We start from the raw sequence: 72,089 nt of genomic DNA, 5'->3' as shown, positions 1-72,089 counted from the left end.
ATCTTACAGTGTGGCAGAGCTTAAAATTATAATGGTGAGTTTGAAACATTGTATAAAAAATAAGAATACCAAAAAGATATAAAACAACTCAAAGGCAAAGGAATCTATATTTGAAGTTCAACATTGATATGTTTTAAATCCCCAGTGCACAATCATGCTTTCCTAATAGTAATTGACATTTCTCTTCAGAGAAATCAATGATTTTTTTTTGAAAGTCAGAACTCAAGGAAAGTTAAAATTTACAAATGTCCAAGCTTAATGCTGCAAATGTAGATTATATCACAGATATGTTTTGGGTAAAAATGAGAGCAAGCAAATGGTTCAAAAGCCAAATGCCTCCCTCTTGAAATACCAATGAATAGTATGTGTACACCTTCTATCTACTGCTATTATAAGAATTTGTCCTGATGATTAGTTTTGTATTAAATGGAAAAGATATATTATATAAACTATAATGAGAATTAAGTTCAATGAATTTTTCATGCATTATTATAAAGAAGAAATCCTTTGGGAAGGTGATACCACTCTCATATCTTCTACAAAAGTACAGTTATCATGACTCAGGAAGTCCCATCTGATAAGAAAAAACAAGAACAATGCATGAACTATTAGAACTCAAGTGTACCTCCTATTTGAAGACCTTATAACAGAAATTATGTCTATCAGACATATAAGGCCATGAACAAAGAATTAGTGGTAATTTTAATTGTGCAACAATATCCATCCTTAGACTTCAAAAGGTACTTTTGTAGACTGACACAATTGTTGTAGGTACTACCTCTATATCAGAGAATTCATGAGACATTACTAACTGCAATTGTACACAACAAAGATGTAGATGTATATTTTTCTCATTTTAATAACAGTGTTTTATTTTTTTATTCGATATATTTTTTATTTACATTTAAACAATTTTCCCTTTTCTGGCCCCCCACTCCCCGAAAGTCCATAAGCCCTCTTCCCTCCCCCTGTTCTCCCACCCACCCCTTCCCACTTCCCTGTTCTGGTTTTGTCCTATACTTCTACACTGAGTCTTTCCAGAACAAGGGGCAACTCCTCCATTCTTCTTATACCTCATTTGATGTGTGGATTGTTTTCAGTATTCCAGTTTTCTAGGTTAATATCCACTTATTAGTGAGTGCATACCATGATTGATCTTTTGAGACTGGGTTACCTCATTTAGTATGATGTTCTCCATCTCCATACATTTGCCTAAGAATTTCATGAATTCATTGTTTCTAATGGCAAATAGTACTCCATTGTGTATATATACCACATTTTTACATCCATCCTTCTGTTGAGGGATACCTGGGTTCTCTCCAGCTTCTGGCAATTATAAATAGGGCTGCTATGAACATAGTGGAGCATGCTGGGTAATCCTCTGGGTATATAGCAGTATCTTCTGAAAGTGACATGCCCAGTTTTCTGAGGAACTGCCAGAATGATTTCCAGAGTAGTTGTACCAATTTGTAACCCCACCAGCAATGGAGGAGTATTGCTCTTTCTCCATATCCTCCTCAACACCTGTTGTCTCCTGCATTTTTCATCTTAGCCATTCTGACTGGTGTAAGGTAAAATCTTAGGGTTGTTTTGATTTGCATTTCCCTAATGTCTAATGAAGTTGAGCATTTTTTAAGATGCTTCTCCACCATCTGAAGTTCTTCAGGTGAAAATTCTTTGTTTACCTCTGTACCCCATTTTTTAATAGGGTTATTTGGCTTTCTGGGGTCTAAAGTCTTGAGTTCTTTGTATATATTGGATATTAGCCCTCTATCTGATGTAGGGTTGGTGTAGATCTTTTCCCAATTTGTTGGTTGATGATTGGTCCTTTTGATGGTGTCCTTTGCCTTACAGAAACTTTGTAATTTTATGAGGTCCCATTTGTCAATTCTTGATGTTAGAGCATATGCTATTGGTGATCTATTCAGAAACTTTCCCCTTGTACCGATAACTTCAAGGTTCTTCCCCAGTTTCTTTTCTATTAGCTTCAGTGTATTTGGCTTTATGTGTAGGTCATTGATCCATTTGGAGTTGAGCTTAATACAAGGAAACAAGGATGGATCAATTTGCATTCTTCTGCATGCTGACCTCCAGTTGAACCAGCACCATTTGTTGAAAAGGCTATCTTTTTTCCATTGGATGTATTCAGCCCCTTTGTCCAGGATCAAGTGGCCATAGGTGTGTCAGTTCATTTTTGGATCTTCAATCCATTGACCTTCCTGCCTTACACTGTACCAATACCATGAAGGTTTTAACACTATTGCTCTGTAGTATTGCTTGAGGCTAGGGATACTGATTCCCCCAGAATTTCTTTTCTTGTTGAGAAGAGTTTTAACTATCCTGGGGTTTTTGTTATTTCAGATAAATTTGAGAATTGCTCTTTCTAACTCTATGAAGAATTGAGTTGGGATTTTGATGGGTATTGCATTGCATCTGTATATTGTTTTTTGCAAAATGGCCATTTTAACTATATTAATCCTGCCGATCCATGAGCATGGGAGGTTTTTCCATTTTTTGTGGTCTTCTTCCATTTCCTTCTTCAGAGTCTTGAAGTTCTTGTCATACAAATCTTTCACATGTTTGGTAAGAGTCACCCCAAGGTACTTTATTCTGTTTGTGGCTATTGTGAAGGGTAAGTTCAAAGCACACATTGCACCTAACACAATAATTGTGGGTGACTTCAACACTCTACTCTCCTCAATAGACCGATCAGGAAAGCAGAACTATACAGGGACACAGTAAACTAATTGAAACTTTGGAACAATTGGATTTGACTGATATTTATAGAACATTTCACCCTGAAGCAAAAGAATATACCTTTTTCTCAGCACCTCATGGTACCTTCTCCAAAATCGACCATATTATTGGTCACAAGACAGACCTCAACAAATATAAGAAGATCGAACTAATCCCATGCATCCTATCAGATCACTATGGAGTAAGAGTGGTTTTCAATAGCAACAAAAACAACAGAAAGCCCACATACACATGGAGGCTGAACAATCTTCTACTCAATGACACCTTGGCCAAAGAAGAAATAAAGAAAGAAATCAGAGACTTTTTAGAATTTAATGAAAATGAAGGCACAACACACCAAAATCTTTGGAACACAATGAAAGCAGTGCTAAGAGGAAGACTCATAGCCCTGAGTGCCTCCAAAAAGATAATGGAGAGAGCATACACTAGCAGCTTAATGACACACCTGAAAGCCCTGGAATAAAAAGAAGCGAATTCACCCAGGAGGAGTAGAAGGCAGGAAATCATCAACCTCAGGGCTGAAATCAATCAAGTGGAAACAAAGAGAACCATACAAAGAATCACGTAATCCAGGAGCTGGTTCTTTGAGAAAATCAATTAAGATAGATAAACCCTTAGCCAGACTGACCAAAGGGCAGAGAGAATGTATCCAAATTAACAAAATTAGAAATTAAAAGGGGGATATAACAACAGAAACTGAGGAAACCCAAAAAACCATCAGATCCTACTACAAAAGCCTATAGTCAACACAACTGGAGAATTTGGAGGAAATGGACAATTTCCTAGACAGATACCAAATACAAACATTAAATCAAGACCAAACATATCATCTAAACAGTCCCATAACCCCTAAAGAAATAGAAGGGGTCATAGAAATCTTCCAACCAAAAAAAGCACAGGACCAGATGGTTTCAGTGCAGAATTCTATCAGACCTTCAAAGAAGACTTAACACCAATAATCTTCAAACTATTAAACAAAATAGAAACAGAAGGAACACTACCTAATTCCTTCTATGAAGCCACAATTACGCTGATACCAAAACCACACAAAGATCTAACAAAGAAAGAGAACTTCAGACCAATTTCCCTTATGAACATCGATGCAAAAATACTCAATAAAATTCTTGCCAACCGAATCCAAGAACACAACAAAATGATCATCCATCATGATCAAGTAGGCTTTATCCCAGGGATGCAGGGTTGGTTCAATATAAGGAAATCCATCAATGCAATCCAATACATAAACAAACTCAAAGAAAAAAAAAAACCACATGGTCATTTCATTAGATGCTGTAAAAGCATTTGACACAATTCAGCAACCTTTCATGCTTAAAGTCTTGGAAAGAACAGGAATTCAAGGCCCATACCTAAACATAGTAAAAGCAAAATACAGCAAACCAGTAGCCAGCATCAAACTAAATGGAGAAAAACTTGAAGCAATCCCATTAAAATCAGGGAATAGACATGGCTGCCCCCTTTCTCCTTATTTTTTCAATATTGTACTTGAGGGACTAGCTCGGACAATTAGACAACATAAGGAGGTCAAAGGGATACAAATTGGAAAAGAAGAAGTCAAACTATCATTATTAGCAGATGATACGATAGTCTACCTAAGTGACCCAAAAAACTCTGCTAAAGAACTCCTACAGCTGATAAAGAACTTCAGCGAAGTGGCAGGTTATAAAATCAACTCAAGCAAATCAGTAGCCTTCCTATACTCAAAGAATAAGCATGTTGAGAAAGAAATAACAGTGTTTTATGTTTTCTTTTTTTATTCGTTATCTTTTTTGTTTACATTTCACATGATTTCCCCTTTTCTGCCCCCCCCCACTCTCCGAAAGTCCTATATTGCCCTATTCCCTCCCCCTATTCTCCCATCCCCCCCCCCCCCACGTCCCTGTTCTGGTTTTGCCCTACACTGCTACACTGAGTCTTTCCAGAACCAGGGGCCACATCCCATTCTTCTTGTACATCATTTGATGTGTGGATTATGTTTTGGGTATTATAAAGGGCATTTTGATCAAATATGTCTAAAAGCACCAGCCTCTAATTCTCACTACTGCTTCCCGCTTTGTCACTCATCACATGCTATTTCTATTTTTTTATATTAATCATTTCCTGAGTACAGTTAGTGCTATCTAGAGTCACACAGGTGTGGGGCCACTCCGTGAATCATGACAAGCCTACCACAAGTCACTCCCCAAAAGGAGGGTGTCTTCCTCTCTCAGCATCCAATATCTTCCCTTGACCCTTAGGGACTTCTCCCTTATTCATGCAAGTATTTGACAGCCTTGACCTCATACAGGCTTGTACAGGTAATCAAGGTTACAATGAGTTGATGCCTCAACAGCCATGTCATGTCCAGAATTTAGCAATTCACAAGTTTTCTTCCTACCATTCAGTTCTTGTATAGTGGATTCCATTTCTTTGGAAGGTTCCTTAATCTTGGATAGTGAATGTAAAATGGATGACTTATCCACAACTGAGTACTTTGAGTTATTTCTACTTAGCATTTTTGTCAGTAAGGAGATTCTTTGTTAGCATCTACTAAGTGAAAAATAACCTTCTTTACCTTGCTTCCTTCCTGCTTGAAAATTTCTTTTTTCTTTTGTTTTTTTATTCCATATATTCTTTATTTACATTTCATATGTTTTCCCCTTTCCTGGATCCCCACTCCCCAAAAGTCCCATAAGTCCTCTTCCCCCTCCCCTCCCCCGTTCCCCCTCCACCCCTTCCCACTTCCCTGTTCTGGTATTGCCCTACATTGCTGTACTGAGCCTCCAGAACCAGGGGCCACTCCTCCGTTCTTCTTGGACATCATTTCATATGTGGATTGTGATTTGGATAATCCAAGTTTCTAGGCAAATATCCACTTATCAGTGAGAGCATACCATGATTGATCTTTTGATACTGGGTTACCTCACTTAGTATGATGTTCTCCAGCTCCATCCATTTGTCTAAGAATTTCATGAATTGGTTCTAATGGCTAAATAATACTTCATTGTGTATATATAACACATTTTTTGTATCCATTCCTCAACAAATGGTGCTGGTTCAACTGGAGGTCAGCATGCAGAAAAATGTGAATTGATCCATCTTTATCTCCTTGTACTAAGCTCAACTCCAAGTGGATCAAGGACCTCCACATAAAACCAGACACACTGAAACTAATAGAAAAGAAACTGGGAAAGACCCTTGAGGACATGGGCACAGGGGGAAAGTTCCTGAACAGAACGCCAATAGCTTATGCTCTAAGATCAAGAATTGACAAAAGGGACTTTATAAAATTACAGTTTCTGTAAGGCAAAGGACACCATCAAATGGACAAATCAGCAACCAACAAATTGGGAAAAGATCTTCATCAACCCTACATCTGACTACATTGGGCTAATATCCAATATATACAAAGTACTCAAGAAGTTAGACCCCAGAAAACCAAATAACCCTACTAAAAATGGGGTACAGAGCTAAACAAAGAATTTTCCCCTGAAGAACTTTGGATGGCTGAGAAGCATCTTTTTTCTTTATTTTAAATGTGATCTAGTGTCTCTTCCATTAATGAATGCAATCAAAGTGTTATAGAACTATGTCAGACTATACAATATCTAGAAGGCTCATACAATCTTGCTTTACAATTTATACTTTACTGGATTTGACTAATATATCTGATATTGACTGATAAATTTTAATATAAATAAAATAATTACCAAAATTATTAATAATACAAATTTCAAAAAAATAAATTGAGAACACAATGACAAAATATCTATATTTCACAGTATGATATTAATATCAGTAGTATTGCCTTTATTCTTTTTATGAACAAATTTCTTTTTGAGTAATTAATAATCCTATAGTTAGCTAGAAATTTCAATGGACCTTCACATTATATGCCCATGTATATTTTAATTTATATATCTTACAGCCAAGCAGAGATAACTGAAACAAATATGATTGGTATTTGTTTGAATTTAAAGAAAATTTGGGTTCTGCAATAATGAATGACAGATCAAAGAAACTAAAAATTGTAGATGCCCAATGTCACTTGAGTGCAGCCTGGCATTTTTGCTGCATCATCTTCTGACTATGTGCTTCTGGTTAAAGCTACTGATTTTTAAAGCAGTCCCTTTTATTAGACATATGCCCTGTTTATGTATTAAACATATACACTGTTAGTAGGAATCTTACAATCTACTACTTTTAATCTAAATCTTGGATCAGTCAAGAACACAGGTCTTGTATCAAGAAGCAAATATTAACTACAAAATCTACAGTTACTTCTTAAATGACACACTATATATACCTATCCTTTCACTTAGCCAACCTAGAAAATGAATAGAAAAATAAAATATAATTGTCAAATATTATTGATATCTATTGTAAAACTATAGTTAGATTAAAATTAAAACTTTTGTGGGACCTGTTGAGTTGATTAAGCCGATAAGGATGTAACATATAAGTTCCATTTAGGACTTATGGAGTAGAAAATGAGAACTGACTCCTACAAATTTTCCACTAGATCCCACAAGCATGCATTGGCATGTGACCATCCAAATAAATAAAAACAAAAACAAAAACATGCAATCAGCAAATAACTAAGAATTTGAGAGGAGGAAGAAGTCAGACTTTTTAATAATTTATTGTGCTTATTATTGTTATCAACTCGTTAGGTGCACTGTCGTAGATCTAATCATTTGTGGCTATAGTCAACGAGTGCATGGGAGATTTTGCTGTCAAACCATAATGCATAAAATACGTCTGTGGAGGACTACTGTATGGATAGATAAAAATATATTAAATGTTTATTCAATTTCATTAAAAAGAAAAACAATGAAGTAGTAAGATTTGTTTTGGTTTTATAGTTTTTAATTACTTAAATAAAGGCACTGAATCTTACAGAGTATTTAGCTAAAAATCACTTAGGCACTAAGTGTTAGATGTGGGAATAAGATCTAGGGCAAATCCTCATTTCACCAGTCTCCCAAGTGAGAACATTCCATTTATGGAAAACATATCAAGTACTCACTATGGTATTTACCTAAATTCCTTATGAAGATAGCTTCTCAGCTTGAATCCTAGATATAGGCTTTACAACTATGTGCTGTGCACATATTTTATGCCAGGATTTAATATATACAGTTCTTTTAAAAATACAGTACTTGCATGAAATGATACACACTACCCTGAACAATCCAATTTTTCAAGCATATTCTGTGTTTTCCATAGGCTTCCTATATGCTACTATATGTTTGCCTTGCATTAATATTCTATTAGTTTGCACATGAGGCTCTTGCAAGGAACCTAATGTTTCAGGGATTTTAACTCAATTCTTATGGGAGTTGGGTTTCTTCAGATATTGTCAGTATTTGCAAATATATATATATATATATATATATATATATATATATATATACAAATAAATAAATAAATAAATAAATACAAAAACAAAAAACAAACCCAAAAAACAAAAAACTATCCTTATCAAAAAATAAAAATTAAAAAAAAAATCAACCTTCTTTTTCCCGACATCCCACATCACATGTGTGACTTTTTTCAAAACCTTAAACATCAAATTGTAAGTCATAAAAATCCCTGGTATTAAGCGATTCATCCTAGGTGATATAGGAAAATACAGGCTGACATTTGACTTTCCCCACTTCCCTCAGTCGACATTTCTGAAAGAGAATGGCATATTGCTACCTCCCAGTTGAAGCAAGTGACAGTATACCAGAGTTCTACTGAATAGACAGAGTGAGATCATCTTCCCTCTGTGTCTGGTATTAAGAAACTCCCAAGAGATGTCACGACACATGTGTGCTTAAGTAAACAGCATTGCATCAGAATGTAAATGTATATGCGATAGGAAAGGTGACATGCATTCTTAGGGAAGTTTTACTTTATAGAAGGAACAAGAAGCATCAGATTCAAATGAGGCCATCCAGGTCATGTGGTGCTCAGAGATTCTATTCAATAGAGGCTCCCTGTAGCAAACCAAAAGTCATTTTTGAATTTCAAGCTTCCAGATATACTAACCTTTGAGTGATGGTTTTGGACATAAATTAAACAAGGAAACATGCTGAAGATCCTGTTACAGTTTACAAATAACAGTACTCAATGAGTGTGGGCTGAAAAGAACATAACAAACTACTTGCCAAAATTAGAGTAATTATTCTATGTGTGTTTATTCTATTTTATTGCTTTTATATATACTTACCTCCCACATATCTTTGTATCTTATGTACATGATAAAAACACATTAACTCATGTACAATTAGCATTAATAAAACTGATTACTTACACAGTTGAAATAATGGAAGGCTTTCTATGTTTTCTCTCCGTCTTCGACAATGGCCATGGAACCCACATAAAGAGACAGATTTTGCTTTTCTGACTTTTCATCTGAACCTAATGTTTCACCATTAGGCTTCCTCATGTCATTATTACAAAATCAGTGTACAGGGTGTCACTTCTGGCTCAGTCCTCATTCTCTGACATTTGCCTCCATAACTTACACCGGAGCTCTGCTGTTGCTCCCTTTGGCTTTTCATTAAACGTTCCATGACAATATTAGGAAAACTTTGTGTATGTTTTCCCCTCTCTTCCTGCAAAAAGTTCCCATCCACAATTTTATTCATTTTCTAATATTTATATATAAACCTAAGTGTTATAATTCAAAGAGTTTTACTTGAAAATCATTCTTTTTTTCCTTTTGAGGAAGTAATTTGTGCTGATATATAGGTTAGAAATATTATTCTTTTAAAACAACATTAGAGTAAGCTGTTTGGGGCACATCTTTTATTTTTCAGAGTGTTTTTAAGTAGGAAAAGAGATGACAACTACATGGTGAATCCCCTTCTTTTATATTTCTTACATTGAACTTTATCTCCATGGCTCTATTGTGCCAGGCAATCCAGTGATGTTATGAAGTACATGTACTGAAAGCCAATAAAGTTTGCAAATGAACCATTTTGGATCTTTACAAATAATTTTTGTTGAATCACTTCACATGCTTAACAATGCAGATTTCAATTTTTGTGCTTTTTTCCTCTGGAGACCAAAGAATGACAATATTGAAACACACAGGAGAAGACTCAAGACCCAGATATAAACTGTTTGAAGTGAACAGACACTGTTCAAAATGAACATATCTAGAGTTACACCTGTTTTAACTGTACATTATGCAGTGAAATTGATGATCTCTCGGTGCTTAAGTTGTTCCGCAAAATCTGTTTACATCTTACTTCCCTAAGCTCAGGCTGTAGAGGAAGAAATAAAACTATGTAAAGCTTTGCAAAGAAAAAATTGTAGGTTTGGTTAGAAGCATCTGTTGAGAAGCCTCCCCATGGAGGTTCAGTCTGGTGAAATGTTTTGATCTCCATGGAGATGCACTGATACCCCTGAGTCTGAGGCAGCCACGGTAGCAGGGAAGCCTCTGTTCATTTGCGGAGTGCTCCAGCCAGAAAATTAAGCTGCAAGATGAAGCCATTGCTTCAGTGATCCATACTCTTGACAAATTCAGCCTTTCAACCTGGCGTATTTCAAACCTCTGTATTTGAATCTCTCCAGGGAAGCTGGTCAAAGAATAAAATGGCCCATAAAATAGCAGACTGTCTTTTGAATCGAACAAATACTACTCTATGGTGATTTTTCTTACCCTTTTCTTATTGCCCGGACACTTCAAAATATAGGAAAGGCTTTTCTTCTCATTTTCAAAGCTTCCGGGGAAGATGAACCCGAGTTCCTTCAAATAGCTTCAAACTTCATATCACTTCTTCGGATTCTGGAATAGCACTGAACCAAGTGGTACAAAATTCTAGAGTCCCAGAAATCAGATGGTCGATTAAAAGGTCATGAAGGAAACAAAAGGTCAGAAAGGTCAAACACACACACACACACACACACACACACAAAGAATCAAACAACCAAGAACCAGAAAAGATTAGTGATTTTAGAGCGGTTGTCTGTCAAAGAAAAGGTACCTGTTTCACAAATAATTTCAATGTTGGAAATTCTTAAAAATCTGTTCTGTGTATTTTTTTCTTCTGACTGTCTGTCTGTCTGTGTGTGTGTGTGTGTGTGTGTGTGTGTGTGTGTGTGTGTTACACATCAAACTATGTATATTTTTAAGTAAGAGGACAACTTGCTTGAGTTTGTTCTCACCTTTCACTATATGAATTCCCAGGATTGCATTCAGGTGTTAATCCTGGTTGCCAGGTTTTTACACTGAGCCATCTTGGCAGCTCCAAATTCTGTGATTTGCATAGTTGTGACACTTGTTGTATTTTGTAAATATATTTGTGTTCAACATAACTCATTGCCATAATACATATCTAGCATTTGAACTGTTAATATCATGCTATATACTCAAAAGCTTGTATTTTATACTTTAATGTTACAGATTAAATCATTTATGTGTGCATTTATACATATCTATAGCCTAAAATATTGAAAACAATTTTAAGAAGCTTATTTTATCTCATACTTCGAGGAATCTATTGAAATATTGCTGAATCCAATCTCTATATTAAAACTAAATAGGCAAAAATGACCTTTTCTTAATAAGAAAGCTTGGGCCTGTATATTGATTCATGCAAATTATACATCTTATTCAGAAACAAATTTTATTAATAATTAGTAGTTATTAATAATTCAAGGATGCAATGTAGAACAAATTACTTTTTTCCTTCTGTATTCTCAAACCATTGAGAACAACATCCAAAAATGTACATTTCAGATTTAGGTGGACATAGAATTTCAACACAGCTCACACAGATACATTGGTTATAAAAGAAAGTATGTCATCGCTGTGATGTATTAGTTCTACATACAGAAGTATATATTTTGCTTTATATTTCCCAGGTTGACATGCACCATAAATCATTAAGTAAAAAAATTTTTATAATGAGTAATAAGGTTATAATATGCATGTCCTGCTAAAAGGAGTGATTTGAATCAGAGGCTTCCATTCCTTATAGCAAATGATACTAGCGTATTTTTAAAAAATTGTGGTTTAGATCTGCTCATAAAGCAAAGGAAATTCTCCAAGAAAATAGGACATAGAATAAAATATATTAAAATGTTTTTAAAATGTTGATGTAAGACATGGTTTTGAAGTACATATAAAATAATGTAGGCACTATATACATAACTACATAGCAAACAACCAAGATTATCTGTTTGCTTTCTTACCCTCTTGCTATTCTTCAAGTTTTAGTTTACAACTTATAGCCCTCTGTTTGGTGAAATCCTCCTTCCTTAGATGTCTCACTGTTAGGATTACAGGGAAGCAGCCCCATACTTAGTTTTTATATTGTTTTTTTGACTCTATCAAAACCATGCCAAATGTTGTATTGTAGACTTTGAGAACAAAGTACTACATAATAAAATGATACACATGAGGTATAAAACATAAAATATTGTAAGAGAAAAAGCAAATTACTGTAGATCAAACTATTACTATGAACATGATGGAAATTATCAATTGAGTCACTTGAGACAGGAAGTTGAAAATATTGTAGACTTTGAGGTTCCTTAAAGAACAGAAATGATTAAGGATGCAAATAAAAATAAGCAAGACAATTGTCACATGCTGTCCCTCATTGGAGGCTCTAAGCCACATACATTTATATGTAAGTATATATCTTGGAGTTTCCAAAGAAATAGGAAGGTAAAATCCTAGTGCCATAGCACATAGAGAGTAGAGGGTCATACAGAAGAAACTGATGGGGAAGAAAGAAAATAAAGATGGTGACTCTAATATGGAAGGAGGAAAGTGATAAAAGCAGAGGGAGATGAATAAAATAACAGAAAATATGTCTTCAAAGAGCCTCAGAGAATCACACTATTAACTATTTCTGAAAAAAAATCCATATTATATGTAATTCTCTTTATAAATATACATATATTTGTTTAAATGTAATTTTCCCACCTGGGCTGACAATTTCTGCCCAAGAGTTAAAGGCCATCTAACAAGAGCTATAGCACATGGAATAAGAAACCTGTTTTTGAGTTTCTGGCAAGTCTGTTCAAGAGATTCCCAAAATATTATAGACTGTTGATATCACCCTTGGATGGGCTCTAGAGGTCAAAAAGTAATACCTGACTGTCAAAGACAACATGCATCTTGGACTCAACACCCCCAGATCTCTAACCTAGAACAGACCTGCAAACCTCTTCCCTGAGAGCTAGCTTTCATGATTCCAAAAGACTGCCCTGAAAGCACCCAATGAAAAGAAACCAACCACCAGTCCTACCAATCTATGATGCTATGAACCACAACAAAATGGTATAATAACCCCAAAAGCATAGTAGTGGCATGCATACCTTCCTGTTAGTCAATAGCTCTCCAATTGCATTTAGACCCACTCAGTAAGGAGGAAACATTGACAAAATTTGAGGCAGGAAACAACTGTCTCAAATATTCCTCAAAGGATCATTCTAGAAGAATAGATTGAAAGATTGTGGGAACTAAACCTGGGAGTTTGTTATGAGACTCTGGTTCCTAGGAATCTTAGAAGCTATACCATAAGCATTGACTATACATGTGTTGAACAAGGACATCAATAGTCTTACCAATGTTTTCTCATGAGATCACAGTAGATCTCACAAAAAGCTATATGAAACAAAAGAATGTTGAGAAAAATAAATGTTGAAAGTGGGAGAAAAATCTTCCCAAAGAAAAAGAAGCACGCCAACTTGTTATCCAACACAAAATAGTCAGTCCTGATAACATGCACACAAGTACCATAAAGGCAATAGAGATTGAATTTATATAGATAGTTTATAATAGATTAAATACATACATATACATGTGAGCTTATGATGAAAGTTAATGAAATGGACCATAAATTTGAAAAATAGTGTAGTGGCATATTTAGGAGGATTTGGAAAAAAGGAACACTATACTGATACAAAAAGTTTTAAAAGTACTAGACTTGGAACCAGTCCTACTATAAAGGCTATTTCAATCTGATCTGAGATATTTAAGGGATTTGTGTTGCAGGATATATATGTCCCTTTGATATCCTCTTTTGGGCTCCATGGAAACCTGCATCCAAGTGTGCATATACCCACATAGACACACACATAAATACAATTAAAAATTATAACTTTCTTCTAAATAATGGTATAGCTATCTTGTTTATGGCTGACATTTTAATATTCAGGAGTCATTGCAGTCTCTGATGTTCCATTACAAATGCACTTCTAGGATTAAAACTGAGAGAAGTAATTGTGTAATGTCATAAACAGACATTTAGTATGGACTTTAGTGTTCTGTTAGTCTAGCTAAACAACAGGAGTCACTTTCTTACTACAAACCCATGCAAAAGTTTCTACAAGATTTACAGTACCAGACATGGATTCCCTCCTCAGAGACAACCACAAAGTAGTTGGTTACATAATTAACAATTGCACCATTGGGCTGCGGCAGCGGCAGTGCAGCAGTGGCTGGTCCAGCTGAAGGGCCATCAGCAGTGGAACCAAGGCAACACAGGGTCCAGTTAGGCTCTGCGTAGACGACCACTGACCTTCGCTGACCAGCCGGGCGGCAAGCAGCTGCGGTTGTGCGGCGCCTTTCGCTGCACAGAAGCCACTGCAGAACTCGGCCTCCTGCCAGTCAGGAGAGGTTCATCTCCATCTTGGTTTCTGACTCAAGAGACATCTGACAGACTGAGGTACATAAACATAATCCAAGGCCAACACCACGGGGATGTGAGCCCGACGGGCATTGGCCTGCACCCAGGCTCTGGGCTGTTCGGGGGGCCATCGGGGTGCCAACCCAGCCAGGAGGTTTTTTGCCCGGGCCTGCGCTCGCGCCTCCATTTTGCCTGCAGGACGACAGAGAGCTCTGGCGGGCAGAGCCTTAACAGGCATAGCCTGAGGCTAACAAAGCGGGGGTCTAGGCCCCAAAAGGCACAGGACTGACCCCAAGAACTGGGCGGCTTGGTGGGCCATCTGTGAGTCAACCCGCCCAGGGGGTTGTTAGCATAGCAGTCTCTCCCTGCGCTTTCAGGGAGCACTGGCACACACGCCCGCCATCCTGGTCACCTGGCTGACCCAATTAACAGTCATAGCCCTAGGGGAACTTTGCTCGGACCTTGGCCTCCCAGGCTTTTGCCTGGACTCAGGGCCTAGGCGGCCAGGCTAACCTTGTGTGCGCCAGCCCGGTTGGGGGATCGACTGCCCAGCTGAGTGAGCAGAACACAGGGGAGGTCCTGGCAGCATACGCTGTCGGTGCTCCCTGGGGGTGCACACAGGCTGCATCTGGTCCACAGACACAATCTGGGGCAAGGCCTCAGGCGGAAGCCCTCAGCTCAACTCTCTCGGCTTCCGGATCCAGATCAGCCTGGGCGGCCTCACCACATCTCCAGGTCCTGCAAGAGGCTAGGTGGGCTTCCGGGAGGCCAGCTGGGAAAAGTCGGTGTGCTCCAGTGAATCCAGCGGGCCCCAGCGGGAGCCTTCGGGTGCCTGCTTTGGGATCTGAACAGCCTGGGCAGCAGCACCCTGTCTACAGGCAGTGCAGGGGGTAAGCTGTGCACCAGAGGCCAACGGGGAAGGGGCAGCTTGCACTGGTGAGTCCAGCACTGACAAGACCAAGTAACACCAGTGAAAACTAGATGGCAAAAGGCAAACGCAGGAACGTCACTAACAGAAATCAAGGCAATATGGCAACATCTGAACCCAATTCTCCTCTACCAATATGTCCTGGATACCCCATCACACCAGTAAAACAAGATTTGGATTTAAAATCACTGGTCATGATGCTGGTACAGGAACACATAAAGGACATACTTAAAGAAATTCAGGAGAAAATGGATCAAAAGTTAGAAGCCCTTGCAAGGGAAACACAAAAATCATTGAAAGAAATCCAGGAGAATACAAAAGCCAACAAGGAGGAAACGCAAAAAACACTTAAAGAAATACAGGAGAACTTTGGTCAACAGGCTGAGGTCATGAAAGAGGAAACAAAAATCTCTTAAAGAATTACAGGAAAGCACAAACAACCAAGTGAAGGAGCTAAGCAAAACCATCCAGGATCTAAAATCAGAAGTAGAAACAACTAAGAAAACTCAAAGGGAGACAACTTTGGAGATAGAAAGCCTTGGGAAGAAATCAGGGGACAGAGATGCAAATATCAACAACAGAATACAAGAGATAGAAGAAAGAATCTCAGATGCTGAAGATTCCATAGAAACCATGGACTCAACAGTTAAAGAAAATGCAAAATGCAAAAAGCTTGTAACCCAAAATATCCAGGAAATCCAGGACACAATGAGAAGACCAAACCTAAGGATTATAGGCATAGATGAGAGTGAAGATTTACAACTTAAAGGGCCAGTAAATATCTTCAATAAAATTATGGAAGAAAACTTCCCTAACCTAAAGAGAGAGATGCCCATGAATATACAAGAAGCCTACAGAACTCCAAACAGACTGGACCAGAACAGAAATACTTTCCGTCACATAATAATCAAAACACCAAATGTTCTAAACAAAGAAAGAATATTAAAGGCAGTAAGAGAAAAAAGCCAAGTAACATATAAAGGAAGACCTATCAGAATCACAGCAGACTTTTCACCTGAGACTATGAAGGCTAGAAGGTCCTGGGCTGATCTCATGCAGACTCTAAGAGAACACAAATCCCAACCAAAACTACTATATCCAGCAAAACTCTCAATCACCATAGATGGGGAAACTAAGATATTTCATGACAAAACCAAGTTTACCCAATATCTATCCACAAACCCAGCCCTAAAAAGGATAATAGGAGGACAACACCAATACAAGGAGGGAAACTTCACCCTGGAAAAAGCAAGATAGTAACCTTTCATCAAACCCAAAAGAAGTTAAGCAATCAAATTTAAAAAATAATGTCAAAAATGATAGGAAGTAACAATCACTATTCCTTAATATCTCTTAACATCAATGGACTTAATGCCCCAATAAAAAGACACAGACTAACTGACTGGATACATAAACAGGACCCTACATTTTACTGCTTACAGGAAACACACCTCAGGGTCAAAGACAAACACTACCTTAGAGTAAAAGGCTGGAAGACAATTTTACAAGCAAATGGTCTCAGGAAACAAGCTGGAGTATCCATTTTAATATCAGATAAAATTGACTTTCAACCCAAAGTCATCAAAAGAGACTCTGAGGGACACTTCTTGCTGGTCAAAGGAAAAATACAACAAGAAGAACTCTCAATCCTGAATATCTATGCTTCAAATGCAAGGGCACCCTCTTTCATAAAAGAAACTTTATTAAAATTTAAAGCACATATTGCACCTAACACAATAATTGTGGGTGACTTCAACACTGCACTTTCCTCAATGGACTGATCAGGAAAACAGAAACTAAATAGGGACACAATGAAACTAATTGAAGCTTTGGACCAATTAGATTTAACAGATATATATAGAACATTCTATCCTAAAACAAAAGAATATACCTTTTTTTCAGCACCTCCTGGTACCTTCTCCAAAATCGACCATATAATTTGTCACAAGACAGACTTCAACAAATATAAGAAGATCAAACTAATCCCATGCCTCCTATCTGATCACTATGGAGTAAAAGTGGTCTTCAATAGCAACAGAAACAACAGAAAACCCACATACACATGGAAACTGAACAATACTCTATTCAATGATACCTTGGTCAAGGAAGAAATAAAGAAAGAAATTAAAGACTTTTTAGAACACAATGAAAATGAAAACACAACATACCCAAATCTATGGGACACAATGAAAGCAGTGCTAAGAGGAAAACTCATATCCCTGAGTGCCTCTAAAAAGAAAATGGAGAGAGCATACACTAACAGCTTAATGACATACCTGAAAGCCCTAGAACAAAAAGAAGCTATTTCACCCAGGAGGACTAGAAGGCAGGAAATCATCAAACTCAGGGCTGAAATCAATCAAGTAGAAACAAAGAGAACCATACAAAAAATCAACAAAACCAGGAGCTGGTTCTTTGAGAAAATCAACAAGATAGATAAACCCTTAGCCATACTGACCAAAGGGCACAGAGAAAATATCCAAATTAACAAACTTAGAAATGAAAAGGGAGATATAATAACGGAAACTGAGGAAATCCAAAAAATCATCAGATCCTACTACAAGAGCCTCTACTCAACACAACTGGAGAATCTGGAGGAAATGGACAATTTCCTTGACAGATACCAAATACCAAAATTAAATCAGGACCAACTAGACCATCTAAACAGTCCCATAATGCCTAAAGAAATAGAAGGAGTCATAGAAAGTCTTCTAACCAAAAAAAGCACAGGACCAGATGGTTTCAGTGCAGAATTCTACCAGACCATCAAAGAAGAGTTAACACCAATACTCTTCAAACAAAAAATGTGGTATATCTGCACAATGGAGTACTATTCAGCCATTAGAAACAATGAATTCATGAAATTCTTAGGCAAATGGATGGAGCTAGAGAACATCATACTAAGTGAGGTAACCCAGACTCAAAAGGTGAATCATGGTATGCACTCACTAATAAGTGGTTATTAACCTAGAAAACTGGAATACCCAAAACATAATCCACACATCAAATGAGGTACAAGGAGAAAGGAGGACTGGCCCCTGGTTCTGGAGAGACTCAGTGAAACAGTATTCGGCAAAACCAGAACAGGGAAGTGGGAAGGGGTGGGTGGGAGGACAGGGAAAGAGAAGGGGACTTAAGGGACTTTCGGGGAGTGGGGGGCTAGAAAAGGGGAAATCATTTGAAATGTAAATAAATTATATCGAATAAAAAAAAGAAATTAAAAAAAAACAAAACAAAACAAAAAAAACAAAATAGAAACAGAAGGAACACTACGCAATTCCTTCTACGAAGCCACCATTATGCTGATACCAAAACCACACAAAGATCTAACAAAGAAAGAGAACTTCAGACCAATTTCCCTTATGAACATCGATGCAAAAATACTCAATAAAATTCTTGCCACCCGAATCCAAGAACACATCAAAACAATCATCCACCATGATCAAGTAGGCTTTATCCCGGGATTGCAGGGTTCAATATACGGAAATCCATCAATATACGGAAATCCATCAATACAATCCACTACACAAACAAACTCAAAGAACAAAACCACATGGTCATTTCATTGGATGCTGAAAAAGCATTTGACAAAATTCAGCATCCTTTCATGCTTAAAGTCTTGGAGAGAACAGGAATTCAAGGCCCATACCTAAACATAGTAAAAGCAATATACAGTAAACCGGTAGCCAGCATCAAACTAAATGGAGAGAAACTTGAAGCAATCCCACTGAAATTAGGGACCAGACAAGGCTGCCCCATTTCTCCTTATCTTTTCAATATTGTACTTGAGGTACTAGCTCGGGCAATTCGACAACATAAGGAGGTCAAAGGGATACAAATTGGAAAGGAAGAAGTCAAACTATCATTATTTACAGACGACATGATAGTCTACCTAAGTGACCCAAAAAACTCCACTAGAGAGCTCCTACAGCTGATAAACAACTTCAGCAAAGTGGCAGGTTATAAAATCAACTCAAGCAAATCAGTGGCCTTCCTATACTCAAAGGATAAGCAGGCTGAGAAAGAAATTAGGGAAATGACCCCCTTCACAATAGCCACAAACAGTATAAAGTATCTTGGGGTGACTCTTACCAAACATGTGAAAGATCTGTATGACAAGAACTTCAAGACTCTGAAGAAGGAAATGGAAGAAGACCTCAAAAAATTGGAAAACCTCCCATGCTCATGGATCGGTAGAATCAATATAGTTAAAATGGCCATTTTGCCAAAAGCAATGTACAGATTCAATGCAATACCCATCAAAATCCCAACTCAATTCTTCACAGAGTTAGAAAGAGCAATTATCAAATTCATCTGGAACAGCAAAAAACCCAGGATAGCTAAAACTATTCTCAGCAACAAAAGAAAATCTGGGGGAATCAGTATCCCTGACCTCAAGAAATACTACAGAGCAATAGTGTTAAAAACTGCATGGTATTGGTACAGTGACAGGCAGGAGGATCAATGGAACAGGATTGAAGATCCAGAAATGAACCCACACACCTATGGCCACTTGATCCTCGACAAAGAGGCTGAAAACATCCAATGGAAAAAAGATAGCCTTTTCAACAAATGGTGCTGGTTCAACTGGAGGTCAGCATGCAGAAGAATGCGAATTGATCCATCCTTGTCTCCTTGTACTAAGCTCAAATCCAAATGGATCAAGGACCTCCACATAAAGCCAGACACTCTGAAGCTAATAGAAAAGAAACTAGGGAAGACCCTTGAGGACATCGGTACAGGGAGAAAGTTTCTGAACAGAACACCAATAGTGTATGCTCTAAGAGCAAGAATTGACAAATGGGACCTCATAAGGTTACAGAGTTTCTGTAAGGCAAAGGACACCATCAAAAGGACAAATCGGCAACCAACAAATTGGGAAAAGATCTTCGCCAATCCTACATCAGATAGAGGGCTAATATCCAATATATATAAAGAACTCAAGAAGTTAGACTCCAGAAAACCGAACAACCCTATTAAAAAATGGGGTACAGAGTTAAACAAAGAATTCTCACCAGAAGAACTTCCGATGGCGGGGAAGCATCTTAAAAAATGCTCAACTTCATTAGTCATTAGGGAAATGCAAATCAAAACAACCCTAAGATTTCATCTTACACCAGTCAGAATGGCTAAGATTAAAAATTGAGGAGACAGCAGGTGTTGGAGAGGGTGTGGAGAAAGAGGAACACTCCTCCACTGCTGGTGGGGTTGCAAATTGGTACAACCACTCTGGAAATCAGTCTGGAGGTTCCTCCAAAAACTGGGCACCTCACTTCCAGAAGATCCTGCTATACCACTCCTGGGCATATACCCAGAGGATTCTCCAACATGTAATAAGGATACATGCTCTACTATGTTCATAGCAGCCCTATTTATAATTGCCAGATGCTGGAAAGAACCCAGGTATCCCTCGACAGAAGAGTGGATGCCAAAAATGTGGTATATCTCACAATGGAGTACTATTCAGCCATTAGAAACAATGAATTCATGAAATTCTTAGGCAAATGGATGGAGCTAGAGAACATCATACTAAGTGAGGTAACCCAGACTCAAAAGGTGAATCATGGTATGCACTCACTAATAAGTGGTTATTAACCTAGAAAACTGGAATACCCAAAACATAATCCACACATCAAATGAGGTACAAGAAGAAAGGAGGAGTGGCCCCTGGTTCTGGAAAGACTCAGTGAAACAGTATTCGGCAAAACCAGAACGGGGATGTGGGAAGGGGTGGGTGGGAGGACAGGGGAAGAGAAGGGGGCTTACGGGACTTTCAGGGAGTGGGGGGTCTAGAAAAGGGGAAATCATTTGAAATGTAAATAAATAATATCGAATAAAAAAATTAAAAAAAAAAACAATTGCACCATTATTTCACAAATGGTCCTGTCTTTCATAGCAAGTAGGTATTGTAGTTTATAGAGCTCACAATGATATAATACCATTTTTATCCTTTTCTTACTGTATCTTCTAGTACTGCATGAGTTAGCAGGGAGAAAGTCGGCTTGATTCTAGCTTGATTACTCTCTGTAGTGAAAAATGTATGGTGTATTGAAATACAGTCTATCATCTGGTTCATCTAGTTCTGATCAGCAAACAAGAGATAGGTCAGAGTCCTATATCATTAGTGACCTCTCAGAGCAACAACTGAGTAAAAGGTAACCACAATATGATTTTTTTCTTCATTTCTTTTTTAAATAATCATCAGAATTTAGAGACAGAATTTTGCAGGCCTTGCATTGCACTTAGATTATACAATAATAGTAGGGCTCCACATGCTGTTTTTCATATGTATTTCAATTTGTTTAACCTAGAGCCCATGCTTGCTACCCCATTTCCCCCATCTGTCCAATTCTTTCTGATTAACCTTTTATCCACAAATATTTCCATCTTCTACTTTCAATTTATCCACAACTTTTTCTTGGCCCTCTTCCCACAATTGCTTCTTTTTTTATTTTTCTGTCTTTTACATTGACTTCATATTTAACATTTATCTGCAATTTCAAAGCTAGAATACACACACAAGAGGAAATATAAGGTGTTTTTCTGAATTATCTCACTTACATTTTTTATTCTTTTGCCTGTACATATCCAGTTACCCCAGACAGCATTTTGTTTAAGAGGTTGCCATTTCTCTATGTATTTTGCTATATTTGTAAAGCATTGTACTGCTTTTCATCTCCTTCTCTTGTCTTGGTTAGTTCAAACTTCAACTACTATGTAAAATAGGAATGTAGACAGTAGACATCCTTGCTTGCCATTAATTGTAGTTTGATTTTTGTATTGGTTAGTTGTTTTATTTTTTTTCAACTTGACATAAATGAGGCTCACATGGAAAGATGAATTGTAGAGTTACACCAATCATCTGGCCTGTTTCCATGTCTAGGTGGAATTTACTTGATTAATGACTGATGTGGAAGGGAGCAGTCTGCTTTGGGTGATGGTTTCCTTGGGTAGTGGGTTCTAACAGTAAAAGATAGTAGGGGGGGGCAAGCCCCGCCGTCATATTCGCTGCCTGCCAGGACAGAAAAGGGGCACTAGGTACTGTATCACCCTGAGCTTTAGATCTCTGGTGGTGCAAACCGCCAGGGGTCTGCCTGCATTCAGGAACTGAGCACATAGGCGGTTTGTCTGCCAGCCCGCCGGGAGTGGAGCTTGTGTCCTGTCCAGAGAGCTGCAGAAGGAGAGAAGCCCCGCAGCTACATTCACTGCCTGCTGGAACAGAAAAGGGGCACTAAGTACTGTATCACCCTGAACTTTAGATCTCTGGTGGTGCAAAATGCCAGGGGTCTGCCTCTGACAAGGAACTGGGCACATAGGCGGTTTGTCTGCCAGCCCGCCGGGTGTGTGGCCAGTGACCTGCCCAGAGAGCAGCAGAGGAAGAGATTCCCTGTGGCCATATTCGCTCCCAGCTGGGACAGAAAAGCCTCACTAGGTACTGGATCACCCTGAGTTTTAGTTCTCTGGGGGTGCAAATCTCCAGGGGTCTGCCTGCACTCAGAAATTGAGCACATAGGCAGTTTATCTGCAAGCCAGTGCTTTGCAGGACCTGTGTGCTAGGTGAGGATCAACAGAGGGACTGACTCCCACAACACCATCTTTCCTCCATAATAGAGCAGACAGAGAACACCTGGTTGACCTTGACAACCTAAGTATAACATTGCTTGAGGCAAGACTGAGAAGGGCTCCAGAGGCACAAAAGAGGAAGCCAGCATATCAGTAATCTGTGCCAGAAGAAACCCAGTCATCCAGTGTTGCAGAGATAACCTTAAAGATCCACAGTAGGTTGAAGCACCAGCCAGTGACAATAAGACCATCTAACTCCTGGGAGAACCAGATGGCTAAAGGCAAACGTAGGAATGTTACTAACAGAAACCAAGGCATTATGGCAGCATCTGAACCCAATTCTCCAACGATAGCAAGTCCTGGATACCCCAACACACCAGAAAAACAAGATTTGGATTTAATATCACTGGTCATGATGCTAGTACAGAAACACATGAAGGACATACTTAAAGAAATTCAGGAGAAAATGGATCAAAAATTAGAAGCCCTTACAAGGGAAACACAAAAATCATTGAAAGAAATTCAGGAGAATACAAAAGCAAATAAGGAGGAAACACAAAAATCACTTAAAGAAATACAGGAGAACTTTACAGGCAGATTAACAGGCAGAAGTCATGAAAGAGGAAACACAAAAATCTCTTAAAGAATTAGAGGAAAACACAAACAAGCAAATGACAGAACTGAGCAAAAACTTCCAGGATCTAAAAACAGAAGTAGAAACAACTAAGAAAACACAAAGGGAGACAACTTTGGAGATAGAAAACCTTGGGAAGAAATCAGGGACCATAGACACAAATATAAAACAACAGAATACAAGAAAGAATCTCAGATGCCGAAGATACCATAGAAACCATGGACTCAACAGTTAAAGAAAATGCAAAATGCAAAAAACTTGTAACCCAAAACATCCAGGAAATCCAGGAAACAATGAGAAAGCCAAATCTAAGTATTATAGGCATTGATGAGAGTGAAGATTTACAACTTAAAGGGCCAGCAAATATCTTCAACAAAATTATGGAAGAAAACTTCCCTAACCTAAAGAGAGAGATGCCCATGAATACAAAGGATAATAAGGGGAAAACACAATTACAACGAGGGTAATACCCTGGAAAAAGCAGGATATTAAGCTTCTTTCATCAAACCCAAAGAAGATAACCACACACGTATAAAATTAACATAAAAAATGATGGGAAGCAATAACCACTACTCCTTAATATCTCTTAACATCAATGGACTCAATTCCACAATAAAAAGACATAGACTAACAGACTGGTTACATAAACAGGACCCTACAATTTGCTGCATACAAGAAGCCTACAGAACTCCAAACAGACCGGACCAGAACAGAAATACCTCCTGTCACATAATAATCAAAACCCCAAATGTACTAAACAAAGAAAGAATACCTAGGGCAGTAAGAGAAAAAGGGCAACTAACATATAAAGGAAGACCTATCAGAATTACACCAGACTTCTCACCAGAGACCATGAAAGCTAGAAGATCCTGGGCTGAGCTCATGCAGACTCTAAGAGAACACAAATGCCAGCTGAGACTACTATACCCAGCAAAACTCTCAATTACTATAGATGGAGAAACCAAGATATTCCATGACAAAACCCAATTTACACAGTACCTTCCCACAAACCCAGCACTACAAAGGATAATAGGGGGAAAACACCATTACAACGAGGGAAAATATACCCTGGAAAAAGCAGGATATTAAGCTTCTTTCATCAAACCCAAAGAAGATAACCACACACGTATAAAAGTAACATAAAAATTGATGGGAAGCAATAACCACTACTCCTTAATATCTCTTAACATCAATGGACTCAATCCCCCAATAAAAAGACAAAGACTAACAGACTGGTTACATAAACAGGACCCTACATTTTGCTGCATACAGGAAACACACCTCAGTGTCAAAGACAAAAACTACCTTAGAATAAAAGGCTGGAAGACAATTCTACAAGCAAATGGTCCCAGGAAACAAACTGGAATTGCCATTCTAATATCAGATAAAATTGACTTTCAACTTAATGTCATCAAAAGAGACATCAAAGGACAGTCACTTTTGCTGGTCAAAGGAAAATTCCAACAAGAATAATTCTCAATCTTGAACATCTATGCCCCAAATACAAGGGCACCCTCATTCATAAAAGAAACTTTACTAAAGCTCAAAGCACACATTGCACCTAACACAATAATTGTGGATGACTTCAACACTCCACTCTCACCAATAGACCAATCAGGAAAACAGAAACTAAACAGGGAGACAGTGAAACTAATTGAAGCTTTGGACCAATTGGAGTTTACAGATATGTATAGAAGTTTTCATCCCAAAGCAAAAGAATATACCTTTTCTCAGCACCTCATGGTACCTTCTCCAAAATAGATCATATAGTTGGTCACAAGACAGACCTCAACAAATATAAGAAGACTGAAATAATCCCATGCCTCCTATTAGATCACTATGGAGTAAAAGTGGTCTTTAATAACAATAAAAACAACAGAAAGTCCACATACACATGGAAACTGAACAATACTCTACTCAATGGTCAAGGAAGAAAGAAAGAAAGAAATCAAAGATTTCTTAGAATTTAATGAAAATGAAAGCACAACATACACAAATCTATGGGACACAATGAAAGCAGTGCTAAGAGGAAAACTCATAGCTTTGAGTGCCTCCAAAAAGAAATTCGAGAGAGCATACACTAGAAGATTAAAGGAACAACTGAAAGCCCTGGAACAAAAGGAAGCTAATTCACCCAGGAGGAGAAGAAGACAGGAAATCATCAAACTCGGGGCTGAAATCAATCAAGTACATACCAAGAGAACCATACAAAGAATCAACAAAACCAAAAGCTTGTTCTTTGAAAATTTCAACAATATAGATAAACCCTTAGCCAGAATAACCAAAGGGCACAAAGAACGTATCCAAATTAACAAAATTAGAAATGAAAATGGAGATATTACAACAGAAACTGAGGAAATTCAAAAAATCATCAGATCCTACTACAAAAACCTGTACTCAACACAACTGGAGAATCAGGAGGAAATGGACATTTTCTTAGACACATACCAATTACCAAAATTAAACCAGGATCAAATAGACCATCTAAACAGACCTATAATCCCTAAAGAAATAGAAGGGGTCATAGATAGTCTTCCGACCAAAAAAAGCACAAGGCCAGATGGTTTCCATGCATAATTCTATCAGACCTTCAAAGAAGACTTAACACCAATACTCTTCAAACTTTTCCACCAAATAGAAACAGAAGGAATACTACCCAACTCCTTCTTTGAAGCCACTATTACACTGATACCAAAACCACACAAAGATCCAACTAAGAAATAGAATTTCAGGCCAATTTCCCTTATGAATATCGATGCAAAAATACTAAATAAAATTCTTGCCCACTGAATCTAAGAACACATCAAAACGATCATCCACCATGATCAAGTAGGCTTCATCCCAGGGATGCTGGGATGGTTCAATATGAGGAAATCCATAAATGTTATCCACTACATAAACAAACTCAAAGAAAAAAACCACATGATCATTTCATTAGATGCTGAAAAGTCATTTGACCAAATTCAGCATCCTTTCATGCTAAACATGTTGGAAAGGACAGGAATTCAAGGCCCATATCTAAACATAGTAAAAGCAATATACAGCAAACCGGTAGCCAACATCAAACTAAATGGAGAGAAACTTGAAGCAATCCCACTAAAATCAGGGACTAGACAAGGCTGCCCCCTCTCTCCATATCTTTTCAATATAGTTCTTGAAGTCCTAGCTAGAGCAATTAGACAATATAAGGAAGTCAAAGGGATACAAATTTGAAAGGAAGAAGTCAAACTATCACTATTTGCAGATGATATGATAGTATACTTAAGTGACCCTAAAAACTCTACTAGAGAACTCCTACAGCTGATAAGCAACTTCAGCAAAGTGGCTGGCTACAAAATCAACACAAGCAAATCAGTAGCCTTTATATATTCAAAGGATAAGCAGACTGAGAAAGAAATTAGGGAAATGACTCCCTTCACAATAGCTACAAGCAGCATAAAGTATATTGGGGTGACTCTAACCAAACAAGTGAAAGACCTATATGACAAGAACTTCAGAACTCTGAAGAAGGAAATCGAAGATCTCAGAAAATGGAAAAATCTTCCATGCTCGTGGATTGGCAGGATTAATATAGTCAAAATGGCCATCTTGCCATTTGGTTACAATATTCTGTAGTTTACTGCAAATCCATTTTATCTCTCACGTCTTATTACTACAATGTTTCTCTATTTTCTTTTTATCTGGATAACATTCAATGAATGTGGGGTATTGAAGTCACCTACTATCACAATGTTGTGTTAATATATGGAATAATGCCTGGCTATATTTGTTTTATGAAGCTGATTGTCCCCAAGAATAGTAATATATATAGTTTGAATTTTAATGTTGTCTTGCTGTATTGTTCTTTTGACTAGAATAATGGGATCTTTAACTCTTCCAGTTAGTTTGGGCTCAAAAAAGTACTTTGGTAGATTTTAAAGTAGCAGTGCTTTCTCTGTTCCTTATTTCTCTTCCTTGGAAATCTTTATATTTCCAAACTAAAGTGCTCTGTTTTTTGGAATTCAAGGTATGTTTCTAGTAGATAACAAAAATGTTGAGCTTGTTTTCTAATCAATTACACAAACTTTTATTGTATGCTACACTAATTTATTTTTATATTATTTAATTTTCTCTGCAGCATATTGGCTGTATTTATCCATCTCTCCTATCTAAGATATTCCTTCCAATAGTCTCTGTAGGGCCATTTTGATGGTCATAACTTTCTTCAGAGTGCTTATGTTATAAGATATATTTTAACATTAAATTACAAATGATAGATTTGCTAGACATATTAATCTGTATTGGGATCTTTGGTTATTTAGGAATTATAAGATATTTTTTCAAGTTTTCTAGTTATTTAAAGTAGATGCTAAATACTAATATTGTAGTATTTTAAAGTAGATCAACAGTTATCCTCATAAGCCTGTGTTTAAATATGACATTTTCTTTCTCTCTCACAGCTTTTAGTAAACTTTTTTCTGTATTTTTTGTTTTATTATAGAATGGTATATGTAATTTAGTTTGAGGGTTGTCTATTTAATGTTCTGTATGCCTTTGGTTTCTATATAGACATTTGCCATAATATTTGGCAATTTTTTACTATGATTCTATTTTGTTCACTGTGTGTTTGATGTGTTTGATGTGAAGTTTTCTTTTTCTACAGCCATACTTCTTAAATTTTAGTCTTTTCCTGTTTTCTTGAACTGACTTGAGATTTCCTAAGGTAGAGGATCTTCGGAGACTGAAACTCTTATAATCATAGTCTGGATTGTGGGGAGGCCAGGGAGGCAGCAAATATGGGATTGCTCCGAAGGGTAGGAATCAGGAGGAAGGGACATTTTCTTGCTAGCAGTGTCAGTATGGAATTCTAAGGTATTTGTTATCATCATTTTTCTTTTAGTGTTCTAATTATAATGACTATACTACTTATTATTATATTTGTTTCTTAATTTTTCAGTATTCATACAAGATATGCAATTTCTGAACTTTGTTTTGTTTTATAATTAAAAACCCTAATATTCTAGTATATACCTTGTAGACTTAAAAACAATATTTCTACTTAACAAGTCACTTTGCTTATAAAAAGAATATTATACTTCTTTATTTCTAGTTTGAAAGGTTTTAAATTTTAGAAATGTTAACTAAAAGAAACTCTCTCTTAAGATACTGTTTTAAAAAGCTGCTTTTTGTCTTGAGTATTTTATTGCAGCAATAGAAATGAAACTAGGACAAGTGGTATATGTTCATCTCAAGAATCCTTTTAGTGGTGAGCCACAAATTTGGACATTTTATTACCAATTCCTACAAAAAGGATCATATATTTGCTTTTGATTTCTTTTTTACCTTAAATACATTCTCCATTTTCAAATATTTTCTTGCCTTTGATTTCTGGTTTGTTCTGTTAATCATCAGAAGAGATATCTTATCTCGTTTGAATGTTATTAACTTATTAAGTATTTCTTGAAGATGCAGGTTATGGTGAATCTCAGTATTAAAACCATATTTTTGGTTGGTTGTGTTTGTTAAAGAATGCTTTGCAAAAAGTGTTAAAATCTTGTCCTTATCTACTGATTATCTGTCTAATTTTTAAATGTTAAGGAGGTATTATTGAGGTTTGGTTAGAGCTGCGAATTTCTTTCTATTCTTATAGTTATGAGAGATTTCATTTCTTATACTCTGAAGTCATGCTTTATATATACACAAGCCTGTGATCATTATATGCTTTTAGTGAATTTATCATATAAAACATATAGATCATAATATGCTTTTATTGGTTGTTAAAAGAAAATGTACCCTACTGTTATTGACATAAATTGATACTTTAAATCTTTCATATCTATTGTTTATTCAGTTCTTATAACCATGACAGAATAAACAAAGAAATAAATTGAAGGAAATAAACATTTTGCCCTAAGATTTCTGAGGTTTCACTTAATGATTTTGTGTGTGCTGCTCAAGCTTTTGATAATACACAATTTAGCAGAGAACAGATAATAGGCAAGCAGCTGACTTCATCACATTTAGAAAGCAGAGAGCCCAACAGAAAATACCTGCTAGATCACATAGGGCATGTCTTCAAAAGCTTATTTCTACCAACCTGATATCTTCTTCAAAAAATTGTGTTGCATACTAGTCACAGTTACAGATATATAATCCATAATTATGTCAATTCACTTAGAAGGTAAATCGACCCTGATCATCCAGTTACCTCTCAGTGACTTGATTTACAAGGTACAGAATATGCCTTCAGTATACAAATCTTTATAGGAGACATTTCACATCAAAATTATAAAACCTTCTTTTTCTTATATGAATGTTGACACTGTAGGAAAGATTTGCCAGCACTGAGATATTTTTATTTATATTTAATGCATTTGCACTTAAGTTGATATTATTTCAACACATAATTCATTTCTTTTTTTTAATAATTAATTTATTTAATGTATGTGAGTACACTGTAGCTGCCTTTAGACACACCAGAAGAGGCATCTCATTATGGATGGTTGTGAGCCACCATGTGGTTGCTGGGATTTGAACTCAGGACCTTCAGAAGAGCAGTCAGTGTTCCTAATCGCTGAGCCATCTCTCCAGCCCCATAATTCATTTCTTATATCTATAGTCTGTTTTTTTTTTTTCCAACACAAATGCAGTTTCTAACATGGGAATGTTAGGTCAATTGTACTTAATGTAAGTAGGATCATCCTTCTTATAAGCTAAACCAAAGTAACCTTCAATTTTTTTATTAAATTATTTTATTTACTTACATTCCAAAAGTTTTCCACCATGCTGGTCCCTCCTGCACAAGTTCTTCACCCCATTCCACCTTCTCCCCTGCCTCTCAGTGGGTGTTATCACACTTACCCACCAACCACCATCTTGCCCCCAAGAGTGTCCCTCTTCTCTGGGGCATCAGGTTTTCATAGGATTAAGTTCCTCCTCTTCAACTGAGGCCAAACAAAGCAGTACTTTGATATACCTGTTCCCAGACCATGGAGGAGCCCTTGTATGCTTGGTTGGTGGCTTAGTCTCTGGGAGTTCTGAGACTTAGTTTGCACTGTTGTTTTCCTATGGGGTTGCAATCCTCTTCAGCTCTTTCAGTCTTTCTTCTAACTCTTCCATTGGAATCCCTGACTTCAATCCAATGGTTGGCTCTAAGTATCTGTCTTACCCAGATGCTGGTAGAGCCACTCAGAGGACAGTCATGCCAGTTTTCTGTTTGCAAGCACAATATGGCATCAGTAATAGTGTCAGGGTTTGGTATGTGGGCATAGGATGGATTCTAAGTTGGGTAGGTCATTCACTGGGTGGCCTTTCCTTTAGTCTCTGCTCCATTTTTGTCCATGTATTCCCCTTTAGAGGGGAATAATTATTGGTCAAAAATTTTAAAGATGGGTAGGTAATCCCCTACTGCAACTGGGGGCCATGTCTATCTACTGGAGGTGGTCTCCTCAGGTTCCATGTCCCCGCTATTGGGTATTGAGTCCTGGGAGTCTCACATGCCAGGTCTCTGGGATTTTCTAGAGGTTCCCAACCCATATTGCTGCATATTTCAATTCATTCTCCTGGTCCTCTGGGTTTCTGTCCTGTCTCCCCTATACTTGAGCCTGCCACTGTTTTCCCTACCCATTCCCTTTTCCACCCAAGTTGTTCCCTCCTTCTATCTCCCAGGGCTATATTGTTCCTCCTTCTAAGTAGGTTTGAAGTATCACATTGTGGATAGCCCTGGTGTTGCTTGTATTTTGGTGCTAATTTTGCTTTCCCAGGAGGGGCTGTGGACAAGGAGTGAATCATACACTTAGGTGACTTCTTGTAAACCTTCTCCCCACCTTAACTTCTAAAATAAAGGCTAGACCAGGGGATTGGGCAGTAGAAGGGAAGGTGGATCTGAATAGTTTGTGGTGAAGGAGGAGAGAAGGGAAGGAAGGAGGAGGTGGAAGGGAAATGGAGCAGAAGCATGTGGCCTGGAGAAATTGCAAGTTATGAGGGATCTCAAAGACAGAGAATATAGTAGTGTAGTGGTAGATCTGCCCAATCTAGATGTGCTACTTGTAATCATATTGAGTTGTGTTTTCTTTGCCAGGGCTGATCTGGGTTGGAGATTTACCACTATAAATTGGCGCCCAATATATTGATTAAAGCTCAACTAATCTGAGATAAAACTTCACTGCCACCCAACCCCCATGTACACCTCAGATATCGATCTAAACTACAGCAGTGTGGATTGAAAGTTGACTGCTCTGTGCAGCTTACAGAGAAAGGCAAAGAGGCTCCTTTCCTCAACCCCCAGACAGAGAGCTATGGCTAAGAGCGACACCCCAGCCTGGAATTGCAGGAAATGACAGGGGACCCGGGAACACAACTGCCGGTGAGTTATGTTTTGGGGAGACACAGTGAAATGATCAGGACATCTTCACATGAGAGGTTCTTTCTGTGTTTGCTTCCCCATATTCATCACCCCCACCCTAACTCCCACCCCTCCTACCTCCCTACAACCCCCTGCTCCTGTTTCTAAGACAGCCAGACTGGATCTCTGGACTGGTTGCTTGTTGTGTAGGTTGCCTGAGATCATCACACAAGCACATGCTGCCAGCTGCAACCCAAAGAAAGACAAAGAAGATGCCAGTTTTTCTACACTCAGCCAATCCCTATGAATAAAATAATCAGCAGACAAAAGGTAAAAAAAAAGGTTCTAGACCCAGTAATACATTAATATAAAGAGAGATATATAACCTTTTTATACTTAAAGAAGAGAAATACAACAAATATCTTTTGGGACTTATGTGATATTTTAAATGGTTTGATGGGGATGGATTTAAAGGAAAATTACCACTACAGTATCATCACTTGCATCAGTCTTCTTTCTTTTTAAGCTTCCTTTGTTGTGTGACAAGTATTATGGGCATGGTGAACATTTTTGCTAATATCTGCTTATTAGTGAGTACATAGCATGTATGTCCTTTTAAGTCTGGGTTACTTCACTCAGGATGATATTTTCTGGTTCCATCCATTTGCCTACAAAATTCATGATGTCTTCATATTTAATAGCTAAAAAGTATTCTGTTGTGTATATGAACTACATTTTCTGTTTCCATTCTTTCGTTGAAGAACATCTGGTTTTTTCCCCAGCTTCTGGCTATTATAAATATGTCTGCTTTGAATATAGTGGAGCATGTGTCCTTGTCTAATGGTATATGCCCAGAAGTTGTATAGCTGGGTCTTCAGGTAGAACTACTTCTGGTGTTCTGAGGAACCACCAGATTAATTTCTAGTGATCATGTATCAGTTCGCAATTCCACCAGCAATGAAGGAGTGTTCCTCTTTCTCCACATCCTCCATAGCATGTACTGTCCCTTGAGGTTTTAGTTTTAGCAATACTGATTGGTGCAAGGTAGAATTTCAGGGTTTATATTTTCAATTCTCTGATGACTAAGGATGTTGAACATTTTTTAAGTAATTCTCAGCCATTTGACACTTCTCTGCTGAGAATTCTACTTAGCTCTATGCCTCATTTTTTAAATTGAGGTTTTTTTGGGGGGGGGGATTCTAACTTCTTGAGTTCTTTGTATATTTTTGACATAAAACCTTTATAGGATGTAGAGTTAGTGAAGATCTTTTCCCAATCTAGTAGGTTGTTGTTTTGTCCTATTGATAGTGTCCTTTTACTTAAAGAAGCTTTTCAGTTTTACAAGGTTTCATTTGTCAATTTCTGATCTTAAAACCTGAGCCTTGAGTTCTTTGATGTTGTGTTCAGAAAATTTTTTCCTGTGCCAATGCATTTGAGGCTATTTCCCACTTTATGTTCTATTAGATTCAGTGATTCTGGCTTTGTGTGAAGGTCCTTGTCCACTTGGACTATTTGTGGATGATACAATAGTATATATAAGAAACCCCAAAAATTCTACCAGAGAACTTTTATAGTTGATAATCAAGTTCCACAAAGTGGCTGGATATAAAATTAACTAAAAAAATCAGTAGCTTTCCTTTATACAAATAATAAATGAACTGAGAAAGAAAATAGTGAAACAACAACCCTCCCAATAGTCACAAATAATATAATATATTTTGGTGTAACTCTAATCAAGCAAGTAAAATATCTGTATCACAATAACTTCAATTCTCTCAGGAACAAAGTTGAAGAAAACCTTGAAAGATAGAAAGATTTCCCATGCTCATGGAACAGTAGGATCGACATAATAAAAATGGCCATTCTACCATAAGTAATCTACAGATTCAATGTAATCCCCATCAAGTTTTTATCATGAATAACTGGGTCTTCAGGTAGAACTACTTCTGGTGTTCTGAGGAACCACCAGATGAATTTCTAAAGATCATGTATCAGTTTGCAATCCCACCAGCAATAGAGGAGTGTTACTCTTTCGCCACATCCTCCGTAGCATGTACTGTCCCTTGAGGTTTTAGTTTTAGCCATACTGCTTGGTGCAAGGAAAAATTTCAGGGTTTAGATTTTCAATTCTCTGATGACTAAGGATGTTGTAAATAATTCTTTACAGACATGTAAAGAGCAATTCTCAACTTTATATAGATAAACAAAAACCCAGAATAGAAAAAACAATTCTCAACAATAAAAGAACTAGGGTATTACCATCCCTGAACTCAAGCTCTACTGCAGAACAATAGTGTTAGAGACTACATGGTGTTGGTACAAAAACAGACAGGTAGATCAAAAAAATAGAACTGAAGACCCAGAAATAAACCCACTTATCTATGACACTTGATCTTTGACAAAGAAACCAAAACCATACAGTGTGAGGCAGGGGTGAGTACTTTCAATGCATGGTGCTGATCTCACTGGCAGTCTGCTTGTAGAAGAATCCAAATGGATCCAATTTTATCACTGTATATTAAGCTCAAATACAACTAGAGCAAGGACCTCCACCTAACCTTCAATTTTTATGCATTTGGAATTTTCTTTTCCCCCCTGATTTTATTTTATTTTATTTTTATTAGATATATTCTGTATTTACATTTCAAATGATTTCTCATTTCCTGGTTTCCCCCTCCCCGGAAGTCCTATAAACCCTCTTCCCTGTGCCTGTTCCCCAATCAAACCCTTCCTGCTTCCCTGTCCTGGTATTCCCCTCCACTGCTCCATCAAGCCTTTCCAGGACAAGGGTCCTCTCCTTCCTTCTTCTTGGACATCATTTGATATGTGAATTGTGTCTTAGGTATTCCAAGCTTCTGGGCTAATATCCACTTATCCATGAGTGAATACCACATGTGTTCTTTTGTGTTTGGGTTACCATACTTAGGATGATATTTTCTATTTCCATCCATTTATTTAAGAATTTCATGAACTCATTGTTTTTAATAGTTGATGCTATAAAAGCATCCTTGATCATCTTTTATGTCAATGATATCTTTACTTAAATGCAAAACTTTAAATTATATCAGCTAACATTTTGATGAAATGTGTAAAAATCTTTGAAAAGAAATAAATAAGATAAAACAACTATTTTATCAGTGAAGATACTATTTCTAATTAAATTTAATTTTTTTTCTTGCTGTAACTTTTGTGTGAATTCTAGGTTACTTTATGTAGCTAAACTCTCCCCATTATGTGCAGTATTTTCTTAAACTGGATGTCTGAATTTTCAAGTTGGATTCCGGACAGGCTGAGTTTTCCTGTAATGGACAAATTTCTGTTCCAGTAAATAATATTGAGATGTACTGTAGAATTCAGTTAAGCTTTTTAGAAATCATGTCACTTATGAATATAAGATATTTTTACTGGTTAGAAGCAGTATTTAATAGAGAGTAAACCAGTATTTGTGTATTGTTAAGAGGTTTTGAGTTAGGAAGTAGGAAGACTATTTTTCACGTGGATGCTTCTATCGGTCCAAATTTGGAGGGTTTTACTCACTAAATTTCAAGTGCTAACAACAGATAATGTGAGTGACAACATAATTAAAAAATTCTTCAAGGATATAGAGTTCACAGGTTTCCCATTTCTAGCTCACTCTCTTCTGAACTATATCAAAATTGTTTTATGTAAGCCTTCATCTCTCTCCTTAACCAATGAAGTTAGAAACTCTCTAGGCAGGAAGCTGAATTTATTCATGCATTCATTTTTCATTCATTTTACATGAATTTGAAAAAGTAGCTTGTTTACAAACATGTTACATGATAATATGTATTCACAAATGACACTATGATAAATTCTATGTCTAATATATATCCAATGACTAATAAACATGTTCCATGAAAAGAGTTGAAAATAAAAGAAAAACATTTTACTTGCTATTGTTAGAGTATAAATTACATTTGGGGAACTCCCTCAATATTAAATTCAGAAGTTAGCCACATCAAGATGGAAGAATATCCATTAACATATTATTAGTCCATGTCACAGTTAAAACTTTGGAGTGACAAGTTTAAGCAAGAAAATTATTTTATAAAATTAGAATTTCATATTATCATTGACATAAAAGATGATCAAGGATGCTTTTATAGCTATGCAATGAGTGATGTGGCTCAAGCACACAGCAGAAACATTGGGATTATTAAGAATATACATTTGAGATTAAGAAAAAAAATTAAAAAATTCAAAGGAATTTGTTGACTGAATGGATTTGTTAAAAAAAACATTTGGGTATGCTCAGGAAACTGGAGAGCAGCAGATGTCATGCATGGATATAGATTCTTAAAGTGTCATACTGAGTGAGGTAACCCAATCACAAAAAACACACATGTTATGCACTCACTGATAAGTAGATATTAGTCCAAAAGCTCAAAATAAACAAGTTACAATTCACATACCACATGAAGCTCAAGAAGAAGGAAAACCAAATTATGGATGCTTTAGTTTTTCTGAGAAAGGGAACAAAATACTCACAGGATCAATTAGGGAAACAAAGTGTGGGCGCAGAAACTGAAAGAAAGGCTACCCAGAGACTCTCCTACCTGGGGATTCATCCTATAAACTGTCACCACAGCTGACACTATTACGGATGACAAGAAGTGAGTGCTGAAAGGATCCTGTTATGGTTGTCTCTGGAGGGGCCTTGCCAGAGCCTTACAGATACAGAGGCAGAAACTTGCAGCCAACCCTTGGACTGAGCATGGGGTCCCCAATGGAGGAGTTAGAGGGAGGACTGAAGGGGTTGAAGGGGTTTGCAGCCCCATGGGAAGAATGATGATGTTGGCTAACCAGATGCCCCAGGGCTCCCAGAAACTAAACCATCAACCAAGGGATACATGGTTCTAGCCAAAAGTGAGGCAGAGGATTGCCTTGTTGGGCATAAGTGTGAGGAGAGGTCCTTGATCCTATGAAGGCTTAGAAGATATCCCAGTGTGGGGAAATCGAGGGGGTGTAGGTGAGAGTGGGTTGGATGGAGGGTCATCTCATTGGAGGCAGGGGGTAGAAGGATTGGTTGGGGGTTTTCTGGAAGGGGGGAAAGAGGAAAAGGGTATAACATTTGAAATGTAAAAAAAAAAGAATATATTCAATAAAAAATTAAAAAGAAAAGAGAAAAACAGGAAAAAAGGGATGAAGTAGGTTACTCATGGAGAAAAATAAGACAAATAATTAAGAGCAACCTGGTAGGTTTTGAGAAAATTTTCTATAACTCCTAAGGCTGTAGATTTCAAAGTGTTTCTAGAGGCTGAATCTGCTATTTCATTCAGGTCTAATTGTTAGGAGAGGCTATGGTTTCCCAGAACTTCACAACTGAAGAAAAACTCATATGAGGAGGAAGAACAAATCTTACCTTCTTTGGAAGCTAAGACAGTGCATTCCTGTTCATGTCAGCATGTACCATTTATTTTCATGAGATGGGCACACTGAATGGGTGGAATTTAACAACAAAGAACCTGTGTTGTTGATCATATGCTTATAATACATTAGCAATGTTGTCACTATTCTAGCTAAAACCCTTTTATTCTGTTAATTTTTTTAATTTTATAATTCTTTGTTTACATTCCAAATGCTTTCACCTTTCCTGGTTCCCCCCCTCCCCATATGTCCCATAAGCCCTCTTCTCTCCACCCATTCTCCAATCACCTCCCTCCATTTTCTCTGTCCTGGTATTCCCCTACAATGCTGGATCAAGCCTTTCCAGGATCAGGGACCTCTCCTTACTTCTTCAAGGGAGTCATTTGATATGCTAATTGTGTCTTGGGTATTCAGAGTTTCCGGGCTAATTAATATCCACTTACTAGTGATTGCATTCCATGTGTATTCTTTTGTGATTGCGTTACCTCACTTAGTATGATATTTTCCAGTTCCAAACATTTGCATAAAATTTCATGAATTCATTGTTTTTAATTGCTGAGTACTATTCCATTGTGTAAAAATACCACATTTTCTGTTTCCATTCCTTCATTGAGGGACATCTGGGTTAAGGCTGCAATGAACATAGTGGAGCATGTGTCCTTACTGCATGCTGGAGAATCATCTGGGTATATGACCAGGAGAGGTATAGCAGGATCCTCTGAAAGGGTCATGTCCAGTTTTCTGAGGAAACACCAGACTGATTTCCATAGTGGCTGTACCATCTTGCAATCCCACTAGCAATGGAGGAGTGTTCCTCTTTCTCCACATCCTCACCAACATCTGCTGTCTCCTGAGTTTTTAACCTTAGCCATTCTGACTGGTGTGAGGTGAAATCTCAGGGTTGTTTTGATTTGCATTTCCTTAATGACTAATGATGCTGAGCATTTCTTAAGGTGCTTCTCGGCCATCATTTCTTCAGGTGAAAATTCTTTGTTAAGATCTGTACCCCATTTTTGAATAGGGTTATTTGGTTCCCTGGGGTCTAACTTCTTGAGTTTTTTGTATATATTGGATATTAGCCCTCTGTCAGATGTAGGGTTGGTGAAGATTTTTTCCCAATTTGTTGGCTGCCAATTTGTCCTTTTGACAGTGTCCTTTGCCTTACAGAAACTTTGTAATTTTATGAGGTTCCATCTGTCAATTCTTGATCTTAGAGTATAAGCTATTGGTGTTCTGTTCAGGAACTTTTCTCCTGTGCCCATGTCCTCAAGGGTTTTCCCCAGTTTCTTTTCTACTAGTTTCAGTGTGTCTGGTTTTACATGGAGGTCCTGGATCCATTTGGAGTTGTGCTTAGTACAAGGAGATAAGAATGTATCAATTCCTTATTGCATGCCGAGGAATCCTCTGGATATATACCCAGGAGTGGTATTCTGCATAGGGAATGTGAAAATTCTTTGTTTCACTCTGTATCCCACTTTTAATAGGGTTATTTGGTTCTCTGGGTTCTACCTTCTTGAGTTCTTTGTATATATTAGATATTAGCCCTCTGTCGATTTTAGGGTTAGTGAAGATCCTTTCCCAATCTGTTGGCTGACATTTTGTCCTTTTAACAGTGTCCTTTCCCTCACAGAAACTTTGTAGTTTTATTAGGTCCCATTTGTCAATTCTTGATCTTAGAGCATAAGCTATTGGTGTTCTGTTCAGGATCATTTCCCCGTGCCCATGCCCTCAAGGGTCTTCCCCAGTTTCTTTTCTATTAGTTTCAGTGTGTCAGGTTTTATGTGGAGGTCCTTGATCCTCTTGGAGTTGAGCTTAGTACATGAGATAAGGATGGATTGATTCACATATGGACGGCCATATTTGTAGTAGTCAGAAGCTGCAAAGAACCCAGGTGTCCCTCAATGGAAGAAAGGATACAAAAAATGTGGTATATTTACACAATGGTGTACTATTAAGCCATTAGAAACAATGAATTCATAAAATTCTTTGACAAATGGATGGAGCTGGAGAACATCATACTAAGTGAGGAAACCCAGTCTCAAAAGATCAATCATGGTATGCACTCACTGATAAGTGGATATTAGCCTAGAAACTTTGAATACTCAAGACATAGTCCACATATTAAATGATGTCCAAGAAGAACGGAGGAGTGGACCCTGGTTCTGGAAAGACTCATTGCAGCAGTATAGGGGAATACCAGAACAGGGAAGTGGGAAGGGGTATGTGGGGGAACAGGGGGGTGGAAGAGGGCTTATGGGACTTTTGGGGAGTGGAGAGCCAGAAAAGGGGAAATCATTTGAAATATAAATAAAGAATATATCAAATAAAAAAATAATAATAAAAGAATGGATCAATTTGCATTCTTCTGCATGCTGACCTCCAGTTGAACCAGCACCATTTGTTGAAAAGGCTGTCTTTTTTCCCCTGGATGTTTTCCACTCTCTTGTCAAAGATCAAGTGACCATAGGTGTGTAGATTTATTTCTGCGTCTTCAATTCTATTCCTTTGGTCTACTTGCCTGTCACTGTGTCAATACCATGCAGTTTTTAACACTATTGCTCTGTTGTATTGCTTGAGGTCTGGGATACTGATTCCCTATACAGTTATGTCTGCATTCAAACCAGATGTGTAGATCTGTCTACCCTTAAGATCATAGAGATCCACCCACTTCTGTTTTTTTCAGTTCAGCAAAATTGTACAGCTCTTATTGATATTTTTAAAATCACCTTTTCTGAATGATTTTTACTTTGTAATGCGGAAACATCCAAATACCCTCCTGGTATTATATTGCTGTTTTGGAGTTATATTGCTGTGAAGAAACAAGAAGATCACAGCAACTCTTTAAATGAAAAGTATTTAATTGGGAGCTTGCTTATAGCTTCAAAGGGCTAGTCCATTATTAACATGGCAGGGAGTATATCCGCATGCAGGTAAGCTGCCATGTGATGTGGGTGAGAGCTTTAGGTCCTTAATCACATACAGCAGCCAGAGAGACAGAGAGACAGAGACAGAGACAGAGAGATAGAGACAGATGGAGACAGAGACAGAGAAGAGAGACACAGAAAAAGGCAGAGAGACAGATACAGGCAGCGAGACAGACAAAGACAGAGAGACTGAGAGGAGACTGGGCCTGGAATAGGCTTTGATGATTCAAAAGTTGATATACTTTCCCCATCAAGGCCAACCTCCCAATTCATGCCTAGCCATTTAAGAATACAAATGTATGAGCCATTATGTGGCTATTTTCATTTAAAATACCACAGATACTAAAATTATGGCAAATAAATAATTGATTCACAGTACAGTATGTTACTTCTTGTCCATCCCACATGCAGGAAACCTTTCCTAGCTCAGGTTTTTATACAATAGAAGTTTTGAAATTGCAAAGAACATTTTCTCAAACTCATTTGGATAAGTTTCTAAGTGTGCTTAAGATTCGGTCAATCACTTCCTCATGTGAAAAGAGACTCAAGTGACTAAATGAGGTAAAGGGCCTTGTGGGGGCTGTCTCTGCTGTGTCACCTGGTAAATGTGGTCACTGAAGGTCTTGGTGTTTCCTTTATTAACACCAACTTTTTTTTTCCAGTCATGCAACTGGCTCCACAGATGCTGAGAGACTAAGATACAAGAACTGAGTGTGCTGTGGTAGGAAAATTGAAGCTCTAGAGACAAAGAAGGTAGTGGGTAGTTTTCAGCCTATTGTGTTTATTGTGTATGTGTGTGTGTGAATGCCTAAAGTAGTAGATTTTGACTTATGCAACAATCTCAGTATAACATTGTAAGTGTAGTTGAAGAACACATAGGATTTTGGTCTTACCAAGAACCAGTTTGGCAAATTTCTTCTTTTATGTGATTTGCTCACGTCTGAAAATCACTTTAATTTCACATTCAGCCTTTCACTGACTCTTCTGAACTTCTTTTAATGTTTTAATGTTATTTATTTTAATTTTTTGAAGCTTCTAACTTGCCAACATTCATCCTAACTACCTCTTTTCACCCACCATTCAAAATATCCCCTTCTTTACAGGTAACTCCACTCAAGCTATTTTTATTGGAATAATAAAATATTCACACATAAGCAATACTGAATGGACCCAGCAGATTGGATTTATATATTCGTAAGTGTACTTCATTCAGTGTGTATTACACACACACACACACACACACACACACACAGAGAGAGAGAGAGAGAGAGAGAGAGAGAGAGAGCACATGCCTATCAAAGACTGTGAATTTAAGAAGGAAGGATGAGTTTGAAGAGGTGCAAATAGAATGCAGGAAAAGTTGCAGGAGGAAAGGACAGATGACATAAATACTGTGTGGTTTAAGGACTTTTGAAAAACTAAAACCTTTTACAATTTGTTTAGAAAGTAGTATGTTCTAAAATATGTTTTTGCATAGCATTTAAATGAACTGCCTCCATCTTCATCTTTCTCCTCACCCCATTTCAACTTCACGACTCCTAATAGCCATATCATCTATCTTACTATTCTCACTTCATTCCTCTCCTTATGACTCTTTTCATGCAGCCTGGACACTAGGGGTACTCCAAATTTAACACAGAAATTGATAAACCTCAAATCTAGAATTTGCAAATGAGAGAAAACATACAGCATATATCATCTGGACCTGTCTTACCTCAGTCACTAAAATATCTCTAAATTCTAACCATTTACCTACAAATACTACCATTAATGATTAATATTCCATTGTATATATTTATCATATTTAAATCAAGGTTGATGCTATGCCATAGCTAGTGTCAAGAGACTAGCAATGTCCATTAATGCATAACGAGTTCTAAAGCATGATTTATTCTTTTAGAAATACACCTGGAAATCATATAGTTTTAGACTATGTTTTTAGAAGCATTGCACTGCTTTAAATGGTGGCAATACCTGGTCACATTTTTGAAACACTATATAAGGTTTTCCCTTCCTCACCTCCTGAGGGCCCTCCTATAATATCTGATTAAAAAAATCTTTATAAAATTCTGAATCTAGATCCTTGCACATGAGGTAAAAATGCTCAATTACTGAACTACCTTCTGTAGCCAATATTTTGTGACAATATATATCTGACCTTGAACTCATTTTGTAGCCTAGACTGAACTTGAGTATGTTGACCTCCCATCTCTTTTGTTTCCTGGGTTCTCAATAATGTGCCACAATGGTCTGAACCATATGGTTGTTATTTTGAATCAATATCTAAATGCATAGGATCCCAAAGTAAAAGAATAAAGAGCAAATAGGATCTAGATCAATTGATAGAAAACATCATAATATCGGGCACTAAGAACATCTAGCATAAATCAACTTTGGGAACCCCATGAAAGTAATCACCTATACTCCCAATTTCTTCCCAGAAGAGTAGAGTCTTCTCTAGGGCAAAACTCAAAATCCAAAAGCAAATGGTAACAGAGGAGTAATCATCAAATTAGTTATTCACTACATTCAGCTGACTCTGTCTGTAGGCACGTCTTAATTTTTTTTTACATTGTGTACTGTTTATTAATAGAATAATGGATATTCTAGAATATTTTTACATCTACAATGGTTTCTAAAGAAATGGTGAAATGTTCAGGTCTGTATTTTTTTCTCTCTTTTTTCTTTTAATTCTTTACCATTGAATAAACAATAATACCTCCCTTAGAAGCTGTTTTCCTCCTTTATGTTGTTAAGGCCACAGTTTTACTCTTGGGTTCATTATATCTTCCTATTTTCTTAGGATTGCTATAAGAGAGGAAAGGAGGCCAGGTGGTGGTAGTACCCACCTGTAATCACAGCACTCTGGGAGGCAGAGGCAGGCGGATTTCTGAGTTCGAGGCCAGCCTGGTCTACAGAGTGAGTTCCAGGACAGTCAGGGCTATACAGAGAAACCCTATCTCAAAAACAAACAAACAAACAAATAAACAAACAAAAAACAAATGCAAAAAACCAAAAAATAAAATAAAATAAAATAAAAAATAAGAGAGGAAAGGGGGTGGGCAGCAGGGAGGAGTCTATCCTCAAACAAGGGGCCTTAAAAGGTATTTGAAACAAGTATGGTTATGGACAGATGAGGATGGATGAGTGACTATTTTTATAGCCTTCATCGTTTTTTTTCTATTTTTTATTCGATATAGTCTTTATTTACATTTCAAATGATTTCCACTTTTCTGGCTCCCCACTCCCTGAAAGCCCCATAAGCCCTCTTCCCTTCCCCTGTTCCCCCATCTACCCCTTCCCACTTCCCTGCCTTCATCTTAGTGAGCTCAAACAGCACATGGAAATCTACAAAAGTGATGAACACCATTTAACACTCAAAACTAGTCTTTAAACCCCAACTACATATGAACCAAGTAACTTCCTGGAATTTAGGAAACTGTTATTTTTCCTATATAACAAAGTCTCATGAGGAAAGTATGGTTGTCTATTGATTTGTCCTTTTATGTTCCTGCTACCTGTGGCTGGAGGACATTCTCAGGTAAGAGCAGAGACTGGAGGAGACTGCCACACCTGGAGATGAATCCCATATACAGTTACCAAATCCAGACAATATTGTGGATGCCAAAACGTGCTTGATGACAGGAGCCTGATATAGCATCTCCTGAGAGGCTCTGCCAGTGCCTGACAAATACAGAGGTTGATGCTCTCAGCCAAGCACAGGATGGAACACAGGCTCCCCAATGGAGGAGCTATAGGAAGGACTGAAGGAGGTGAAGGGGTTTGCAGCCCCATAGGAGAAACAATAATATAAACCAACCAGAGTTCCCAGGGACTAAACCACCAACCAAAGAGTACACATGGAGGGATCCCATGGCCCTAGCTGAATATGTAGCAGAGGATTTCCTTGACTGATATCATTGAGAGGGAGAAAGCTTTGGTCTTGTGAAGGCTCATTGCCCTAGTATAGGGGAATGCTAGGACAGGGACACAGGAGTTGGTGGTTTAGTGAGCAGGCAGAATGGGATAGGGGGTTTTTGCAGGGGAAACAAATAAAAGGAGATAACATTTGAAATGTAAACAAAGGAATTATCTAATTAAAAATTAAAATAACAAAATAATATTTTATGTTAAATACAGAAATACTCTGAAATATAGAATATTGGATTGAAAAAAATTCCATAGAATAGTCCTGACCAAAATCCATCTATTGGTCAATATTTAATATTTTATAAAGCTTGTTTTAATTTTAGCCCAAAATGGTCATGATTCAGTAAGTCATATAATTGACAGCCATAAGTCTATGTGGATATCATCAAAATCATTAATATTTCCATCCTTATTATTCTAGCTACAATGGAATTATATGTTTTGCTGCATAATTAAAAAATACTAATAAAAACTAAATTATCAGCTATTCTACATAGGTCATTTTCTGGGACTGTACTGATTACATTAATAAGTGGTTTTGCCTATTATAATATTCCTTACATTTCTAAATGTATGTATATATACATACATATATATATATATATACATATATATACGTACACATTCACACACACACACACACACATACACACACACACATCCTAGCATCCTGTTTGTTTCTTTTGTTTTCACATTTTTTTTTCTTCTTGGGCATCAAAATGTCAATGGCAAAATAAATAAATAAATAACCAAATAAATGAACAAAACAAAAATTCCAGCATTTACTATGCAACTTTAAGGAAGCATTAAATGTGAATATCTGGCACCTCAGGAATTAAATAGCACATATATTCTTTTGAAAACTACATAAACACTCTGCCAGATACTGTGCTTAATAAGAGGTCTACATGCTACTATGATAATCTGGTAGTTAATAAATTGGTGAACAGAATATCATATTTTCTAGCTGAACTCAGTCTCTATTTACCTACTGTATAGAGTTCCTAGACCAAGTCAAGGTTTCTTATTGACTATGCTTTAATTTAAAAACTGTTCTTCTACTTTGACACTCAAAGATTAAATGAGAATCTACAGATTAAAAGTTAAGGATGCTATCTTCAGTTAGTCATAGGTTGATCATCATTGCTGCACTTTGCATAGAGAATATCAGTCCATCAACCATCAGAATACAGAGATGTTTATGTTGACTAAGTAATACTCAAGCTTGATATGAATAACCAGGCTATTTAAACTCTCTCATGTGCCTACTAGTGTTTCCTAAACAAGACATTTAACATTAGTCTCTAAGGAGCATCAAAAAAATATGACTATAAATTCTATTTAGTAATTAAAGCACAGGTACTAACTACTAGAAGCTAGAAGAATACAATGAAGATATGGATTTTTTCTTGAACAAAGGAGTACAAAATGTTTTGGAAAATTGAGAGATATAACAAGCTGCTCTAAAAGAATTCTAACTTGCTCAGCCTGTTATACAAAGGAATAGATTTACCAAGGTATTGTGGGTATCCAAACAAAAGAAAAAATGTACAGTAAGAAAACATAATTTTCGTTGTGCATAAGTCAACATTTAATACATCACTAACAGAGATGTCATATTTGAAGTACTACATAAGTATTAAAGTAAAGTATTCAAGTTGTTTAGGCTTTCTTACTTAATCATGTGTATATTTATGTCAAAAAGGTTACATCAAGTGGAGGGATGGGGTTGGATCCCACAGGCAAAAACTCTGGCTCTTAATTGTTCCTGTCCCAAAGAACTGCAGGAACAAAAATGGAGAAGAGCTTGAGGAAAAGGAGGTCTAGTAACAGGCCCAAATTGGGATCCAGCTCAAGGGGCGGCCCCAAAGGCTGACACTATTACTGTGGATATGAAGTTCTCATAAAATGGGGCCTAATGTGACTACACCCCAAGATGCCCAACAAGCAGCTGAAATAGTCAGATGCAGATACTTACAGCCGACCAGTGTACAGAAGCTGCTGACCCCTGTGGTTGAATTAGGGAAAAGCTGGAAGAAGCTGAGGGGGAGGAGGATCCTATAGGAGGACCAGTAGTCTCAACTAAACTGGTCCCCTGAGATCTCTCAGGGCCACTAACCAGGCAGCATACACCAGCTGATATGAGGCCCTGGACACATATACAGCAGAGGACTGCCTGGTCTGATTTCATTCAGAGAAGTTGCACCTAACCTTTGAGAGACTTGGAGCCCCAGCAAGTAGAGAGGTCTGGTGGGATGGACTGGGGTGGTGATATCCTTTTGGAGATGTGGGGAGAAGGTGTGGGATATGGAACAGGAGGGGGATAAACTATGGAGTGTAAAAAAAGATTAAAGAATAAAAAAATAAATAAATGAGAGAAAATGAAGTTATTTCAGTAACTTCTCTAGTTTAACTGTTTTGAATTCCTTTGGCAAGGCAATTATTTTTCAATAAACTTTCAAGGAGTGTTTATGAAGATGAGTAGAAACTACAGAAACATTGAACACATTTTTATGACACGAGTTATTAATATACGTATCCCAGCAACACTCATGACAATTTAAAATGTTTAACAAGGCAGTGCATTGCAAAATGCTTAAAATATTTACCAAAATCAGGCCTATAAACAAAAATTCAAAATGAGAGGAAGAAGAAAAGAAACAAAACTCATCCAGTTTGGAACAACTTTCTAAAGAAAACAAATATCTCATTTATATAGAATAAAGCAAACTTTGAAAACGTACTTCAGCTTCTAACATGGATGATGAGGTGAATGGCAGTGTGGATTCTGCCATGAACAGTGCCCTGCTGTTGTAAATGTCTCACATGCTGATAACTAATGCCATCATTTGAACAGAATGTGCTACAAATACAGTTTAATTACATTGCACCTCCATTAACACTTCAACCATAATATTCAAATATTTGTCTCAAAATCACATTCATTTCTTTCTTGAAATAAGATATATTGAATACATCTGTCTTGTAGAGACTCCTCACATTAATAGGTTTGAATATTGGAGCTGTGCTGTGAACAGAACAGCTATGATAAATAAACACTTGCAGATATGTATATTGTTTGTTTTGGTATATACATTTGTTGTGTCTGATTAAAAAAAAAAACATGAGATTTAACTCCTCAAAGAATATAATAACCTGGAATTTAATGACATTTTGATGTCTTGTGTCCAGTGAGTGTATGTTGTTTTATCAAAAGCCTTTTTTATTCATCATCATCATCATCATCATCAACAACAACAACAACAACACAAGTTAAAACACAGGGTCTTAAAATGTAATTACTGTTAAACAGATTTTTTCCCATTCAACATCTTTTCCAAGCAATATGTTGTTTTAAACTGGAAAAATGGCAGTAAGTAACAGAAAGTAACAAGCTTAACATATGTTTAAAATGTAGTATTAAAATTCATTGTAATGGGGAGTGAGGAGACATATTTTTCCCCATGAGGGTGTAGGGAGCCAGATTAGATTCAAAAGGCTATCATCTAAAGCAACTATACAACGTTACAATTTCAAATCTCTCCTGTTTAGGTTTTACATTAAGTAATTGTGTCACAAATGTATTTTTTATTCGATATATTTTTTATTTACATTTCAAATGAATTCCCCTTTTCTAGTTTCCCATTCCCCAAAAGTCCCATAAGCCCTCTTCCCTCCCCCTCTTCTCCCATCCACCCCTTCCCACTTCCCTGTTCTGGTATTGTGCTATCCTGCTACACTGAGTCTTTCCATAACTGGAGGTTACTCCTCCATTCTTCTTGGACATCATTTGATGTGCAGATTATGTTTTGGGTATTCCAATTTTCTAGGCTAATATCCACTTATTAATGAATGTATACCAAATGTGGGGCCTGTGTCCTACCTGGAGACCAGCACAGGGAGAGAATCCCCATGGCCATATTCACTGCCAGCCTGGGCAGAAGAGCTTCACTAGGTACTGTATCACCCCAAGCTTTAGATCTCTGGGGGTATAAATCACCAGGGGTCTGCCTGCACCCAAGATCAGAGCACATAGGCGGTTTGTCTGCCAGTCTACCGGGCGTGGGGCCTGTGTCCTGCCTGGAGATCAGCAGAGGGAGAGAATCCCTGCGGCCATATTCGCTGCCTGCCGGAGCAGAAGAGCATCACTAGGTACTGTATCACCCTGAGCTTTAGGTCTCTGCCAGAGGTCTGCCTGCACCCAGGACCTGAGCACACAGGTGGTTCTTCTCCCAGCTGGAAGGTCATGGGGCCTGTAGCCTTCCCAGAGAACAGCAGAGGGAGCAACTCCCATGGCCATCTTTGTGGCCTGCCAGGGCAGAAAAACATCACTAGGTACTGTATTATCTTGAGCTTAAGATCTCTGGGAGTACAAATCTCCAGGGGTCTGCCTGCGCTCAGGACCTGAGAACATAGGCGGTTTAACTGCAAGCTGGTTGGTCGTGGGGCCTTTATCCTACCTGAGAATGAACAGAGGCAGTAACCCCCCCCCCCCATTCGCTATCTTTGCTCCATAACAGAATAGTCTGAGAACACCTGGTTCACCTTGACAACCCAAGTGTAACATTTCTTGAGACAAGACTGAGCAGGGCTCCAAAGGCACAAAAGAGAAAAGCAGCATATCAGCAATGTGTGCCAGAGGAAACCCAGTCATCCAATGTCACAGAAATAGCCTTAAAGGTCCACAATAGGTTGTGGCACTAGACAGTGACAATGAGACCATCTAACACTAGTGAGAACTAGATGGCTAAAGGCAAGCATAGGAACATTACTAACAGAAACCAAGGCATTATGGCAACATCTGAACCCAATTCTCCAACAATAGCAAGTCCTGGATACCTCAACACACCAGAAAAACAAGAGTTGGATTTAAAAGCACTGGTAAGGATGCTGTTAGAGGACACATGAAGGACATAAATAAATCTCTTAAAGAAATTCAGGAAAAAATGATCAAAAGCTAGAAGCCCTTACAAGGGAGACAAAAAATCACTTAAAGAAATTCTGTACAATATGGGTCACAAGTTTGCAGCCAATAAGGAGGAAATGCAAAAATCACTTAAAGAAATACAGGAGAACTTTGATCAACAGGCAGAAGTCATGAAAGAGGAAACACAAAAAATCTCTCAAAGAATTAGAGGAAAACACAAACAAGCAAATGACGGAACTGAGCAAAAACTTCCAGGATCTGAAAACAGAAATAGAAAAAACTAAGAAAGCACAAAGGGAGACAACTTTGGAGATCGAAAACCTTGGGAAGAAATCAGGGACCATAGATGCAAATATCAACAACAGAATACAAGAGGTAGAAGAAAGAATCTCAGATGCCAAAGATACCATAGAAACCATGGACTCAACAGTCAAAGAAAAATGCAAAATGCAAAATGCAAAAAGCTTGTAACACAAAACATCCAGGAAATCCAGGACACAATGAGAAAGCCAAACCAAAGGATTATAGGCATTGATGAGAGTGAAGATTTACAACTTAAAGGGCCAGCAATATCTTCAACAAAATTATGAAAGAAAACTTCCCTAACCTAAAGAGAGAGATGCCCATGAATATACAAGAAGCCTACAGAACTCCAAACAGACTGGACCAGAACAGAAATACCTCCTGTCACATAATAATCAAAACCCCAAATGTACTAACAAAGAGAGAATACTTAGAGCAGTAAGAGAAAAAGGGCAAGTAACATATAAAGGAAGACCTATCAGAATTATACCAGACTTCTCACCAGAGACCATGAAAGCTAGAAGACCCTGGGCGGAGCTCATGAAGACTCTAAGAGAACACAAATGTCAGCCAAGACTACTATACCCAGCGAAAGTCTCAATCACTATAGATGGAGAAACCAAGATATTCCATGACAAAACCAAATTTACACAATATCTTTCCACAAACCCAGCCCTACAAAGGATAATAGCGGGAAAACACTATTACAACAAGGGAAAATATACCCTGGAAAAAGAAGGATATTAAGCTTCTTTCATCAAACCCAAAGAAGATAACCACACACGTATAAAATTAAAATCAAAAATGATAGGAAGCAATAACCACTACTCCTTAATATCTCTTAACATCAATGGACTCAATTCCCCAATAAAAAGACATAGACTAACAGTCTGGTTACATAAACAGGACCCTACATTTTGCTGCATACAGGAAACACACCTCAGTGTCAAAGACAAAAAATACCTTAGAGGAAAAGGCTGGAAGACAATTCTATAAGCAAATGGTTTCAGGAAACAAGACGGAGTTGCCATTCTAATTTCAGATAAAATTGACATTCAACCTAGTGTCATCAAAAGAGACATGGAAAGACAATTCTTGCTGGTCAAAGGAAAACTCCAACAAGAAGAACTCTCAATCCTGAACATCTATGCTCCAAATACAAGGGTGCCCTCATTCACAAAAGAAACTTTACTAAAGCTCAAAGCACACATTGCACCTAACACAATAATTGTGGGTGACTTCAACACTCCACTCTCATCAATGGACCAATCAGGAAAACAGAAACTAAACAGGGAGACAGTGAAACTAATTGAAGCTTTGGACCAATTGGGTTTAACAGATATATATATAGAACTTTTCATCCCAAAGCAAAAGAATATACCTTTTTCTCAGCACCTCACGGTACCTTCTCCAAAATAGATCATATAGTTGGTCACAAGACAGACCTCAACAAATATAAGAAGATTGAAATAATCCCATGCCTCCTATCAGATCACTATAGAGTAAAAGTGGTATTTAATAACAAGAAAAACAACAGAAAGCCCACATATACATGGAAACTGAGCAATACTCTACTCCATGATTCCTTGGTAAAAGAAGAAATAAAGAAAGAAATCAAAGATTTTTTTAGAATTTAACGAAATTGAAGGCACAACATACACAAATCTCTGGGACACAATGAAAGCAGTGCTAAGAGGAAAACTCATAGCATTGAGTGACTCCAAAAAGAAATTTGAGAGAGCATACACTAGAAGATTAGCAGAACAACTGAAAGTCCTGGAACAAAAAGAAGCTAATTCACCCAGGAGGAGGAGAAGACAGGAAATCATCAAACTCAGAGCTGAAATCAATCAAGTAGAAACCAAGAGAACCATACAAAGAATCAACAAAATCAGGAGCTGGGTCTTTGAAAAAATCATCCAGATAGATAAACCCTTAGGCAGACTGACCAAAGGGCACAGAGAAAGTATCCAAATTAACAAAATTAGAAATGAAAAGGGAGATATTACAATAGAAACTGAGGAAATTCAAAAAATCATCAGATCCTACTACAAAAGCCTATACTCAACACAACTGGAGAATCTGGAGGAAATGGACAATTTCTTAGACAGATACCAAATACCAAAATTAAACCAGGATCAAATAGATCATCTAAACAGACCCATAACCTCTAAAGAAATAGAAGGGGTCATAGATAGCCTTCTGACCAAAAAAAAGCACAGGACGAGATGGTTTCAGTGCAGAATTCTATGAGACCTTCAAAGAAGACTTAACACCAATACTCTTCAAACTATTCCACCAAATAGAAACAGAAGGAGCACTACCCAACTCCTTCTATGAAGCCACTATTATGCTGATACCAAAACCACACAAAGATCCAAGTAAGAAAGAGAAATTCAGGCCAATTTCCCTTATGAATATCAATGCAAAAATAATAAAATTCTTGCCCACCGAATCCAAGAGCACATGAAAACGATCATCCACGAGGATCAAGTAGGCTTCTTTCCAGGGATGCAGGGATGGTTCAATATAAGGAAATCCATCAATGCAATCCACTACATAAACAAACTCAAAGAAAAAAAGCACATGATCATTTCATTAGATGCTGAAAAGGCATTTGACAAAATTCAGCATCCTTTCATGCTAAACGTCTTGGAAAGGACAGGAATTCAAGGCCCATATCTAAACATAGTAAAAGCAATATACAGCAAACCAGTAGCCAACATCAAACTAAATGGAGAGACTTGAAGCAATCCCACTAACATCAGGGACTAGACAAGGCTGCCCTCTCTCTCCATATCTTTTCAATATAGTTCTTGAAGTCCTAGCTAGAGCAATTAGACAACATAAGGAGGTCAAAGGGATACAAATTGGAAAGGAAGAAATCAAACTATCACTATTTGCAGATGATATGATAGTACACTTAAGTGACCCAAAAAACTCCACCAGAGAACTCCTACAGCTGATAAACAACTTCAGCATAGTGGCTGGCTACAAAGTCAACACAAGCAAATCAGTAGCCTTTATGTACTCAAAGGATATGCAGACTGAGAAAGAAATTAGGGAAATGACACCCTTCACAATAGCCACAAACAGCATAAAGTATCTTGGGGTGACTCTAACCAAACAAGTGAAAGACTTATATGACAATAACTTCAGATCTCTGAAGAAGGAAATCGAAGATCTCAGAAAATGGAAAAATCTTCCATGCTCATGGTTTGGCAGGATTAATATAGTTACAATGGCCATCTTGACAAAGGCAATCTACAGATTCAATGCAATCCCCATCAAAATCCCAACACAGTTCTTTATAGAGCTAGAAAGAACAATGCTCAAATTCATTCGGAATAACAAAAAACCCAGGATAGCTAAAACTATTCTCAACAGTAAAAAACTTCAGGGGGATTCAGTATCCTAGACCTCAAACTTTACTACAGAGCAATAGTGATAAAAACTGTATGGTATTGGTACAATGTCAGGCAAGCGGATCAATGGAATAGGATTAAAGACCCAGAAATGAACCCACACACCTATGGTCACTTGACATTCGACAACGGAGCTGAAAGCATCCAGTGGAAAAAAAGATAGTCTTTTCAAGAATTGGTGCTGGTTCAATTGGAGGTCAGCATGCAGAAGAATGCGAATCGATCCATTCTTATCTCCTTGTACTAAGCCTCTTGCCATTACCATATGTATTTTCCACATTTACCAAATGTATCTGTGTCTCAGAATAAAACCACTTGATCATGTTTATTTAAAAAAAAAAAAAAAGAAAGAAAGAAATGCTCCACATCATTAGCCATAAGGGAAATGCAGGTCAAAACAACCCTGAGATTTCACCTCACACCACTCAGAATGGCCAACAGATTGGGAAAGGATCTTCACAACCCTAAATCTGACAGAGGGCTAATATCTAATATATACAGAGAACTCAAGAAGGTAGAACCCAGATAACCAAATAAACCCATTAAAAATTGGGGTACCAAGCTAAACAAAGATTTTTCACATGAAGAACTTCGGAGGGCTGAGAAACACCTTAAGAAATGTTCAACATCATTAATCATTAGGGAAATGCAAATCAAAACAACCCTGAGATTTCACTTCACACCAGTCAGAATGGCTAAGGTCAAAAACTCAGGAGACAGCAGGTGCTGGCAAGGATGTGGAGAAAGAGGAACACTCCTCCAGTGCTGGTGGGATTGTAATATGGTGCAATCACTTTGGAAATCAGTCTGGAGGTTCCTCAGAAAACTGGGCATGGCACTTCCGGAGGATGCTGCTATACCGCTCCTGGGCATATACACAGAGGATTCCCCAGCATGTAATAAGGACACATGCTCCACTATGTTCATAGCAGCCCTATTTGTAGTAGCCAGAAGCTGGACACAACCCAGGTGTCCCTCAGCGGAGGAATGGATACAAAAAAAAATGTGATATATTTACACAATGGAGTACTATTCAGCCATTAGAAACAATGAAATCATGAAATTCGTAGACAAATGGATGGAGCTGGAGAACATCATATTAAATGAGGTAACCCAGTTTCAAAAGATCAATCATGGTATGTATTCACTGATAAGTGGATATTAACCTAGAAACTTGGAATACCCAAGAAATAATCCACATATTAAATGATGTCCAAAAATAACAGAGGAGTGGCCCCTGGTTCTGGAAAGACTCAATGCAACAATATAGGCGAATACCAGAACAGGGAAGTGGGAAGGAGTAGATGGAGGAACAGGAGGATGGAAGAGGGCTTATGGGACTTGCGGGGAGTGGGGCCCCAGAAAAGGGGAAATCATTTGATATGTAAATAAAGAATACATCGAAAAAAAGGAATGCATACCATGTGTACATGTTTGCTTGTATGTCAAGATGTATGCAGAGAAGTTCTTCCCTTTGATTGTCTTATTTCAGCTTAGAAATATATAGCATTACTAAACTTCTGTTTCAACAACAGTAACCAAAATCCCTCCACCATTCACAACATTCCCATTAATATTAAAGAAATGAGATTGTTTATCAAGACATACTTATATATGTGTGAACAAAGAGTCTGGGACACTGCTACAAACTTTATATTTTCATTGATAATTTCAATAACATAGTTTTTCAAGACAGTAAGAAAAAACATCAGTTATGTTTGCTTTGATTATTGTTCTAGGACAATGACTTTGCCAAACATGTGTTTGTGATATTTACTGTTAGTCAGAAAGACCATGTAATTATTAAGGAAATCACGTTCCTTATCTGAAGTAGATTCTACATGTCTGAATCATAATTATTGAGGCCAAAACATTAAGATGTGGACAGTAATGAAGATGGCAAGAATTTTGCTTTCAAAATATATAAATCACTTCCCTATTTATCATGGTTTGTGAAAACAGGTAAGCTTTATATTACTTCAAAGCTATAATGTTTTTTCAATTAATTTCAAGGATAAATCAATCAAATCAGTGTTTCTTGGTGATAAAATAAATTTTTTCCCTTAGGTTATGGGATATAAGTGCATAAGCAATAAATATGAAACAATGTATTATTCTATCCCATTAAACAACATGCAAACAAATTTCATCAAATGGCACACTGCATATTTCAAAGCAGTTATGATTGATTCCCATCATATAAAAGAAATTTATCTGGTGAGGAAAGTGTTTTGATTTACTTGATAAACCAACTAAGTCTAGTGTTTAGTCACATGTGAATAAGCAGACATTTGTACCATGATTCTGTCCATGCATTTGTTCCACAGGAGTGACCTAATTGTATGATTTGGAGTTATATGTTCTGGGTGTAAGATTTGAAATATTTCTGTGTATTGATAAAAACTTTTTGCAATTGCTATGTTTCTTTTCTTGCATAATGGTTACTATATTATAATCAAAAAAGAAGTGAGCATTACAATTCACCTTAAAGTGTGAATCGATTGATTAAAATTTAATTTAGCAAAATACAAAACACAAATGAACACTGCTTCATGAAAATGTTTGCTGAAGAGAACTCCTTAATTCACAGCCTCTTGCCTCTTTTTTTTTAAACATTTTACGAAGGCCAAAATTTTCCTTTTATTTGAATTACAGAATGTGCTTAAATTTCTGAATCTTTTGCAAAACCATACTAGGTTTCCTATAAATGTAAGACAACGAAGTGCAAACTAATGCTTACCCGCTTGAGCTAAGTCACATATAGTAAAAGCATGAGCCCAACCAGAGCACAGTATAAAGAAATGAATGTCATTAAATACATAGAGCAGTATCAGGTTTAAATTGAATGACATGAATGTAAATAAAAGGTGGAAATTTCACTGAGACTTTTACAAATACACATAAAATGATGGAAAAAGTCAGTTATCAAATTTAACTCATGCTGCACAGAGATCTTTATTAGAAAAATTAGGTATTAAGCTCTGTGATGATTACTTCCTTTTTATTTTCTGTTTTCTTTGTTTACATTCGAAATGATTTCCCCTTTCCTGGTTCCCCCTCCCCATAAGTCCCATAAGCCCGCTTCCCTCTGCCCTTTCCCCAATCAACCCACTCCCACGTCTCTGTCCTGGTACTTCCTTACAATGCTGCATCAAGCATGACAATTTTTTTTTTTTATTTCTAAGTTACTCTTCTTTTTTTTATTGTTATTTTTTTATTCGATATAATTTATTTACATTTCAAATGATTTCCCCTTTTCTAGCGCCCCCCCCACTCCCCGAAAGTCCCGTAAGCCCCCTTCTCTTCCCCTGTCCTCCCTCCCACCCCTTCCCAGTTCCCCGTTCTGGTTTTGCCAAATACTGTTTCACTGAGTCTTTCCAGAACCAGGGACCACTCCTGCTTTCTTCTTGTATCTCATTTGATGTGTGGATTATGTTTTTTTGGGTATTCCAGTTTTCTAGGTTAATAACCACTTATTAGTGAGTGCATACCATGATTCACCTTTTGAGTCTGGGTTACCTCACTTAGTATGATGTTCTCTAGCTCCATCCATTTGCCTAAGAATTTCATGAATTCATTGTTTCTAATGGCTGAATAGTACTCCATTGTGTAGATATACCACATTTTTTTGCATCCACTCTTCTGTTGAGGGATACCTGGGTTCTTTCCAGCATCTGGCAATTATAAATAGGGTTGCTATGAACATAGTAGAGCATGTATCCTTATTACATGGTGGGGAATCCTCTGGGTATATGCCCAGGAATGGTATAGCAGGATCTTCTGGAAGTGAGGTGCCCAGTTTTCGGAGGAACTGCCAGACTGCTTTCCAGAGTGGTTGTACCAATTTGCAACCCCACCAGCAGTGGAGGAGTGTTCCTCTTTCGCCGCACCCTCTCCAACACCTGCTGTCTCCTGAATTTTTAATCTTAGTCATTCTGACTGGTGTAAGATGAAATCTTAGGGTTGTTTTGATTTGCATTTCCCTAATGACTAATGAAGTTGAGCATTTTTTAAGATGCTTCTCTGCCATCCGAAGTTCTTCAGGTGAGAATTCTTTGTTTAACTCTGTACCCCATTTTTTAATAGGGTTGTTCGGTTTTCTGGAGTCTAACTTCTTGAGTTCTTTATATATATTGGATATTAGCCCTCTATCTGATGTAGGATTGGTGAAGATCTTTTCCCAATTTGTTGGTTGCCGATCTGTCCTCTTGATGGTGTCCTTTGCCTTACAGAAACTCTGTAACCTTATGAGGTCCCATTTGTCAATTCTTGCTCTTAGAGCATACGCTATTGGTGTTCTGTTCAGAAACTTTCTCCCTGTACCGATGTCCTCAAGGGTCTTCCCCAGTTTCTTTTCTATTAGCTTCAGAGTGTCTGGCTTTATGTGGAGGTCCTTGATCCATTTGGATTTGAGCTTAGTACAAGGAGACAAGGATGGATCAATCCGCATTCTTCTGCATGCTGACCTCCAGTTGAACCAGCACCATTTGTTGAAAAGTCTATCTTTTTTCCATTGGATGTTTTCAGCCTCTTTGTCGAGGATCAAGTGGCCATAGGTGTGTGGGTTCATTTCTGGATCTTCAATCCTGTTCCATTGATCCTCCTGCCTGTCACTGTACCAATACCATGCAGTTTTTAACACTATTGCTCTGTAGTATTGCTTGAGGTCAGGGATACTGATTCCCCCAGATTTTCTTTTGTTGCTGAGAATAGTTTTAGCTATCCTGGGGTTTTTGTTGTTCCAGATGAATTTGATAATTGCTCTTTCTAACTCTGTGAAGAATTGAGTTGGGATTTTGATGGGTATTGCATTGAATCTGTATAGAAGCATGGCAAATTGAATCATCTTGCAACTACATAAAATTTCTTCATTCATTCTTTGTTTCTGCAATTTAACCCTTTTTATATGATTTTTTTGTAAGTGAATCTTAACTCAAAATCTAAGTTCAACTACACCTGTTAAAAGAAAAACCTACATTTTTTAGTTCTTGTTTTGTAAAATGTCATTGGCTGTTCCAATGTTATGGAAAATCATGTAGTCAAATACTTTTTTTGTTGGTTGGATATTTTCTTTATATTTCAAATGTTTTCCCCTTTCCAGGTCTTCTCTTTGGAAACCCCCTATCCCATCCCCTTCCCCCCTACCTCTATGAGGGTGCTCCCCCACAGACCCTCTCCTTTCCTCCTGCCCTGGCATTATCCTACACTGAGACACTGAGCACTCTCAGGCCAAAGGGTCTCTCCTCCCACTGATGTCTAACAAGGCTGTTCTCTGCTACATTTGCTTTCTGTTTTCCATTGTATATGTTTGGCTCCTTTTTCAAAGATCAAGTTGCCATAGGTGTGCAGGTTCATTTCTGGGTCCTCAATTCTATTTCATTGAGCTACCTGCCTGTCATGTATCAATACCATGCAGTTTTTATCACTATTGCTCTGTAGTACAGCTTGAGTTCAGGTATGCTGATTCCCTAAGAAGTTCTTTTATTGTTGAGAATAGCTTTTGCTATCCTGAGTTTTTTGTTATTCCAGATGAAATTGCAAGTTGCTCTTTCTACCTTTATGAAGAATTGATTGGGTATGTGGATGGAGATTGCATTGAATCTATAGATTGCTTTTAGCAAGATGGACATTTTTACTATATTGATCCTGTCACTCCATGAGCATGGGAGATCTTCAATTTCTTTCTTCAGAGACTTGAAGTCCTTATCACACATATATTTCACTTGTTTGGATAGAGTCACAACAAGATATTTTATATTGTTTGTGACTATTATGAAGGGATTTATTTCCCTAATTTCTTTCTCAGCTCATTTATCTTTTGAATAGAGGAAGGCTAATAATTTGCTAAAGTTAATTTTATATCCAGCCACATTTTTGATATTGCTTACCAGCTGTAGGAGTTCTCTGGTGGAGTTTTGGGGGTCACTAAAATATACTGTCATATCATCTGCAAATAGTGGTATTTTGACTTCTTCCTTTCTAATTTGTATCCCTTTGACCTCCTTATATTGTCTAATTGCTCTAGCTTGAACTTCAAGTACTATATTGAATAGATAGGGAAGGAGAAGGCAGCATTTTCTAGTCCCTGATTTTTGTGGGATTGATACAAGTCTCTTTCTATTTAGTTTGATGTTGACTACTGGTTTTCTGTATATTGTTTTTACTGTGTTTAGGTATGGGCCTTGAATTCCTGATTTTTATCATGAAGGGATGTTGAATTTTGTCTAATGTTTTTCAGCACCTAAAGAAATGTTCATGTAGTTTTTACTTTGAGCTTTTTTATGTAGTGGATTAGTTTAATGGATTTCCATATAGTGAACCATCCCTGCATTCCTGGGATGAAGCCTACCTGATCATGGTGAATGATGGTTTTGATGTGTTCTTGGATTCAGTTAGCAAGAATTTTATTGAGTATTCTTGCATCAATATTCATAAGGGAAATTGGTTCTTTCTTTCTTTCTTTCTTTCTTTCTTTCTTTCTTTCTTTCTTTCTTTCTTTCTTTCTTCTTTCTTTCTTTCTTTCTTTCTTTCTTTCTTTCTTTCTTTCTTTCTTTCTTTCTTTCTTTCTTTCTTTCTTTCTTTCTTTCTTTCTTTCTTTCTTTCTTTCTTTCTTTTTGGATTTGGTTTCAAGACAGCGTTTCTCTGTATAGCCTTGGCTGTCCTAGAACTTACTCTGGAGACCAGGCTGGTCTCAAACTCAGAAATCCGCCTGCCTCTGCCTCCCAGAGTGCTTTATTACAGGCGTGTGAAGTTCTTTCTTTTTTGGGTTTGTATGAGATTTTGGTATCTGTGGCTTCACAGAACAAATTGGTTAGTGTTCCTTCTGTATCTATTTTGTAGAATAGTTTGAAGAGTATAGATATTAGGTCTTCTTTGAAGGTCTGATAGAATTCTTTACTAAAACCATCTGGTTCTGTTTTTTCTTGTTCTTGTTTGCTTTGTTTTTTAATTTTTTGTTTTGGTTGGGAGACTTTTAATGAATGCTTCTATTTCTTTAGAGGTTACGGGACTTTTTAAACGTTTTATTTGATCCTGATTTAAGTTTGGTATTTGGTATCTCCCTAGAAAATTATCCATTTCATCCAGATTTTCCAGTTGTGTTGAGTACAGGCTTTTGTAGCAGGATCTGATTTTTTTTTAAACTTTGTCAGTTTCTGTTATTCTATTTCCCTTTTCATTTCTGATTCTTTTTAAATTTGGACATTCTCTGTAAGCTCTAGTTGGTCTGGATAAGGGTTTATCAACATTGTTAATTTTCTCAAAGAACCAACTCCTGGTTTCATTGATTCTTTGTGTAGTTCTTTTTGTTTCTATTTAGTTGATTTCAGCCCTGTCTTTGATTATTTCCTGCCATCTATTCCTCTTGAGTGATTTGTTTCTGTTTTTTGTAAATCTCTTAGGTTTGCAGTTATGCTGCTAGTGTATGCTCTCTCCAGTTTGTTATGGTAAAACTCAGAGCTATGAGTTTTCTCCTAGCATGTCTTTCCTTGTGTCCTTTAAGTTTGGATATATTGTACCTTCATTTTCATTAAATTCTAAAAAGTCTTTAATTTCTTAATTTCATCCTTAACTTAGTTATCATTCAGTAGACTGCTGTTCAGTTTCCATGTGTGGGTGGGCTTTCTGTTGATTTGCTGCTATTGAAGACCAGCCTTAATCTGTATTGATAGAATAGGAGGCATGGGATTGCTTAAATCTTATATCTGTTGAGGTCTGTTTTGTGACCAATTATATGCTCAGTTTGGGAGAAGGTACCATGAGGTTCTGAGAAAAACATATCTTCTTTTGAATTAGGATGAAATGTTCTATAGATATCTGTTAAATCCATTTGAACCAAAAATTCTGTTAGTTTCAATGTGTCTCTGTTTAGTTTGTGTTTCCATGATATATCTATTTATGAGAGTGGGGTGGTAAAGTCTCCCACTAATATTGCATGAGGTGCAATGTGTGCTTTGAAGTTTAGTAAAGTTTCTTTTGTGAATGTTGGTGCCCTTGCAGTTGGAGTATAGATGATGAGAACTGAGAGTTCTTCTTGGTAGTTTTTTCCTTTGATGAGTATGAAGTGTCCTTCCTTATCTTTCTTGATGACTTTTGGTTGAAAGTTGATTTTATTCGATATTAGAATGGCTACTCCAAGTTGTTTCCTGGGACCATTTGCTTGGAAAATTCTTGTCTAGCCCTTTACTCTGAGATAGTGTTTGTCTTTGACACTGAGGTGCATTTCCTGAATGCAGTAAAATGCTGGGTCCTGTTTACATATCCAGGCTGTTAGTCTATGTCTTTTCATTGGAGAATTGAGACCATTGAGATATTAAGCCATAGTGATTGTTGTTTCTTGTTATTTTTGATGTTATTTTTGTGTTTGTGTGGCTATCTTCTTTTGGGTTTGTTGAAAGAAGATTACTTTCTTGCTTGTTCTAGGGTACCGTTTCCCTCCTTGTGTTGATGTTTTTCATCTAGTAGTCTTTGTAGGGAGGATTGGTATGGAAAGATATTGTGTAAAGTTGGTTTTGTTGTGAAATATTTTGGTTTCTCCAACTATGGTAATTGAAAATTTTGCTGGGTACAGTAGACTAAGCTGACATTTGTGTTCTCTTCAGGTCTATACGACATCTTCCCAGGATTTCCTAGCTTTCATCGTCTTAGGTAAGAAGTCTGATGTAATTCTGATAGGTCTGCCTTTATATGTTACTTGAAGTTTTTCCCTTACTGCTTTTAATATTTTTCTTTTTTTATGCATTTTGTGTTTTGACTATTATGTGATATGAATAATTTCTTTGTCTGTCCAATCTATGTGGAGTTCTGTAGGCTTCTTGTATGTTTATGTGCATCTCTTCTTTAGGTTAGGGATGTTTTCTTCTATATTTTTGTTTATATTTTCAAGCACTTTAAGTTGAGAATCTTCACTCCCTTCTATACATATAATCCTTAGGTTTGGTCTTATTGTGTCCTGGATTTCCTGGATGTTTTGGATTAGGAGCTTTTTTTGAATTTTTCATTTTATTTGCCATTTGTGTCAATGTTTTCTATGGTATCTTCTGCACCTAAGATTCTCTGTTCTATCTCTGGTATTCTGTTGGTTATGCTTACCTCAATGATTCCTGATCTCTTTCCTAGGTTTTCTATCTTCAGGGTTTTCTCCCTTTGTGATTTCTTTACTGTTTCTATTTCCATTTTTAGATCCTGGATGTTTTTGCCCAATTACTTCACCTGTTTGGTTGTGTTTTCCTGTAATTCTTTAAGGGATTTTTTGTGTTTCTTCTTTAACAGCTTCTACTTGTTTATCTCTGTTCTCCTATATTTCTCTAAAGGAGTTATTTATGTCCTTCTTACACTTCTCTATCATCATCATGAGATGTGATTTTAAATCAGAGTCTTCCTTTTCTGGTATGTTGGGGTATCCATGGCTTGCTGTTTTGGGAGAACTGGGTTCTGATAATGCCAAGTAGCCTAGGTTTCGGTTGCTTGTATTCTTGCCCTTGCCTTTGGCCATTGGTTATCTCTGGTGCTAGCTGGTCTTGCTGTTTTTGACTGTGGCTTGTTCCTCCTGCAAGATTCTATGTCAGTACTCCTAAGGGACCAGTTATCTCTGGCAGGAATTTAGGTATGGAGATCCTTGGTACAGGGTCAACTCTGGGGGTGCAGACAGAAACCAGTGGACTCCTGTTCCAGGGTGCTCCTCAGTTCCTGTTCCTGAGATTTCTGTGTGAATCACTCTGAGCATCAGTGGTGGTTTCACCTGTGCTAACAGGCTTGTTTGCACTCCTGGGAGGCTAGGCCTCTCCCAGAGCTATTTGGGCATGCAGCCCTGTGGCACAGGATCTATAGGTTAAATGGTGGCCTGCCTCAACTCAGTTCTCTGGGTGCTATAGAGGTAAGTGGAGGGAGTTTTGACTGCACTGTGTCAAGCTGCTAAATCCTGCTCCAAGAGGTGAGAAAGTGCAGTCTGACCTCCCATGGGACTGGCAGTCTGGCTAATGGGTCCCTGGGTCTACAAGGTGGCCAAGGACATCAGGTTCTCAGACTCTTGGACAACCCACATGCTTCTGGATGCTGCAGAAGAGCTGAGAGTGGAGTGGGGGCACTTGGACTGGATCTAGCTGCATCTAGAGGGAAGGGCATGGAAAGAGTGCTTCAGCTGGGTCTCTCTGGAAAAGAGAGAGAGAGAGAGAGAGAGAGACAGAGACAGAGACAGAGACAGAGACACAGAGAGAGAGAGACACAGAGAGAATGAGAGAAAGACAGTTCTTGGCTTGTCCTGTGGGCAGCTTGGCTTAATGGAGTCCAAGGCTGGGAGCTCAGTAAGGCCTCCTGTAGGAGATTAGAAATGACTCTTTAGAGGAAGACCAGCTCCATTGCTCCAGCAATGAGGATCCTGATAAGAAGAGGCAGTCCATGGTTTAAAAGAGGAGTTGTGATGAGTGAAATCATTCTGTACTTTCTCAGGGTGAGGCTAAGTTACATACCTTTTGCAGGGAGGAATGTCTGGGAGGCACTTCTTGCCTCTTATTCAGCAAACTTACACAAGTGAAGGACTGAATTTAAAAGCTGTTTGGGATAGTCTCATCGAAAATTATAATGAAATTAAAACAATAAGTCATCATTAATTTTATTTTATTTATTGGATATCTAAGCCCTTCAGTCCTTTAGGTACCTCATTCAAATAGAGATCTCTCTTGAGGTGAAGTGATATGTGTTATACCTGTGGAAGGGCTTGGGATGTTGCCCTTACATGACTGATTGCCACAGAATTATGTAGTGTTGAGGCCTCATGTCAGAATCCTGGTGTCTAGGAGTATGGCAAACAACTACTGTTCCTTGCAGAATCACCTGCTGGATTACCAGGGTTTTAAACCTAGCTCAACCAGAAATTCAGGCACATATGGAAACTGGAAGGCTCCTGTCTTAGCCTGCTCCTTGGTCACTATGGCCTGAGCATTCCAGGCATGTCCCTCTGAGCAGCAGTGGTGGTCTTACCTGAGCTCACAGGCTTGTCCACACTCCTAGGAGGCTAGCTCTCTCCCAGTGATGTTTGGGTATGGAGCCCGCTGGTACAGAATCCACTTCTTGCCTCTTATTCAGCAAACTTACACAAGTGAAGGACTGAATTTAAAAGCTGTTTGGGATAGTCTCATCGAAAATTATAATGAAATTAAAACAATAAGTCATCATTAATTTTATTTTATTTATTGGATATTTTATTTCTTTACATTTCAAATATTATCGCTTTCCTGGTTTTCTCCTCAAAAACTCCCTATCCTGTCCTCCCTTCTCCTGCTTCTATGAGAGTACAACCCACATCCACCAACCCAATCCTGCCTCTCCATCTTGGCATTCTCCCACACTGGGGCATTGAGCCTTAACAGGAACAAGGGCCTCTCCTCCCATTGGTATCTGACAGGGCCATCCTTTGTTACATATGCAGCTGGAGCCATGGCTCCCTCCATGTGTACCATTTGGTTGATGGTTTACTCCCTAGGAGCTCTAGGGTGTCTGGTTGGTTGATAGTGTTGTTCTTCTTAGGGGTTGCAAACCCCTTCAGTTCTTTCTCTGTCTCCTCCATTGTGGACCTCATGCTCAGTCCAATGGTTGGCTATGAGCATCTGCCTCTGTGTTTGTCAGGATCTGGTACAACCTATCTAGAAACAGCTATATCAAGCTCCTGTCAGTAAGAACTTCTTGGCATCAGCTGTAGTGTCTGGGTTTCATATCTGTATACTTGATAGGTCTCCTAGTGGGACAGTCACTGGAGGGCCTTTCCTTCAGTCTCTGCCCCACACTTTGTCTCAATTTTTGCTCCAGTGAGAATCTTGTCCCCCCTTCTAAGAAAGACTGAAGCATCCACACTTTGGTCTTCCTTCTTCTTGAGCTTCATGTGGTCTGTGAACTGTATCTTATATATTCTAAGCTTTTGGGCTAATATCTACTTATCAGTGAGTGCATACCATGTGTGTTCTTTTGTGATTCTCACTCAGGATGATTAACTCTAATTCCATCCATTTGACTATGAATTTCATGAAGTCATTGTTTTTGATAGCTGAGAAGTTCTCCATTCTGTAAATGTACCACAAATTTTTTATCCTTTCCTCTGTTGAAGGACATTTGCATTCTTTCCAGTTTCTGGCTATTATAAATAAAGCTACTATGAAAATAGTGGAGCATATGTCCTTGTTATATGATGGAGCATCTTTTGAGTGTATGCCCAGGAGTGCTTTAGCTGGGTCATCAGGTAGTACTATGTCCAGTTTTCTGAGGAACTGCCAGGCTGGTTTCTACAGTGGCTGTACCAACTTCCAAACCACCAACAATGGAGGTGTGTCCCTCTTTCTCCACATTCTTGCCAGCATCTGCTCTCATGTGAGTTTTTGATCTTAGCCATGCTGACTGGTGTGAGGTAGAATCTCAAGTTTCTTTTGATTTGTGTTTCCCTGATAACTAAGGATGTTCAACATTTCTTAAGTGTTTCAAAGTCATTCCAGTTTCCTCAGTTGAAATTTTTCTGTTTAGCTCTGTACCCCATTTTTTTTAAATAGGGTTATTTGATTTTCTGGATTCTATCTTCCTGAGTTCTTTGTACATATTGGATATTAGCCCTTTGTCAGATGTACGGTTGGTAAAAATCTATTCCCAATTTCTTGGTTGCAATTTTGTTCCATTGACACTATCCTTTGCCTTACAGAAGCTTTTTAATTTTATGAAGTCCCATTTGTCTATTCTTGTTTTTAGAGCATAAACCATTGGGGTTATGGTTATGGTCATGGTCATGGTCATGGTCATGGTCATGGTTGTTGTTATAGTTATGGTTAGAGATAAGGTTAGCATTAGGGTTAGCGTTATGGTTATGTTTAGTGATAAGGTTAGGGTTAGGGTTAGGGTTAGGGTTAGGCTTAGGCTTAGGCTTAGGTTTAGGTTTAGGGTTAGGGTTACGGTTAAGAAAATTTGCTCCTGTGCCTATGTGTTCAAGGGTCTTCCCCACTTTCTCCTCTATAAACTTCTGTGTATCTGCTTTTATGTGGAGGTCCTTGATCTACTTGGACTTGATCTTTGTACAAGGAGGTAAAAATGGGTCTATTTCCATTTATCTACATGCTGACCTCCAGTTGAACCAGCACCATTTGTTAAAAATGCTGTCTTTTTTCCATTGTATGTTTTTAGCTTCTTTGTCAAATATCAAGTGACCATAGCTTTGTGGCTTCATTTCTGGGACATTCCATTGTTCTATCTGCCTGTCCCTGTACCAATACCATGAAGGTTTTTGTCTCTATTGTTCTGTAATGCAGCTTGAGGTGAGGGATGGTGAGTCCATCAAAATTCTTTTATTGTTGAGAATAGTTTTTGCTCTCCTTGGTTTGTTATTCCAAATGAATTTATTGTGGATAATAGTTTTTGCTATCCTGTGTTCAGTTTTCAAGTCTTAAATCCATGTATCTGTGGGCTCAGACTATGCAGGATTGCTTTCTGAGAAGAAAAAATTGTAACCAGCAAATTAATTGCCTTTAAAGTAGTATTGGGGTGGTAGCTAAAGTTAATGTGTAAAGGTCAGTAAAGGCCCCCATTTCAACCCCCTCTCTTCAGGTATGTAGTTACATACTGTCCATGCAAATACTGTCTCATCCCTAAGGAGTACTAGGAGACAAAGCCTAGTGGTCAAGGCCTTCAATATCAGACAGCAAAAACAAAACCATCCCCCTTTCTCTTTGTGGTACTTTTGCCCAGATTGCAGAAGTAACAATAATAATGAATAATGAAACTCTCTGTTTTGTCCCACACAGGGGCTTGCTAATAGTGACAAGCAGGACATCTGCGAATCTGACTCCAATATTAGAGTAAAAAAGAGACACAACACTTAGGTGTCAGTGGAGATTAAATAAAAATACTAGTTCTTTGAAGACCTCTGTAAGAGTACAGTAATATGACCCTCTCCACAACAATGATAGATACTCCAATAAGGTAGAATATTATTACACCATGCCCAAATAGTCATGATCCAATGTACAGAAATAGGAATATATCAAAGTTAATGAAAAAAAACAAACAAACAAACAAACAAAAAAAAAAAACGGTTGATTTATAATAGGTGGCAGTAGATGGCAGTATGGAGAAGACAGCAGTTGTGAAGAGAAAGAAAGAGGCCATGATAAAATTGATCTAAGGAATAGTAAAAAAGATTTTTGTACAAAATTAAATATAAACAATCTTGAACAAATATAATGAAATTAAATATAAACAGTCTTAGTGAACAAATAGAACACAATTAAATTGAAAAATTTTGAAGTGAAAAATGAAGCTAAGGCAGATTGACTCAGAAACAGTATAGAGGGGGCAGTGAAAAGAATCAATGAACAGGACATGGAACTATTGAATTTGCCTCATTTTAAAGGCAGAGAGAATAGGACCTGAATGTAAAATTACTCCTGAGTATACAACAAAGGATTTACTATTTATGTCGCTGGATCCCAAAAGGAGAGGTGAAAATCTATAGGGCTGAAACATTACTTGCAGAATCAGAAATAGTGGATGAAAACTCCACAAATTTATCAAAAGAAATAATATAAAAAATTTTGACATAAACTCCAGAATGGATAAACTCATGCACATCTATAGCAAAGCACATCATAGCTAAACAACCAAAAAGTAAAGACCACAAGCGACTTGAGCATGAAGAGGAAAATGGCTCCATCTTTCTCAAAAACAGAATTCTCTGACAAAGATAGAATTTTAATTGTAGAACATTTCTCATTAGGCCTTTGGAGACAAACAAAGCATAATAAATCACTATGCTGCCAAAGGAAAGAAATAATTAATAGTCCTATTAGCTGTCATACCAATGAATGACAACAGAATGGTAAGTTAAAAGGAAATCAATAGTGTCATTCACAAATTGGTGATAACCAACAGCTGTGTAAGTGGGCCTAAGGCCCACTTAACAGGAGGATAATCATATCTAGTACTAGAAACCTAGCTAAAGTAGACAGAAATCTAAGAAGCGAATCTCCTAACATTACTTTGATAAATCAGCATACTTCCCTAAATTGATTTAAATTTTTTTCCTAAATCTAAAGATAAACGTAATGATTATCCCACATCAAAGAAGTCTCTCTCTACAGCAAATGAAGATAATTCAATAAAACCACAAAGATCAATGAGTTGTGGGAAGATCATCCCTATTGTGAACATGTGCAGTATACATTTATGGCTTAGGAAACAATGAGAAAGCAAGAGCAAGAAGATTATAATAGGCATCAACCAGGAAGTCATATTTATACTTGCCTTTCTTAAAAAGAGATAAACATATTAATTATATTAATATATAATTTATGTACTATACATTATATATATATATATATTTATAAATATAATTGTATTGTGTATATTATATTAATAGAAATACCAACACCAAGAGGAGGACCTAGGAAAGATTGCCATGCCTAGACAAAAAAAAACTAAAAGCAACTAATAACTCCTGAGAGGAAGAATTAGTCTCTCCCAACCATCTACCCTCTACTTTATTGTCAGATACAGAGGGTCTATCCGAAAACATATACAAACAAAAAAATTGGCTGAATGCATTGTATTTGTAGATTTTCCATATATGCATATATAGACATATATGTGTGTATAACAATAATAATGAAATATATTAATAGGAGTGACTCCCCACAGACATCTTCGCTGCCTGCCTTGGCAGAAAAGCATCACTAGGTACTGTATTATCCTGAGCTTAAGATCTCTGGGGTTGCAAACAGCCAGGGATCTGCCTGCGCCCAGGACCTGAGCACATAGGCGGGTCCTCTGCCAGCTGGCCTATTGTGGGGCCTGTGTGCTACATGGAGAGCAGCAGAAGGAGTGACTCCTCACAGCCATCTTCACTGCCTGCTGGGACAGAAAAGCATCACTAGGTACTGTATTATCCAGAGCTTAAGATCTCTGGGGGTGCAAACCACCAGGGGTCTGCCTGTGCCCAGTACCTGAGCACATAGGTTCATCTGCCAGCCTGCTGGTCATGGGGCCTGTATCCTATATGGAGAGCAGCAGAGGGAGTGACTCCCCGTGGTCATCTTCACTGTCTGCCAAGGCAGAAAAGCATCACTAGGTACTGTTTTATCCCGAGCTTAAGATCTGTGGGGGTGCAAACCGCCAGGGGTCTGCCTGCTCCCAGGACCTAAGCACATAGGCAGTTCTTCTGACAGCCAGTCTGTCATGCAGCCTGTGTCCTACTTGAGGATCAACAGAGGGAGTGACTCTCCACCGCCATCTTTGTTCCATGACAGAGCAGTTGGGGAATACCTGGTTCACTGAGACAACCAAAGTATAACATTTCTTGAGGAAAGACTCATAAGGGCTCCAAAAGGCACAAAAGAGGAAGGCAGCATATCAGCAATCTGTGCCAGAGGAATCCCAGTCCTCCAGTGTCCCAGAAATAGCCTTAAAGGTCCACAGGAGGTTGATGCACCAGCTAGTGAAAATAAGACCATCTAACACCAGTAAGAACCAGATGGCTAAAGCCAAATATATGAACGTTACTAAAAGAAACCAACGCATTAGGCAGTATCTGAACCCAATTCTCCTACAACAGCAAGTTACCCCAACCCACCAGAAAAACAAGATTTGGATTTAAAATCATTGGTCAGGATGCTGTTAGAGGAACACATGAAGGACATAAATAAATCTCTTAAAGAAATTCAGGAGAAAAATGATCAAAAGCTAGAAGCCCTTACAAGAAAAACACAAAAATCACTTAAAGAAATTAAGGAGAATATGGATCATAAGTTAGTAGCCAATAAGGAGGAAATGCAAAAATCACTTAAAGAAATACAGGAGAACTTTGATAAACAGGCGGAAGTCATGAAAGAGGAAACACAAAAATCTCTCAAAGAATTAGAGGAAAACACAAACAAGCAAGTGAAGGAACTGAGCAAAAGCATCCAAGATCTAAAAACAGAAGTAGAAACAATTAAAAAATCACAAAGAGAGACAACTTTGGGGATAGAAAACCTTGGGAAGAAATCAGGGGCCATAGATGCAAATATCAACAACAGAATACAAGAGATAGAAGAAAGAATCTCAGATGCCAAAGATACCATAGAAACCATGGACACAACAGTCAAAGAAAATGCAAAATGCAAAAAGCTTGTAACACAAAACATCCAGGAAATCCAGGACACAATGAGAAGACCAAACCTAAGGATTATAGGCATTGATGAGAGTGAAGATTTACAACTTAAAGGTCCAGCAAAGATCTTCAACAAAATTATAGAAGAAAACTTCCCTAACCTAAAGAGAGAGATGCCCATGAATGTACAAGAAGCCTACAGAACTCCAAACAGACTGGACCAGAACAGAAATACCTCCTGTCACATAATAATCAAATCCCCAAATGTGCTAAACAAAGAAAGAATACTTAGGGAAGTAAGAGTAAAAGGGCAAGTAACATATAAAGGAAGGCCTATCAGAATTACACCAGACTTCTCACCAGAGATCATGAAAGCTAGAAGATCCTGGGCAGAGCTCATGCAGACTCTAAGAGAACACAAATGCCAGCCAATACTACTATACCCAGTGAAACTCTCAATCACTATAGATGGAGAAACCAAGATATTCCATGACAAAACCAAATTTACACAATATCTTTCTCCAAACCCAGCCCTACAAAGGATAATAGGGGGAAAACACCATTACAACAATGGAAACTATAACCTGGAAGAAGAAGGATATTAAATTTCTTCCATCAAACCCAAAAGAAGATAACCACACAAGTATAAAATAAACATCAAAAATGATAGGAAGCAATAAGCACTACTCCTTAATATCTCTTAACATCAATGGACTCAATTCCCCAATATAAAGATATAGACTAACACACTAAATACATAAACAGGATCCTACATTTTGCTGCATACAGGAAACACACCTCAGTATCCAAGACAAAAACTACCTTAGAGTAAAAGGCTGGAAGACAATTCTACAAGCAAATTGTCTCAGGAAACAAGCCAGAGTTGCCAATCTAATATCAGATAAAATTGACTTTCAACCTAAAGTCATCAAAAGAGACATGGAAAGACACTTCTTGCTGGTCAAAGGAAAAATCCACCAAGAAGAACTCTCAATCCTGAACATCTATGCTCCAAATGCAAGGGCACCCTCATTCATAAAAGAAAGATTACTAAAGCTTAAAACACACATTGCACCTAACACAATAATTGTGAGTGACTTCAACACCCCACTATCCTCAATGGACCAATCAGGAAAACAGAAATTAAACAGGGAGACAGTGAAATTAATTGAAGCTTTGGACCAATTGGATTTAACATATATATATATATATATGTGGGAAGCCATCCTGAGCTATTCGGACTATTGCTTACTCATGGCCCTAAGGTGGTGGCTGCTAAAATACAAGAACAATTAACTGGAGCCTCTCCCGTGGGCATTGGTTTAGCCATTGTCTCGAAGATAACTGCAGAATGATCCTGCCTGCATCATCACCCGCCGACTCCGGTAATTGCGGTGGAAGGAAGTCCTGAGATAACTGCGGCAGGCTCCGGCCTGTGCAAACACCTGTTGTCTCCACCGGAGGACCCTTATCTCTTCCTGCTGAAACTGCTAGGATTGCCCTTCCTTCCTTTGTCCTTGCCTTGGGGTACGCCCCTCCTGAAAGCATTAAAACCTGTGTACCCCAGAACATTAAACGGGACTTTGACAAAACCCAGAGTGACTCTGTCTTTCTTGGTGCTTGGCCTCCCTCCTTCTCTCCCCCCTTTTCACCCGCAGGTAGCACCCCTTCGGAACCCTGGAATAACTGACCCGCGGGACGGGTTACAGTGGCGCCCGAACCAGGGACCCGAAGTATGGTCAACTACCGGACGACGGAGGAGAAATCCCGGGAAAAGGAATCAAGGACCCCACAGACCGCATCGCTCGTGCGTCGCTGGAGGGGCAGGTGAGTGGCCAAACATTGTCGTCCGATTGTCATTGGGGAAAAAAAAAAAGAGGCTAAAGAAGCTTGATTCATAGGAGAAATCAAGCAATCATTCAGGGAGAGAGGAGTAAGAGTTAAGAAAAAAGATTTAATTAAGTTCTTTTGTTTTGTCATGAGAAATGTCCTTGGTTAATTTTAAGTGGACCTGATATTCACCCGCTAACTTGAGATAAGGTTGGTAAAGAAATTAATAAGATTTTAAAAACAGGTACAGGTGAACCAATGTCTGATACATTCTTTAGTTACTGGAGGCTCATTCAGAGTGCGAACGAGGACCCTGCTGAATATTGCCTCCGCCCTTTGTCGCGGGCAGCTTCTGTGACCTCGCTTTCCCATAAAAAGAACTCTCCAAAACCTTCCTCGGTCATTATA

The sequence above is a fragment of the Apodemus sylvaticus genome, chromosome 2 (assembly GCF_947179515.1).
Source record: "Apodemus sylvaticus chromosome 2, mApoSyl1.1, whole genome shotgun sequence".
Taxonomy (NCBI): Eukaryota; Metazoa; Chordata; class Mammalia; order Rodentia; family Muridae; genus Apodemus; species Apodemus sylvaticus.
The sequence above is the reverse complement of the archived record's forward strand: the minus strand, read 5'-3'. Positions refer to the sequence as shown.